This window comes from Taudactylus pleione, unplaced genomic scaffold, assembly GCF_031769625.1.
Source record: "Taudactylus pleione unplaced genomic scaffold, aTauple2 ptg000274l, whole genome shotgun sequence".
In the NCBI taxonomy this organism is placed as follows: domain Eukaryota; kingdom Metazoa; phylum Chordata; class Amphibia; order Anura; family Myobatrachidae; genus Taudactylus; species Taudactylus pleione.
Window position 1 is genome coordinate 21654 of NW_028284676.1, and position 70854 is coordinate 92507.

The 70854-nt window shown below is 46.5% G+C and overlaps 3 protein-coding genes across 4 annotated transcripts in view; 2 read left to right on the forward strand and 1 right to left on the reverse strand.

The window, feature by feature from the left end:
* The first annotated feature begins 6264 nt into the window (after positions 1-6264).
* On the forward strand, positions 6265-39687 carry DHX16 (DEAH-box helicase 16). 2 transcript variants are annotated; one of them, XM_088481467.1, is made up of 22 exons: positions 6265-6371; positions 7246-7519; positions 8249-8460; positions 12599-12761; positions 13453-13509; positions 13915-14169; positions 14414-14632; positions 15306-15500; positions 15653-15763; positions 16008-16123; positions 16236-16446; positions 16667-16765; positions 17213-17365; positions 18941-19081; positions 19544-19706; positions 19907-20025; positions 20118-20185; positions 21368-21530; positions 22216-22377; positions 22980-23153; positions 23845-24004; positions 39578-39687. In XM_088481467.1, exons 1-21 carry the CDS (start codon positions 6283-6285, stop codon positions 23971-23973), a joined length of 3273 nt encoding a protein of 1090 aa, XP_088337593.1. In that variant the 5' UTR covers positions 6265-6282; the 3' UTR covers positions 23974-24004; positions 39578-39687. The 2 variants fall into 2 exon arrangements, with proteins under 2 accessions (XP_088337593.1, XP_088337594.1); XM_088481468.1 differs by lacking the exon at positions 6265-6371 and adding an exon at positions 7045-7164.
* A 10950-nt stretch (positions 39688-50637) lies between these two features.
* MRPS18B (mitochondrial ribosomal protein S18B) lies at positions 50638-54770 on the reverse strand. The gene is made up of 7 exons (XM_088481541.1): positions 54644-54770; positions 54097-54199; positions 53223-53320; positions 52162-52230; positions 51945-52011; positions 51800-51859; positions 50638-51203 (listed from the first exon to the last, which is right to left on the reverse strand). Exons 1-7 carry the CDS (start codon positions 54701-54703, stop codon positions 51001-51003), a joined length of 660 nt encoding a protein of 219 aa, XP_088337667.1. The 5' UTR covers positions 54704-54770; the 3' UTR covers positions 50638-51000.
* A 504-nt stretch (positions 54771-55274) lies between these two features.
* Positions 55275-70854, forward strand: part of PPP1R10 (protein phosphatase 1 regulatory subunit 10) — an 18240-nt gene continuing 2660 nt past the window's right edge. The window contains exons 1-18 of the mRNA XM_088481470.1: positions 55275-55678; positions 55878-56458; positions 63195-63313; positions 63446-63532; positions 64206-64341; positions 64504-64555; positions 64928-65005; positions 65602-65760; positions 65841-65943; positions 66802-66911; positions 67205-67305; positions 67442-67589; positions 67704-67859; positions 67950-68196; positions 68330-68405; positions 68785-68973; positions 69182-69296; positions 69707-69832. Coding sequence (XP_088337596.1) covers positions 63207-63313; positions 63446-63532; positions 64206-64341; positions 64504-64555; positions 64928-65005; positions 65602-65760; positions 65841-65943; positions 66802-66911; positions 67205-67305; positions 67442-67589; positions 67704-67859; positions 67950-68196; positions 68330-68405; positions 68785-68973; positions 69182-69296; positions 69707-69832 — 1990 coding nt within the window. The 5' untranslated portion in view covers positions 55275-55678; positions 55878-56458; positions 63195-63206. The remainder of the gene's footprint in view (positions 55679-55877; positions 56459-63194; positions 63314-63445; positions 63533-64205; positions 64342-64503; positions 64556-64927; positions 65006-65601; positions 65761-65840; positions 65944-66801; positions 66912-67204; positions 67306-67441; positions 67590-67703; positions 67860-67949; positions 68197-68329; positions 68406-68784; positions 68974-69181; positions 69297-69706; positions 69833-70854) is intronic.

Genomic DNA, 70854 nt, shown 5'->3' on the forward strand with positions numbered 1-70854 from the left:
TATGGGTTGTAGGTATTGAGTTGGGGTCTGTATGTCAATAATAGAAATAATAAAAATAACAATAATGAAAATAAAATGAATATATAATAAAATATATAAATTATACATTTGTCGATGTTTTTAGAAGATAGATCGAATGAAAGAAGAAATAGGGTTATATGGAATAATGTTATAATGGGCAATATATATCTGTGCAGCATAATATTAAAAACATAAAAATATGAATATTAAAATTGAAAAAGAAAAATAATGATAAGATTCGATATTAAATGATTTATTTATAGTTTGATTTATTATAGTATGATTTATTTTATGGTTTGTGGTATGCTAATTATTCTTATTAATATATATTTTGGCTAGTGTAACAATTAGTGTTATACTTCTATATGAGTATATTGTTTATTTATTATTTTATTGTACATTTAATATTGTTATACCTTTATGTGTTGAGATAATGAATAGCAAGCAGCCAAATAGTTAATAGCCTCTGTGAATCAAGATAATTGAAGTGATTAAAAACTCAGCTGATTGTATTTGTTCAATTTAAAACCCTATTTAAGGGTAAGATATGGATGGACTACCCCTATCTTGAAAAAGCTCCAAGAGAGGAGCGAAACGCGTCGAAGGAGTTAAACACTGTGAACAGTGTTCAGCACCTCAGTAGTTTGGTCCCTGCCACCATTATCCAGGAGGCACGGAGAGACAGGAGCTCCCATTTATCGGAGCGCATCAGGCTGGCGGCATAGGTACTGGTGTTTACCACTCTACACATTGCTTACCGATACAGGGGAGTGACCTGGGTCTGCGGCGCAGGACTGGCGCCAGTCCCAACACAGCCGCTACACTACCATCTCCTCCAAGTGACAACTTACGGCTCCGTTACCACTGAGGGCTACATCTAGCATATTGCCTGACGGCAACGGGGGATATACCCAGGACTGTGATACAGAGCGGACATCAGTCCCAGTTCAGCCACCACTTAACTTATCGCCAGGTGGCATTTCACGGCTTTGTTACTACTGAAGGCTATCCAGCCTTGCAAATATTTTATTTCCAACGATATTTATTTCAAGCACATTCCGGTGCACTACAAATACCAACTGGAAGTTAATTTACATCAAGCCTTTGCCGAATACTTCTATTTTGTGTATGTGATTAATGGTGAGCAGTTGACCCGTTATTTCTCATTAATTGAACTTACAACAAAGTACTATTCCGTATTGGGTAAAGATCTACAATCGGATACTTTTAAATGGCCATATGAGTTGTTGTAACAACTGTATTATTGTGATTTATACTCTTAATTTAGTTATTTTATCTATTTTTTTATTATTGTGTGTCTAATAAATGTTGTTGAATATTTCTTGATTCAAAGAGGCTAACGTGTTATTCATTTGATTAATCAAGCACATGTTAGTATCTGGTCACAGCAGCGCAGTCTACTTTTTCCTTCTTTTTCTATGGTTGTATTCTTTATGTCAGATAAGCAACTGCCATTTAGACTTTGCAGCACTGTAAAATGAGATACACAAACAGCACTTTTTAGATATTCTTCGTATTTATTGGTTCTTTTTAGCGCCGGGTGTCGACTGGAATCGTCTTTCTATGGAGGGACCTCAGGTGACATAGGTTGCTCTAGTTGTCCTGATTTAATTAGTACCTCTGTCACTTTGATTTAACCATCTGGACTCAAGCATGGATACCTGGTTTGTGATGGCGGAGTTTGGGAACCTCTGCCATAGTCTATAAAGTTGGCTCTGGAGTGGTTATGACCCCCATAGGTACGTGTTAGCATTAGGTTATGAGGGAGGCAGCGAAGCAAATGTAAGAAGTGACAGGAGGAGATTATGGAGATGCACAAGGGGACGGTGGTGATGAGGGCTTAGTAGGTGGGCGTGACTTTATTTTGTAAGGTATAAGAGGCCTCTATAGGGAGTAACAGAGTAGTGAGGCAGATGTAGATTGGTGAGAGAGGAAGTCCAGTATTGCTGCGAAACGCCAGTTAGGAGGAAGTTGCAGTGGTCTGGATGATACCATTTCAGTTGTCTCTACCGTCTGACTATGGTAAGAGGTCACAGGAGTGCATTCTAGCCTTATTAAAAAATACCTATTTTAATTAAAGTAGACCTGTGACCTAACACAATTAGGGGCTCATTTATCAACTAGTTTTATCATGCACAATGAGCGATAAAACTTGTGTATGGTAAATGGTGCTCCAGCCAATCAGCTCCCAACCAGGGGCGTTTTAAGAGAGGAGCGGGCCCCTCCTCTCTCCCCGGCGGCCGGCAGCCAACTGACGCGGCTGGCCAGCCATCACAGAAGCAAGTAAACTCTGGGCACTAGTGTGCGCCCAGAGTCTACTGCGCATGCACAGAACGCTGGAAAAATGGCCGCGGCGGCCAATTTCCGGTGTTCTGTGCAGCGCTGACACCCGATGCGGGACCACGGACAGGTGAGTGTTACATAATATGGGTGCACGGTGTGCGGGGCCCCCCTGGACCCGGGGTCCGTGTGACCCCCGCACCCATTATAGATACACCCCTGCTCCTAACTGTCATTTGTCAAACTAATGACAGTTGGGAGATGGTTGACTGGAGAACCATTATCATATGCAACGGGTTTTATCACTCACTGTGAATGACATCCTACTGAATATCCGTGAGATACTGGTTGGATTTTGCTAGGAATCAGTGACATTACTGCCTAATATTCATGAGATACTGGTTCCTAGTAAATCAATAGGCTAACTTCTTATAAATATTGGCTCAGTCCATAAAAGGACTGCCTCTATTGTGTGCAAGAGACACATCCTCTGTAACAGAAGATGCTCTGAAATGTCTTGAGATTTAGTTTGGATAGGCAGCCATAAAGCTGGCGCCTCCTTATTGAGCCGAGTCATCTGCAGACTGCAAACACATAACTGTGTATATTCCACTCTACTGACCAAGGGCCTGATTCAGAGCCGGACGCTCTGACCAGAGCACTCGCTCTGAATCAGGGCCCTCCTCCATTAAAATGGAGCGTCCTCCTGGATGCTCGTATAGCTGTGGGTGACCACCCACAGCATATACGAGCGTCCAAAAAGATGGTCGCGATGGTCTTGACCATCACGACCATCGGACTTGCGACGGAAACCCTGCAGTAGGGTTTCCCAGCCACAAGCCCTGGAGTGATTTTGGCTCTATTAGAGCCAAAATCACTCCCACTGACATCACTAGTGATGTCAGTGGGGCCGGCTTCAGACGGTAGGTGTTCCCATGGGAACGCCTCCGTCTGGCAGGCACGCCCAGCGCCGTCGTGCGCATGCGTGAGACCAGCTACGACCGCCAGCGCCGGTCGTAGCGGGTCTCGATCCAAAGGGGGCGAGCTGTCGATGTTGATTGACAGCTCGCCTCGTTTGGAAGGCGGGCCGGGGGGATGGCAGCCCAAACGGGGGCGTTCCCATGGGAACGCCTACCTTTTGGGGGCGGCCCCACTGACATCACTAGTGATGTCAGTGGAGAGCTTCCTGCTCAGACAGAGCCGAAAGCTCTCCGGGGCTTACGACAAGGGAGACCCTACCCTAGGGTCTCGTCGTAAGCCCCGATGGTCGCGATGGTCTTGACCATCGTGACCATCACCTTAGGCGGCCGTAAGGCTGTGGGTGTTAACCCATAGCCTTACCACCGCAAAGAAGGACGTCTTGAAAATTCAAGAGGTCCTCCCCTCATTCAGACCGACCGCACGCTCTGTGCGACCGGCTCTGAATGAGGTCCTCAGTGTCCGGCAGGGGAGATAGGTTGCGAAGTCACTCTCAACTGCTGTTCTGCATAGCGGGCTGCATCTAAACACGTTAGAGAGAGTCCGGACGCAAACCAGTAGCTTGGGAACCGCTGGGCATGCTCCCAGTATGATGAGCAGTGGTGCAACTAGAGAGAGTCGAATGGTGCACGTGCCCTAGGAGCTGTCGGACCTGGCGCCGGCCGGTTCAATGCACACTGTACACTAATACAAACACACGGGCGCCGGGTAGTACATTCACTGACAGTGAGTGTACTACCCAGCGGTGGTGTGCTTGTTTTAGCAGCCAATAACAGCCAGACAGATTCTTATTGGCTGCTGCACCCAGGTCAGACTCACTCTTGAGCTTCGCCTTCCAGCTCCCGCAGTGAAGGGAGAGAAGTAAGAGACGTCATGACATCTCTCTCATAATGCCGAGCGGGACGGGAAGAGTGGTGGGCACAGGAGCGGGGTTTCGGGTAGTATAATTTTGTGTCCTGTGTGTAAAGGGCACTACTGGGGGAACTGCATAAGGGGCACTACATAAGGGACACTACTACAGGAGGCATTGCATTGAGGGCACTGTATAAGAGGCACTACTGGTGGTACTGCATAAGGGATACTGCTACTGGGGGCAAAGCTACTGGGGACATTGCATAAGGGGCACTACTACTGAGGGGCATTAAGGTGCATATGGAAGAGAAAATATCATGTTGACAAGCCCCCATTTTTTCAGTGGCCACACCCCTTTGTGGCATGTGGCCACGTCCACTTTTTTTGGCACAGGCGTTTACAGTTGGGGGGGGGCGCCATTTTTCAACTTGCCCTGGGCCCCAAATAACCTAGTTACGCTACTAATGATGAGTAACGCAGTATGATCACGCCCCTTATGTGGTGTACAATGGGGGCATGACGCGCACATAGTACCATCTTCCCACCAACCAACATTTGGAAGGTATGGTCACGGTGCAGTGTACGGGGTGCTCCTGCTCTCTTCCATGTCAGCTGGTCGACTGCACTGTTGTGCAGTGTACGCTATGGTCAGCTTCAGGAGTACTACTGAGCAACTCCATTGTCCATCTGCATACATAGGCGATATTCAATTAGAGGCGAAAAAACGCGATCTGCAAAAAGTTTTCACCGATGCAAGGTTTTTCGCTTGCTTCAGAAGTATCGCCCCATTCAATTCCAAGACGAAAACTCCATAGGCAAAAGCAGGCGAAAAAGTTTCTCCACCCAAAGGCCGGTGAAAAGAAGTGCAAAATCTATATTTTGGGGTACAAATGTGGGGACTTGGTTCAGAACCCTTTGGACAATACCGTAATGACTAATTGGGCAAAAAAAAAATATCTTAATTCAACCCAAAAAAATACGGCATTTTTGGGCGCGAAAATTTTAAAAGTGTTGGATTATGGATCTAACGTACTGGGACAGGTATTTTGGGGGTCTGTATGGATGGGGCAGGTGTTATTAGGATTTCAGGTGGCTGCAGCAGGTGTATTTAAAAAAAAAAAAAAATCTACAGTTTATAGACACAAAAATATACTAGTACCCATTTTAATGTACCCCCAATTTTTCCCCCCCAAAAATTGCTTTCCATAATTTTTCCACACTTATGCAAATATGCATAGAACAGCCCTTTGACTCAATTTAAGCACCTTAATTACTTTTATTATTACACTTCTATATTGCTTCTCCGGGTGAGTTAGGCTTTAGTAGGGTTACAGACTGATTTCCCCCCAAAAAAACCTAACCTTTTAGCCAGTTCCGCTATTATTATTATCATCCTTTATTTCTATGGCGCCACAAGGGTTCAGCAGCGCCTTACATAGTACAAAAACAGTTGAACAGAACAAGAAAACAGTGACATACAGTACAAGACAAGTACATGGCATATAAACATTGCTGCAACAGTAGCAGGGTGTCAAGAGTTAGGTGCTGTTGGATATTTTTATTATTATCGTTTATTTATATGGTGCCACAAGTGTTCCGCAGCGACTTACAAGGTATATAACCAAAAAGTGACTTACAGTAAAATACAATACAATGAAGGACAAGGACATGGATAATATACATTGAAACATAGGTGGCCAGTGTTAAGCACCAAAGCATAGGCACCAAGTGTTAGGTGTCCTAGTGGTGAGTAAGAAGTAGATGAAGATAAAGTAAGGAGAAGCACAAGTGTCTGTGCAGATGTCAGGATATATGCTCTGAAACACTTTCTTCTCACATGCAAAGCATCAAGAGTCACCATATCCTATGCATCATAATAACATTCATTTATAAATAACAATTATTTAGTTCTAGCAACATGTAACAAACGTTCCTGACTCTATAGTGCAGCCATCTTACCGAAGACCACGACAGCTTTTGGCAACTACGCGCTCCGGCCTCCCCAACGGAAACACAAGGGAATAGAACAGCTCGGCCTCTGGTGAATACAAACACTGTCGCCATTATCAGTCGTCATTGAAACGCACTATGAGTTCCACAGTGCGGAAGTCTGTTGGAAACACGCTGCCGATGTCATCACTAGTCGCCACTATCTGCTGTGTATACCACCTTCGTGTTAGGTGCGGGGGGGGAGCAGGAGGAGTCATTATTTACACCGGGTGAGTAACACGCGTGCTACAACCTGTCCTTTATTATAATATGGGTCTGGGGTAGAATAAGCAATGGGCGGGGTATGCTGGGACTAGTAGTTCCCGCTGTGGAGCCATAGCGTGCTGAGGCCTGGTTTGGGATAAACATTTGTTGTATTTATCTGTGAAATATCTGCCCTTAAGTTTGACATAATAAAGTAAAAGTTTGGAATAATCAATACAAATAATAATGTGTTTCATATAATATATAGAACAGAAGGTATGGGTGCATTTGAGTGAATATACTCTGCCCAATGATGTCAGACAACACACAACTACAGACATCTGCCTGCTGTGCTGCCTGAAATCGCTGTCGGAGTATATTGCAGTGGAAGTCATTCATAATAAGGCTTTAAATCTGGTTTTTAATATTGCACTTGATCTAATGGTAGCGGGTCATTGCAGTTGTGTCTGGATTTACATGGCTGGTGTGGTGACCCTACAGAATGTGCTCTTCTCTCTGAGGCACCGTCCCCTGTAACATCTCAGTATGCAGATGTGCACCTTTTACTTTTCTAGCTAAACCGGTCCCATCAAGGGAGCGTGTCAATGTTTTTTTTATTTTAACGGAAGTCCAGGTAGTATCCGCTCTGCCCGCTAGACAATGCCATTATACATGTTTCACCCATCTGCGGGCTCTTGCTCAATTACCTGGGTTCTCTAACCACTTTATGTCTTACCACCTAGTTGGTGTTGCTTTAATCCAGACAGTAAAATGATACCGGGGAATCCTGAAATGCTTCCCTAGCAAATGCCAACAATTGTAGGTATTTAAATTCAGGTCACTTAACTAATTAATGTGTTTCACGAATGGGTACTATTTACCTTTCAACCTTCTCCGCAGCTCCTCCGCCCAAAGCGCAGTCCCCGCCGCTCACGTTTCTGTCACCCGGAAACTGAGCCAAAGGCAGAGCCTAAAAATGGACGGGGTGGAGGCATGGGTTAAAGATCGCCTCCATGACGTTCTGGGAATGAGCGATCGACATGTGGCTCAGTTCCTGGTCGGCACTGCCCGACGAAGTTCAAGTGCCGCCGACCTCCTAAGCCGACTGAGCGACACTGGAGCCATTGATGTGACTGACAAAGTCCGTAGCTTTGCAGAGGAACTCTGGCTGAAGGTGAGAGAGGGCGGATTGCGTTATCCGGGCTACACTGCTAGAAAGGAATTTAAAGAGCCTTTAAGTATTGTATGTACAGCTGTTATTTATTTCACTGCCAGCTGATTTAGGCTGTCAGTAGTTTGTGGGTGAATGTCATGCATGCCTTTTTTCTACAAAATCACTTGTATATTAGGTGTAGATCACCTATGATGGGCAAGATCATGCATGTCCTATGCTTTTCACATGTAATGTAGCACCATATCGAAAATTAAACATTGAAGAACTCAACATGTAGAGTTTGGCATTGAGAGTTCTAATAAGATCAGCTTTTGCCTGAGTTGCAGCAGTCCTGTCCTCCAATATATAAGTGACCACATGAAAATGATATCTGCATTATTTTCTTACACCTACCTTGCAATTCCCAGGCCCCTACAGAATCCCAGACCTGGGTAATTTGTTTCCCCTCCCCCTCTCGAGACCCCTTCCTTTAACATATACGTATGCACAGTAGAGGTGTAAAAACGCTGAACTGCATAATGTCATTGCAGTGTGTAATATTGATCTATTAGGTGTGTTTGCACTGAGCCATATTATATAATTATATAGCCAGGAAGTATTTGCATCTTGCTGGACAAGTTACAATAGACAGGGTATTAAGTCTATAGGGTACCATTGTTTTATTCTTGTTTTCTCCTCTGTTTGCTAATGATGGATTTATCCGGTGCTTTCTCTTTCTTGCATCTATAGCTCCCCAGGAAAACCCCAGTGGAACGGCCAGCCCGAGCCGTGGAGCGGGAGGCCCTGGCAATACAGCAGAAAAACAAGACTTACGCTCTGCTGGAAGATAGCGATGAAGAGGAGGAAAAGGACCAGAGCAAAGATGAGAAGAAGAGAAAAAAGAAACATCTGAGGAAGAGGAAAAAAGAGGAGTCATCGGACAGCGAGAGTGACAGAGCGCAGTGAGTGTCTTACACCCGGTCCCGTATGTAAGGGTAGATCCGGTGTGTGTGTATGTAAGGGTAGATCCGGGGTGTGTGTGTGTATGTAAGGGTAGATCCGGGGTGTGTGTGTATGTAAGGGTAGATCCGGTGTGTGTGTATGTAAGGGTAGAATCGGGGTGTGTGTGTATGTAAGGGTAGATCCGGGGTGTGTGTGTATGTAAGGGTAGATCCGGTGTGTGTGTGTGTATGTAAGGGTAGATCCGGTGTGTGTGTATGTAAGGGTAGATCCGGTGTGTGTGTATGTAAGGGTAGATCCGGGGTGTGTGTGTATGTAAGGGTAGATCCGGGGTGTGTGTGTATGTAAGGGTAGATCCGGGGTGTGTGTGTATGTAAGGGTAGATCCGGTGTGTGTGTGTGTATGTAAGGGTAGATCCGGTGTGTGTGTGTGTATGTAAGGGTAGATCCGGTGTGTGTGTGTGTATGTAAGGGTAGATCCGGTGTGTGTGTATGTAAGGGTAGATCCGGGGTGTGTGTGTATGTAAGGGTAGATCCGGGGTGTGTGTGTATGTAAGGGTAGATCCGGGGTGTGTGTGTATGTAAGGGTAGATCCGGGGTGTGTGTGTATGTAAGGGTAGATCCGGGGTGTGTGTGTATGTAAGGGTAGATCCGGGGTGTGTGTGTATGTAAGGGTAGATCCGGTGTGTGTGTATGTAAGGGTAGATCCGGGGTGTGTGTGTATGTAAGGGTAGATCCGGTGTGTGTGTGTGTATGTAAGGGTAGATCCGGTGTGTGTGTATGTAAATTTGATTGAACGTTATGCAAAAACATTTGTTTAATTGTAACTAATTTGATTCCATCCACTTTTTGAAAAATAACATCTCTTCTATGTCAGAAATACATTCATTAATCGTTTAATTCTTCTTCAAAGGAATAATCAAATAAATCGGCTTATGATATAAAACACCTGTAATAGCTCAGCAATACGTTCTGATTCCGCTCAATGGGCCTGATTCCGAGTCGCACATAAAGGCCGATATTCGCGCTCTTGGTCGATTGATTTCAACCGCGCCACTAAAAAGTCGCACGGCTCATGCTTGCACGCAGTAGCGATTGAGACGCACGCTCTCTCCGATATGCATTGGGCATTCCTGGGAAGTGGCCAATTGGACGCACAGAGATGGTCCGTGGCATAGGGGTGTCGTGTGCGTGGCGTTGACGTGATTGCATATAGAGACGTCTAATCGCGCTCTTGGGAGGCCACACTCGAACGGAAAATCTACACCTGCTGTAGGGCTGGTGCAAGTTTCGATGAGGGTGTCTAAAGTCTTCGGACCCTAGAAGCGGGTGTCTTAGTGCTTGCATGTTTGGGCGCACGGCTGTTCGCCAGAGGAAGGGCTGTTACTAGCATTAACAGGTGAGCATTAGTGTAGAGTCGCAGATGCGACTACGGCAAAAGACGCTCAAACGGTCGCAGAATCTGCCTTTATGTAACTTTCTCGCCCATCATATAGGGACACAGTATATTATATATATATATATATAGTATATTATAACGACACAGCAAACCCTTAGTATCTACAATCACGTGATAACAACAGTACATATTTTTGTGGCGGTCAGGTTTCCTGGAGTCCTAAAACGACTGAGAAGATTTGAGGAGCCGGGTGTAGGGATACAGAAAAGGAAGGAAAGGGCAGGGAAATGTATGTACTAAAAAAGAAATAAACATCTTATGAAAATAATTAGCCCCCGATAAGACGTTACTTTGACAGCAAAGGAATATGGAAAATAATCGACACCTGATTCTTTAATTATTCCGCTTTCTCCAGTAGTCTGAAATCGATTTTATGTGCGGCTGGATATTGATTTGTTTAAATAAGAAATATCACTGGATTTTGCATCGGTAAGTGGCTGCTCTGCTAAAGAGGAGGCGGCGTCCTGTTTGCCGAAATGACCCCTCTTTCAGCATCCACCATCCGTGCCGCTAATATGTTTTTACAGCGCGGCGTTACGTGATTGCCCAGGAAGGCGTTAAGCAACAGTAACTGCAGGGCAAATGCAATGGGAAATCATTTCCTATTCTAGTGATGATTTCTGCCAGTCCGACCTAACAATCCAATATGTGAGGTTTATGTATGCGTGTGATACCAGTTATAAAGGAAAAAAAAGAATACTTCGTCTGCAGAGTCTACATGAATCTGGGGCAGCGATGTGCAAGATGTCTTCTAAAATGTTCTACCAATCCCTAAATTCTAATATGACACACACTTTTTTTTCCCAATTAGCTATGGGGCTGATTCAGAGTTATAAGCAAACCCGATGGTTGGCGTACAACTCCGATGTTTGAAGATATGCGCAGGATCTTTACTGCGCATGTGCAGATCTCCTTCTACGAGCTCGCTCGCAGTGCCCAGGCGGCGCAGCTTGATTGACGGCCTGCAGCCGTTTGGGGGCGTTGTCGGCCAATTGGTCCCATGTTCTGGGCGTGCTGAAGCCAGCGGCTGCGGCCTTGTACGCAGTTTCACTGGCTTCAGCTGCGTGAAAACACTGGCCATCCTGAGTAACCTGCCTGTTTCACAGATGAGCGATGGTCGCGCAGAGTGATCCGATGCTGTGTTCTCAGGCGCAGAAGTCGTCAGAAGGCGTATTATTTACACAAGACGACCTCCTGCTGCATTAGCACATATTAGCACAGCCGCTGCGTATAAAGACAGAGCAGCGATGCTAAAAGCGTACAACTCTGAGTCAGGCTCTATGTATAAAGGAGGATTCCCCTCTCATTCTGCAATTACTGTTTTATAAATACCCAAATTTCTTAGTGGATGAGCCAGTAAACTTTTTGGTTTTCTTTTAATCTTCTTTTTTGTTGGGATAAATCAATGTAGCAAGCATTGGGTATAACTGCTATATTCTGATTTAGGTATATTGCACTTGTCCTGTTTTCCGCTATTCCAGTTAACCATGTACCCTGACTCATTTGTGGGAGCAAATTGGGAAATCTCTCGTAATGGCGTTGTCGGTAGGACAGCCGGAATGAGTCCGCCAGCAGAACTATACCAGTAGTATAAGGTTATAAGGGGCTTTTTAGCTGCCTGTGGTCTAAAAATTGCAAAATATCAGCAAAATCGAAGAGTCCCTCTGTCTTTTCCCAGAAGAAGGTGGCACTCATAACTGAGGGTGCATTTGTGACCACCGGACAGTCCTCCACTAGTAACTGGGGACCGGAATTTGGTGCTGAATGCTTTACAGCATTCTCCTTTTTTAAACACTTGTGACTTTGTTATCTGGAAAATCGTGTTGCTCCACGGCCCGGAGGATGTCAGAGCTGGGGGTGGGGGGCTGTCTTGCAGATTTCCTTATCTTATTTTTCACGAAATTCAGTGGATTCTCTGGGGAAGATTAAATTTTTTTTTTGCGCACCGCTCCTCAGTAATAGTCACCCGATGGCGCAATTAAATAGTTGCTCCAATTGGGTGTGTGAGTGCCGCGGGCACTCACATTACTGCTCACAGCCTCCTAAGGTGGCGAGCACAAAAAAAAAGTCTCTAACCAGAACTTTAGACAGGTTTAGACTCTTTACGCAGCTAAACCCAGTGCTTTTGGGCGCAGCAAGCGAGACAATTGGCGTCCCCCAACAATTGAATTGCTCTGTCGGGCATCCATTAATTATCACAGCACTGGGAAAAACTATTGAATCGCCCCCTTCTGAATCCATTGGGAAACCTTGAGGACCCACCCTGATTATGCTCCTTTTTTCTCCCAGAAAAGATGGTGTTTCTGTGTTTCCAGTTTAGTTTCTTTTTTTCCTGTGAGGCTTGGTTAAAAAATAAACTGAGTGCCCTGTGATAGGGGAGTATACTGGACACGTTGAATAAATTACGTCCTAGTTGTCTCATACCATGACGGTGGTTTTGGGGAAGATGGTCGGGGCTTATTTATCTACAAGGACATACGGACTATTCCTTAGACCCAATGAGTTGCAAAAACCCATCAGGAATACAACGAAGGATCACACAGACCGTTCCACAAGGCAGACACAGCAGGTTGGCACTTTATCTGCTGGATGACCTATATGACCTATACTGTAGGGGAAAGCAATGAGAATGGGCAAATTCATAGTGATTATTTATTTTTTTTTGTTCCTTGATGCCACCAGGAAGGAGAAGGTGCCATCACCACAGGTTATCTCAGATGATGAAGAAGAGCAAGAAGAGATGGCGCGTCTGAAGGATCTGGAGGAAAGGGATGCATTTGCAGAAAGAGTAAAGAAAAGAGATAAGGAGAAAACCAGAAACATCGTGGAGAGATCAGATAAGAAGGTGAGGAGCTGGCACTTGGCTGGCGATGATGTCCTTAAGGTGGATAGATACTAGGACGACGGTCCTGCCGATCCGCCGTGCTCTCTGACAGTTAGTAAGTAAATACACACTTACCAATCGTCAGCCTGATGTGTCGTGCCTAATGTCATAACTGGGCGGGCATTTACATGTGCTCGCCCAGTCGTGATGTCAGTCACCAGCGGCCTCTGCAGCAAGTGTACGGGCGGTCTGCTGACTGCCCTACACACATCACGATGTGCAGATATATTGGCCATGGGCTGTGTAGAACAGCTGACGCATAATGTCTATGAACGACGTCGTGCACAGACAGTTAGTCTGTACCCACTGGCCGACCCACACACGATAGCGGCCATTCAATTGAGCGCCTGCTATATTGGCCAGTGTGTACCCAGCATTCGTGAAAAACTCTTGGTCCATATATTCATTGTGTTCAGTTCATAAGGTAAATACTGACTTGATTCTTGCACTGTTGTAGGATGGAAGATGGCACATATATAAAGGGTTTTTTTTTTCGTTTTTTTTAAACATTATTATGTAGAAGAATTACAAAGTTTAATACAAAGCCTGGCACCCGGGAATGGTGGACTGGGTAGCTAAGAAAAGTCTGATCACTGCAACATTAGAATCTAAAACTGGTTCTTTTATTCACACTCTATCATTTTATTTGTAGGCATATGAAGAGGCACAGAAGAGGCTCAAACTGGCCGAAGAGGATCGTAAAAAAATGGTAATCTTTAGGCTTGGCTGCTGCAATGCTAATGCTTAAATAAAGTATGCACAAAGTGGAGGAAGCCATTTTGTTGTGGTTTCCATGACAACGCATGACTGGCTGTCAGTTCACTATACCTCAGTGATGTCACTGGTTCCTATTGAATATACAGGCTGCGTTTTCATGAATTCTAGTAAAACCTACAAAAAAATGACTTTCTAAACTGTGTGTAGGTTACGGGTGTTGTTGTTTCTACCAGCGTGTGTGTGTGTGTGTGTGTGTATATATATATGTGTATATATATATATATATATATATATATTATAATATTTTGTAAGAAAGGTTTCTATATGTGCACCACCAGTTATAGCTGTACAGAGCGGATAACTGCAGCACGGTACCTATGCCCTGTGTTCTCTGTAGATACCAGAGTTGAGGAAAAAGTCGCGCAGAGACTACCTTGGAAAGAGGGAGAAGGAGAAGCTGGAAGACCTGGAGGCGGAGATAGCGGAGGAGGAGTATTTCTTCGCCGAGGCCAAGCTGACTGCAGCAGAGAGGAAGGAACTTGAATACAAGCGCAAAGTGAGGGATCTGGCAAAGGACTACAAGAAAGCTGGAGAGAAGGAACGGATGGAGAAGCACGACCGTTACTTTATGCCTGAGGAGATACGGAGTAAGGTACGTCATGTAATATCGGAGGCAGGAACTTTATCCGCTACCAGACACAGAGCCCTGGCTTTCGCTGTTAAACAAAAATCTGTCAGTATCTTTCTGTGGAAGCGAGCATGGGTACAGCAATACTTGTTGCAGGAAAAAAATCTGCAGTAATATTAAATTAAGAAGCACATTTATAAACCTGAAATAAATACCCAGGTTGCTAATTGAAATGTCTTCGGTATAAATATGTTTTATTTGCCTGCAGGAAATCCCAGACCGCTATCAGGAACCAGTGACTGAAGAGCGTTTTGCTCCCCGCGAGGACCAGAGGCGTTGGGAGGAGGATCACATTGGCGCTGCATCGCTAAAGTTCGGAGCCAAAGATGCCCGGGCTCGTGGACAGAAAGAATACGAGTATGTGATGGAAGAAGACGAAGTTATACAGTTTGTCAGCTCAACGCAAATGAAGGGGACCATAGAGAAGGTGAGCAAGTTCCGTGCACCAGTAAATATCTTGGGGTGCGTACACACTAGACGATATTTTGCACGATTTGCCCGATTTCGACACATGAGAATGACAAATTGTGTAAAATATGTCCAAATCGTGAGTGTCCACTCACGATAACGATGCCGATGCGCGTATCCGCGGGTCGTATGTCGTATCTTCAGATCTTGCCTACAGCAGGCAAGATTTGCCAATCTCGTTAATGAGACTAAGGTCGTTGGTCAGATTGGACAGTTTATGCAAGACATTGTTTGTCTGGGAGTGGAGGCGAGTTGCCGGGGTGTTCAAGAGAAATCATTGACGACATCGCATATGTTGCGAGTCATCTAGTGTGTAGGCACCTTTACAGTTTGTGCTGCTAAATTTTGTTGGGGTTTATTGAGCTTTGAGATTGAACTTTGGATGTGTACATCGGCGCTCATCTAGACATCAGGGTGTTGAAGAGTAGACATGATAAACACTTTTCCTTAAGGGTTCTTGTGGTTGAAGATTTTCTTTTGTCCTACAAAGGTGAATTCATCTAAATTCTGTTGCCAGTTTTGGGCTGGGAAATCCTCATAACATGACCCGTTGGGAGTGTTGGAGGGGTCGGTTGATCGGCTACGATGGAAAGCTCTAAAGTTATTCAATTTCTTCTTACCTCCCTTGTCAGGAAGATGAGGCCGTAAAGGCTTTGTCCGAGTTGGAAAGCAAGAAGTTGTCCATGCAGGAGGTCAGGCGCAGTCTCCCTGTCTTCCCGTATCGCTCTGATCTTCTCCAAGCGATTTCCGAACACCAAATTCTCATCATCGAAGGGGAGACGGGATCTGGCAAGACAACCCAAATCCCGCAGTACCTGCATGAGGAAGTGAGTGGTCACATGTTCTAATGACAACATCACGTATAGCCTGATAAATGTTTAATCCACACTGAAAGTTCTAGAACCTCCTATATATTGAAAAAAATGTTTGCTGCTATCTAATATTTAGCCTCTTTACATCTCTTCTCTGGCCTGCGTAGGGTTACACCCGTAATGGGATGAAGATTGGATGCACTCAGCCTCGCAGAGTGGCCGCAATGAGTGTGGCCGCTCGAGTTTCTCAGGAGATGTCCGTTAAACTGGGCAACGAGGTGATAAAACTTATCCACAATGGGCATTTTATTTTGTATTGTGTTTCTATATTAAATTACTGCTATCTTCTATTAATCCATTGTTTCTTTGCTTTCTATTTCGTACCCCATCTTCTGTCCTCGTATTTATCTTCACTAGCTTATCCTCCTCTGTAACCTGATTGCCTTTGAATCATGTTCCTTCCCCAACACTCCTTCAGACGCCAACATGTAACCACCTTTCTCTCGCTCCTCCCACTCCCAGGTGGGGTACAGCATTAGATTTGAGGACTGCACATCCGAGCGCACCATACTGAAGTACATGACGGATGGAATGTTGCTGCGTGAATTCCTCACGGAGCCAGATTTGGCCGGTTACAGGTATTACGTACAAACTATTATCACCTCAAGCATCTCCCAGCTTTTGTTAGGTACCTCAGACTTCAGCCATATTGTTCCCCTCACTCACTATGTGGTGTCTTTCTTACTTCAGCGTAATTATTATAGATGAGGCTCACGAGCGGACTCTACATACAGACGTGTTATTTGGCCTCATTAAGGACATTGCCCGTTTTCGGCCGGACCTCAAGGTCCTTGTCTCCAGCGCCACCCTCAACACTGAACGGTTTTCTTCTTTCTTTGACGATGCCCCTATTTTCCGAATACCTGGGCGCCGGTATCCCGTGGACATCTATTACACCAAGGTAAGCGGCTGTAGGACCGGGAAATAAAGATACATTAACCCTATTTTTGTTCTTGTTTGTGTCTATGTAGCTAATGGAAATATTAAAATACTATTATAACGGACCCAGGTCATCTCTGTTTCCGCCCATTTCTCCCCCTCCGTTCTGGCCCTCTCTTCTGTTTTCCCCACTCCTCCTCCTTCCCGACCCCTGCTTATATATATCTAATTGTCTTCTGCAGGCGCCGGAGGCTGATTACCTAGAGGCCTGTGTGGTGTCTGTCCTGCAGATCCATGTCACGCAGCCCACTGGGGATATCTTAGTCTTTTTGACTGGACAGGTATGTGCAAGAGATGTATGTTGGGTGCTTATAGTTCTAGAGGGTGAAGTCAATTAGTTGTTTTAGTCCTATTTTGCTGTTTTTGGTCTTCACTGTCAATTTCCATCATTGAACACTTGTACATGAGCTTGCTTGATAGGCTGATAATCTGTAACCTTTACCTCCTGCATGTGCCCTTATCTGTTCCATCATTCCTGTAAGTAACAGAAAACTGTATGAGACTATGGAGTAGTTATTGTATTATTCCTCTTAATCAATCAGTATTCTTAGTAAACACTGAATTTATGACCTCACAGATTATGACCTCAGAACATTCTGTTTTATACAGACATTTACATTTATATTAACATGCATTGTATTATACGCTCTATATTTCAGTCATAATGCTTTACTTCGGTAAATGTTAGCATTGCTTTTTAAACTCACTACCACAAAATGTTGCTGCAGGAGGAGATAGAGGCGTGCAGCGAGATGTTACAGGAACGTTGCCGTCGGCTGGGCTCCAAGATTGCAGAGATGTTGGTTTTACCGATATACGCCAACTTGCCATCTGACATGCAGGCTAAGATATTTGAGCCCACCCCTCCGGGTGCAAGAAAGGTAAGGCTGTGGATTATTAGGAAACAAAGTCAAGGTGGCAGAAAGAATGTAATTATTAGTGTTACCCTCTTACTGCAGGGTGACACAGAAAGCAGGGAGCTATGAGTCTGTTCCTCCTCCTGCAGGGTGACACAGAAAGCAAGGAGCTATGAGTCTGTTCCTCCTCCTGCAGGGTGACACAGAAAGCAGGGAGCTATGAGTCTGTTCCTCCTCCTGCAGGGTGACACAGAAAGCAGGGAGCTATAAGTCTGTTCCTCCTCCTGCAGGGTGACACAGAAAGCAGGGAGCTATGAGTCTGTTCCTCCTCCTGCAGGGTGACACAGAAAGCAGGGAGCTATGAGTCTGTTCCTCTTCCTGCAGGGTGACACAGAAAGCAGGGAGCTATGAGTCTGTTCCTCTTCCTTCAGGGTGACCCAGAAAGGAGGGAGCTATGACTGTTCTTCCTCCTGCAGGATGACCCAGAAAGGAGGGAGCTATGTGTTCCTCCTCCTGCAGGATGACCCAGAAAGGAGGGAGCTATATGTTCCTTCTCCTGCAGGATGACCCAGAAAGGAGGGAGCTATGTGGTTCTCCTCCTGCAGAGTGACACAGAAAGGAGGGAGCTATGAGTCTGTTCCTCCTCCTGCAAGGTGACACAGAAAGCAGGGAGCTATGAGTCTGTTCCTCTTCCTGCAGGGTGACACAGAAAGCAGGGAGCAATGAGTCTGTTCCTCTTCCTTCAGGGTGACCCAGAAAGGAGGGAGCTATGACTGTTCTTCCTCCTGCAGGATGACCCAGAAAGGAGGGAGCTATGTGTTCCTCCTCCTGCAGGATGACCCAGAAAGGAGGGAGCTATATGTTCCTTCTCCTGCAGGATGACCCAGAAAGGAGGGAGCTATGTGGTTCTCCTCCTGCAGAGTGACACAGAAAGGAGGGAGCTATGAGTCTGTTCCTCCTCCTGCAGGGTGACACAGAAAGCAGGGAGCTATGAGTCTGTTCCTCTTCCTTCAGGGTGACACAGAAAGCAGGGAGCTATGAGTCTGTTCCTCTTCCTTCAGGGTGACACAGAAAGCAGGGAGCTATGAGTCTGTTCCTCTTCCTTCATGGTGACCCAGAAAGGAGGGAGCTATGTGTTCCTCCTCCTGCAGGGTGACACAGAAAGCAGGGAGCTATGAGTCTGTTCCTCCTCCTGCAGGGTGACCCAGAAAGGAGGGAGCTATGTGTCTGTCTCTCCTCCTGCAGGATGACCCAGAAAGTAGGGAGCTATGTGTTCCTCCTCCTGCAGGATGACCCAGAAAGGAGGGAGCTATGTGGTCCTCCTCCTGCAGGATGACCCAGAAAGGAGGGAGCTATGTGTTTCTCCTCCTGCAGAGTGACACAGAAAGGAGGGAGCTATGAGTCTGATCCTCCTCTTGCATTTGATGGCTGAAGAGAAGAGAGATGAGTCTTGCTCTACACTTGCAGGAATCACATAGGCATAAACTAGTTATAAGTCTGGTCCTCCACTATCAGGGTAACCCGGCTAATAGGCCTTTCCTGTGGACAGCACAAACAAAATACATTTCTAGGATTAATCTTTCTTTTTGTGTTCCCAAGGTTGTTGTAGCCACCAACATTGCAGAGACATCACTGACCATAGATGGGATCATTTACGTACTTGACCCTGGATTCTGCAAACAGAAGAGTTACAATGCTCGTACCGGAATGGAGTCCCTTATTGTCACTCCCTGCTCAAAGGTGACCACTCTCAATGTCTTGCTACCTTCTGTGCTGCTTAAACATTGGTTCCTTAATTGCTGTATTAACTTTCAGTTGCTAATTGGGCAAAAGGTTTTCATCAAGTCTATTTATTAAATATATCCCCTGGAGAGGGCTGTTCGAGAAGGAGACGAGAGATGGGTGGTGGAGAAGAGGGAAACAGTGATAGGAGACAGCCACAGTGGCCAGGGGGGGGCTGCAGTAGGGTTGGAGGTGGAGCCACACAGGGGTTTTGGGGGAGAAACCATCTTATGTTGTAGGTAGGATTGATGCCAGAGTATTAGATGCAGAGATCGTGATTAGCAATTAGGAGATACTAAATGGCTCCACTAGAAGAGTGAGAATGGAGTTTTAAGAGAGAGAATTTTATTCAGAGAGTGCTGTGGCTTTTGGCGATTCAGTCTAGAATTAGACTTTTAACCACTGTGTTTTCCTATCCAGGCATCAGCCAACCAGAGAGCAGGCAGAGCTGGCCGCGTCGCTGCTGGGAAATGTTTCAGGCTATATACAGCCTGGGCATATAAAAATGAGATGGAAGATACCACTGTACCGGAAATCCAGAGGACTAACCTGGGGAACGTAGTCCTGCTCCTGAAGAGCTTGGGTGAGAGGGGCTATGGAGGGCTGGCATAGTTACAGGTAAATGGAGGAGAAATAAGGATATATGGGGAGATCCTGTGATAATTATATGGGAGATCAAAAAGCTATTCCATGAATAACCCGCACCCCTCCTCTGTATTTCCGGGGCGCTCTTGATTTTGGCCTCTCACTTATGTTTTGCACCCTCTTGTCTGTCTTCTCCAGGTATTAATGATCTCATCCACTTTGACTTCATGGACCCCCCACCTCACGAGACTCTAGTTCTAGCTCTGGAGCAGCTCTACGCCCTGGGGGCCCTTAACCATCTTGGGGAACTTACCAAGGTTAGAGAGGTGGGGAAGGTTATTGGTGGTGTTAATAGTAATGTCCTCTCATCCACTTCTCCTTTTCACATTCTGTCTCTTATGCGCAACAGCTGGGAAGAAGAATGGCTGAGCTCCCGGTGGACCCTATGTTATCCAAGATGATCCTGGCGTCTGAGAAGTGAGTTATCTGTATTGCTGCTTCTTTGCTTCACAGTGCCTAATTTGGCTTCTGGCTCTATCTGTCTGATGGCACAGTGGTGAGCATTTCTGTCTGGCAGCACAAGACTCTGTGCTATAAAGGGCCAGGTCCCTATCTGCATGAACTTGTATGTTTTTTCCCATGTTTGTATGTGTTTGCTCCCACAGTTCAAAAAGTTATAGTGATGTTAAGGGCTCTGCAATATATTGTGCAAAAGAAGTGTCTGGCTACTGGCGCTTCCTGCCCTGTCCGGCCTCCCCAGCTTTTGGCGCTCCCTGTCCGGCCTCCCCAGCTTTTGGCGCTCCCTGTCCGGCCTCCCCAGCTTTTGGCGCTCCCTGTCCGGCCTCCCCAGCTGTTGGCGCTCCCTGTCCGGCCTCCCCAGCTGTTGGCGCTCCCTGTCCGGCCTCCCCAGCTGTTGGCGCTCCCTGTCCGGCCTCCCCAGCTGTTGGCGCTCCCTGTCCGGCCTCCCCAGCTGTTGGCGCTCCCTGTCCGGCCTCCCCAGCTGTTGGCGCTCCCTGTCCGGCCTCCCCAGCTGTTGGCGCTCCCTGTCCGGCTTCCCCAGCTGTTGGCGCTCCCTGCTTGGCCCCCCCAGCTGTTGGCGTTGGCTGCCTTGCCTCTCCAGTTATTGGCGCTCTTTGCCTTGCCTCTACAGTTATTGGTGCTCCTTCCTTTTCATCCCCAGCTTCTTGCGTTCCCTGCCTGGTCTCCCCAGCTATAGCTCTCTCTTCTTGGCCTGGCCTCTCCAGCTACTGGTGCTCGGTTTTTGGCCTGGCCTCTCCAGCTACTGATACTCCCTCCTTGGCTCGGCCCCCAAGCTGCTGGCGCTCCCTTCTTGACCTGGCATCCCAAATACTGGTGCTCCCTCCTTGGCCTGGCCCCCAGCTACTGGTACTCCCTCCTTGGCCTGGCCTCTCCAGCTACTCATTTTCCCTCCTTGGCCTAGCCCCCAGCTATTGGTGCTCCCTCCTTGGCCTGGCCCCCAGCGACTGACTTTTCTTGACCAGCTTCCTTGATCTTTTCTGTAGACTCTATTCTAACTGACCGTCATAGCTTCCGCCATTTCCTGTCTGCCTTCTAGTTTTATTTATTCACCTATCACTTGTGTGGTTTCCCGTCTTCTCCATCTGGCATGTGGTGCTTATTTCTTCTCTTCCTTCCCAGATATGGCTGCTCAGAGCAGATCGTCACCATTGCCGCCATGTTGTCTGTAAACAATGCAATCTTCTATCGGCCAAAAGACAAGCTGGTTCATGCGGATACAGCTCGTGCCAACTTCACCGTGCCTGGTGGGGACCACATGGTGCTTCTCAATGTATACACACAAGTACGTACGGAAGGAAGGATATGTACTGTTGCCCTGTGCATGCAAATCAAAACCCTTGAATGGTAAAATACAGTTATTTGCTGCTTGAAGTTGAGTAGCACCAAGAGAGGAAAGTGTTAGAGCAGAACAACCACACTTTGTAACGCACTGTGTCCAGTTCTGCAAGGCAGTAAGAAAGAACAGGTAGGATTGGATTTCCTGTTAGAAATTACTTGTAGGAACAGAGTAGGCTTCAAATTCAGATGTTTGGGAAGTAAAGGGTCACGTAAATCCAGTGTTACGGCCATTGGTTCAGTGTTGGCCTACAGCAGCATATTGTTAATGTGAGCTAGGAGCCCTGAAAGCTCCCTTGGTGTACACAGACACGAGCAATGTCAAATGTAAGATAAATATTGCAAACAAACTATAGGGTAGTTGTAAGTGAGTAATATTCTGTGGACATCAAGAAAGGGGCATTGCATGTTCAGCTCTCGTAGGAAAATAATCAACTATCACCGATGCCCTTACACTGTTCTGAAATCTGGTTTAGGCAGTTGACTGTTCATGCCTTGGAATAAGTAATTTTGATAAAATGTAAATTATATAATGTATTGTGGTGGTGGTGGTCACGTCCTGCCCTGTAATTGTATCTCTGTTGTATTTCTCACGCCTAACTTTCTTCCATAATGTTCGTTCCTGTCTTCAGTGGGTGGAAACGGGTCACTCTCTCCAGTGGTGCTACGAGAATTTTATTCAGGCTCGCTCCCTGCGCCGTGCCCGTGATGTCCGGGAGCAGCTTGAAGGTCTCATGGAACGGATAGAAATTGAGTTGACATCGTGTGAAGGGGACAGTGTGCCACTGCGCAAGGTACGGCCAACTGTAATCGGTCTATCAACCCCGTACGGGCAGCTGTAGTTTTCTGCTTTGGAGCAAGTTTAAATGCGCTTCCTCTTTATTTATAAGCAAGGTCCAACTTCTATTGTAATATTATTTCGAAAACGGAGCTGACATTATTTTTCACAATAGAAACACTTTATCCTAGTGTCTTGGGTCTGTAGGTAAAGTCCGCTAAGCACTGCCGGCTGGGCATTTGTTTGGAACAGTTACCACCTATGGATTGGTCCGCAGCCTTCAGTTAGGGCTACTTTCCCTTTTAATTACTATGATACATTTTATATTTACCCTGGTTAATTAAAAACAGAGACGATACAGGCTTTGGTGCTGATTGCAGTTAGTAAATACTATGTATAAGTCCGTAATTAAAGGGACGTTTTGGTAATCGTGGTATCGATTACCATAATGTTGATGCCATGACCTGGTGCACCCATGGTTGTCTGGTTGGGGCAGAATTTTTTTTTCGTATTTTGTTGACTGGATACGGGAACCTGTGTAAAGGTAATTTCTGGAGTTAAGTATTTCTTTATCCTCACCCGCCACTTATTCTTCCTTATCGCCCTCCATTATGCCAGGCAATCACAGCCGGGTATTTCTACCACACAGCCAAGCTCAGCCGCAGCGGGTACAAGACCGTGAAGCAGCAGCAATTGGTATACATCCACCCAAACAGCAGTCTACACGAGGAGCAGCCCCGCTGGGTTATATACCATGAGCTTGTCTTCACCACCAAGGAGTATATGAGACAGGTAAGGTCTTGACAGTGTCCGCACTTATGGATGATGTCTATATGTCGCCTCCTGTCCTTTTGCCACTTGCTTAACCTCCTTTAGGCCTCCTATTCTGTATTGTCGTAGATCATAGGTCACTAAAAGGAGAGGAAGGAGAAACCTGACCTTGCTCCTTTGTTTGTGACCAGGCTTTTGGAATTGTAATTTAAAACTAGGAGCAAGGTGTCGCCCCCGTTTCCTGGGAGCGGTGAGGCCAGGCTCTACGTCGTGGGACGCAGATTTTCTGGCCTTGCAAGCGGCCATCGCGACGATCCGAAGCAGCATCTGTGGACGCTGCACTCTGATCATAGATGCATGCAGAAGGTGTCTGTTTCCTACAGACATCTCCTGGTTCATTAGCTTTTAAGTTGGGCGGTATTGCACAGCCCGCTCCCTTGTGGGTTGTGTAATCCCCCTACCACATCGTAATCGGGCTCAATCTCGCCTGAACCCACCCTCTGCTCCATCGAAATTTTCTCCACTACACCTCCCAACTGCTGTCATCTATAGCACCCTTAGCTACCAGGTCTAGATATCTCATCCACTTTCCATCCTTGACTTTCCCATTTCCTCTCCTTAAACCTCACTACTCTGTACCATCTGTCTGCTGTTCAGATAAGTGGCACCTTCGGCTTATGTAACAGTATTAGATCTATGGTCATACCTGCAGATCATCGAGATTGACAGCTCATGGCTCCTAGAGGTGGCCCCACATTACTACAAGTCCCGAGAGCTGGAGGACCCTAATAGCAGAAAGATGCCCAAACTGCCCGGGAAGAGCAAAGATGAACTTGGCTAAACAAGAGCCATGCTTCAACTACTGGACTCAGGTATGTACTAATATCATCCTTCTTTCAGTATTTTTATTTTGAAGCTCGAATACAAAAATTAAAATAAAAATCACATTTTCTACTTCAGGGTCCATAGGGTATCCACAGGATACCTTGGGGTATAGGTGTGACGTCAGTCGCAGGGCACCAAAGAGTTAAGCTTTCAGCCTCCCAGGATGCACTAGGTCCCCCTCCTATACCCCGCCCCCGGGCCAAGGCACCTCAGTTTAGTTTGGTGCCCGGCCGGCGTCGGGTGCACCTGTCGGAGTGGGGGCTAGAAGAGCCCCTGAAGCTTTCTTCAGTGCAGCTGTGGCTGCACATCTGGATGTACAGCATGGACAGTCAGTCCTGACGTCCATGCTGTCTTCCCTACACCCCCGCCGGTACCAGAACGCCGGTACCGATCCGGGGATGCTGGTGAGCATCTGGGGTCACAGCTAGCGGTGACCCCAGATGTTCCGGACCATGGCCGGATCCAAGGGGGACAAAGGTAAGCAGCGGGGTCCCGCGGTGGGTCCCCGCTGGTCACATGGTCCTAAGTCCCCAGGCAGGGGGCTCCCTGGGGACTGGCTGCAGCGTGGAGCCAGGTACTGAACCTGCGCTTTCCACTACCCCCTGGGACAGCGGACCGGAGCAGAGCGGTAGCGCTGCGGCGTCCCAGGGGTTAAATGCATGCCAGGGGAGCGCGCCTTCCCTGTCTCACAGCCGGCGCCTCCCCCGCTGCACACAGCCCCCTCTGCACTGTGCTGACTGGTCCTGTGTCAGCGCTCCTCCCCCAGGCCAGCTTCTCTCTGCTCCTCGGCAGCCATCTTCTCTGCAACGCATGGTGAACACTGCTGGAAGTCTGGAAGGAAGCATCGTGGTCTGGGTCCCCCCGCATACCTCTCCTCCGCTGTGGCTCAGGTCTGTGTATGCAGCGCTGTGTCCTACCAGGCCCTGTGTCTGTGTAGTTGAGTGATCAGCGCTGTTAGTGCAGGAATTGTTATTTCTCTGCATTGTATGTGACTGTGCTAGCGCTGCCTGTAACTTTTCTTCTCTAAACTGTCAGCTTTATAACTGTCCCTGTTTTTTCTGCTAAAGCCCTTGCGGTGCGGTGCTGCAGGGTGGTCTCCAGCCTATTTAATACTTAATTGGTGAGAGAGGTCACATACATGGTGCCATCATGTCTTAAAGTGATTTTCCCCTCCGGCTACAGTGTACCACGTGCAAAGTACCGTTAGCGGAGGGGGAGGGTAGCGTGGAGGGCCGTTGCCGGCAGTGTTTGTCCATGGCGCGGCCTATTACGGTTACAGCACCGGTACAGGAGCCGCCCTGGGCTTGTTTCGCTCAGGCGTTAACAGCTTTAGTGGGCCAGTTAGCTCCGCAGCCCGCGTTTACTCCGATGGGTGTGTCCCAGCAGTCTGTGGTGTCGTCACCCATGCAGGGGTTCCCACGACAATTGGTGGTACCCCACAGTCTCCCTATTTCCCCGCTCCCGGGTTCTCAGGAGCCAGCGTGGGTTAACTCCCTGACGAGTTCTGTACAGCACTTGTCGGATGTGTTGCAAGGGGAGTCTGTGATGCGGCCTCATAAAAGGCCGGTGGCGTCTCTGTCCGCTCCTTATGAGGATGACGAGGGGACGTCTGATGATGGGGAGATTCTGGATCCTTACGATCAGGAACCTCTCCATACTAAGGACGCTGATGCTAAGTCCAAAGTATATATTCCTGGACTTATTCGGGCGGTCCGCACAGCCTTGGTGATTGAGGACGAAGTTCCCCCAGCGGCTAAATCTAAGTATGCCTTTTTCAAAGATGTGAAGGGCGATGCCACAGTCTTTCCTCTTTCGGGTCAGTTGGTGGACCATTTAGAGGAGGCGTGGAAACAACCTGGCAAAAGATACCAGCCGCAGAGACGCCTGGCGGTGGCTTATCCGTTCGCGGATAATTATTTTGCTAAGTGGGAATCCCCTTCACAGGTGGATTCTCACGTGACCCGTCTTGTCCGTAGTGCCACATTGCCGATGCCATCCATGTCCTCCCTTAAGGATGCTACGGACCGCAAGGTAGAAATCTGCCTGAAGTCCGCTTATTCCCTTGCAGGGGGGGCAGCACGGCCGGCTATGGCCATTTGCTGGGTTGCCAGAGCGATGGAGCGCTGGGCGGATTCATTAGAGGCTTCTTTTGAATCCGACTGTCCGGCCGAACAGGCGGAGTTGATTGGCAATCTCCGTGATTCGGCCACCTACATCAACGAGGCGGCTCTAGACATTAGTACTCTGGTGTCTAGAATTTCTTCAGCAGCGGTAGCTGCTCGTCGCACCTTGTGGCTGCGATCCTGGAAGGCGGACGCAGATTCCAAGAAAGGTCTGGAAGCGTTGCCGTTTACCGGAGAAGTTCTCTTCGGTCCGGATCTGGATAAGATTGTGGCCACGCTGGCGGCAGCCAAATCTGCTTGTCTCCCGTCGGCCGCTGCTCCTTCTGGTTCTGGACCATCGTCCTTTCGGTCATCTAGGGCCCAGGGCAGGCCCAAACCACAGTCGTTTCCTCGACAGGCTGGCCCTAAGAAATCGGTCAAGCCCCGGAAACAGGCATGGAGTACCAGACGTCCGGCCCCCAAGCCAGATGACAAGCCTGCGGCCTGACGGTCCGGGTCTCCCCTTGGGGGATCCCAGGGTGGGAGGCCGCCTGCTGCAGTTCTCCCGGTGTTGGTCGTTCACTACGACAGACACTTGGGTTCTGGAGGTGGTCTCCCACGGGTACGCCCTCACCTTCCGGCACAGACCCCCGGCTCGATTCTTCACCACGGGTCTACCATCAGACTGGAACAAGGCTACGGAGCTGCGGAAGGTATTGCACACTATGCTCCAGGCTGGAGTTATAGTGCCTGTTCCATTCTCCCAGAGGGGCCAGGGTTTCTATTCAAATCTATTTTTGGTACAGAAACCCAATGGGTCATATCGTCCGATTCTCAACCTCAAAGCACTCAACAAGTCTTTGCGGGTCCCGAAGTTTCGGATGGAGACCCTACGGTCCATCATTCTGGCGCTGGAACCTGGGGACTACATGGTGTCATTGGACATACAGGACGCTTACCTGCATGTCCCTATTCTTTTGCGCCATCAAGAGTTCCTTCGGTTTGCAATCCGCAGCGACCACTTCCAGTTTCGGGCGTTACCTTTTGGCCTGGCGACAGCACCACGTGTTTTCACCAAGGTGATGGCGGTCATGGCGGCTTCTCTGCGGCTGCAAGGAGTCCGCATGTTGCCGTACTTGGACGACCTGTTATTGGTGGCAGGATCTCCAGAGCTCCTGTTACACCACTTGGACCTGACCATTGCACTGCTGCAACGGCACGGCTGGCTAATCAACTGGCAGAAGTCCACTCTAATCCCGTCTCGGAGGATTCTGCATCTTGGAGCCTTATTGGACTCGGGACAGCAAAGGATCTTCGTGACGGAGGACAAGATCTCTGCTTTACAGTCAAGGGTGCGCAGTTGCACAGCCGCCGGGTGTCCTTACACTCGGCGATGAGGTTACTGGGCTCCATGGTGTCGGTGTTCGACATGGTGGAATACGCCCAGTTTCACTCCAGACCTCTGCAGCACCTGATCCTGTCCAAGTGGAACGGGCTGCCTCAGTCTCTGAAGTTCCAGACGATTGTGCTCACCCCGGAGGTTCGCTTGTCCCTTGCGTGGTGGTTAAAGATGACCCACCTCAACAAGGGACGTCCGTTCTGGGTTCCAAATTGGGTCCTGTTGACAACGGACGCCAGTCTTCGGGGCTGGGGAGCAGTTTCGGGTCCACACTTGTTCCAGGGCAGGTGGACGCCGACAGAAGCGGAGCTTCCAATAAATATCTTGGAACTCCGTGCGGTCTTCAATGCTCTCCTGCAGGCACAGCGGTTTCTCCAGGGTCACCCGGTGCAGGTCCAGTCGGACAATGCTACCACCGTGGCCTACATAAACAGGCAAGGAGGAACTCGCAGTCGGGCGGCTCTCGTAGAGGTCTCTCGGATCCTGGTTTGGGCGGTGCGCAATCTTCCGGCCATATCAGCGGTCTTCATCCCGGGAGTGCTAAATTGGGAGGCGGACTTTCTAAGTCGCCAGGACGTTCATCCAGGGGAATGGTCCCTGCACCCGGACGTTTTTCAACTACTGGTGGACAGGTGGGGTCTTCCAGAAATCGACCTCATGGCGTCCCGGCTCAACAACAAGTTGCCGGTGTACGGGTCTCGTACAAGAGACGAAGGGGCGTCTCTGGTGGATGCTCTGTCCGTCCGGTGGACGTTCAGGTTCGCATACCTGTTCCCTCCGGTCTCCCTTCTTCCACGGGTAATCCGGAAATTCAAACAGGAAGGAGGGACGCTCCTGTTGATAGCTCCCGCGTGGCCCAGACGGCACTGGTTCTCAGACCTTCAGGGTCTGTCCGTGGACAGTCCTCTGCGGTTGCCGCTACGACCGGACCTTCTGTCTCAGGGTCCTTGTCTTCACCCAGACCTGACTCGGCTGTCTTTGACGGCGTGGCTGTTGAGACGGCCATGCTGAGGTCCCGGGGGTTTTCCAGCTCTGTGGTGCGTACCATGTTACGAGCTCGGAAACCGTCTTCCGCGAGGATATACCATCGCGTGTGGCATACGTTCTTCCAGTGGTGTCGACCGAGAGGTTATGCACCGCGGGAGTTTCGTCTGTCTCGGATTCTCGCCTTCCTGCAAGCGGGGCTAGATCATGGGCTTCGCCTTGCTTCTTTGAAGGTACAGGTTTCGGCCCTATCTGTCTGGTTTCACCGTAGGATTGCTACAATCCCGGATGTGCGCACCTTTATGCAAGGTGTTCTCCGTATTCAGCCGCCCTTTGTTCCACCTGTGGCGCCTTGGGATTTGGCTGTGGTCCTGAGGGCTCTCCAAGGACCGCCGTTTGAACCACTGGGCTCAGTGGATATTAAATGGCTAACAGCTAAGACTGTTTTCCTTCTGGCCATTGCTTCGGCCAGACGTGTTTCTGAGTTAGGGGCTCTTTCTTGTAGACCCCCTTTCTTGGTTTTTCATGGGAACAGGGCAGTGCTCCGCACTCGGCCCGAGTTTCTTCCCAAAGTTGTTTCCCAGTTTCATGTTAACGAGGAAATAGTTGTTCCGGCCTTTAACTCACCGGGTCTTTCCGTGGGTGAGGCCTCTTTGGATGTTGTGCGGGCCTTAAGGACTTATGTTGACCGCACTTCTTCGTTTAGGAAGTCGGACGCTTTGTTTGTCCTCTATGGCTTCTGTAAAAAGGGTTGGCCTGCTTCAAAGCAAACTTTGGCAGCCTGGATCCGTATGGCTATTTCTGAAGCTTATCTTCATGAAGGCCTACCGGTCCCTCCTTCTCTGAAGGCTCATTCCACTAGGTCTGTGGGTCCTTCGTGGGCAGCTCGACGTGGTGCCTCGGCAGTTCAGATCTGCAGGGCTGCTACGTGGTCTTCTGTCCATACCTTCGTGAGGTATTACAGGTTTGACACCTTCGCCTCTCAGGATGCTTCCTTCGGGCGGCGGATTCTCCTTTCTGCACAGGAGCGTCCCCACCCTTAAAGGATACTGCTTTGGGACATCCCCAAGGTATCCTGTGGATACCCTATGGACCCTGAAGTAGAAAATATGAGATATGGTAAGAACTTACCCTTGTTATCTCTATTTCTACGAAGTCCATAGGGTTCCACAGGACTCCCGCCCTGTCGCACCTGTGCTGCAGATGGGCTTTGCTCTGGTCACCGGTTTTCCGTCTCCCTCTGGTGAGAATGTGATTCTTGTATGTGTCCAGATCTTTGTTCTCTCTCTTCCTTCTCCTCCTCCGGCCTATGGCTTGGTAACTAACTGAGGTGCCTTGGCCCGGGGGCGGGGTATAGGAGGGGGACCTAGTGCATCCTGGGAGGCTGAAAGCTTAACTCTTTGGTGCCCTGCAACTGACGTCACACCTATACCCCAAGGTATCCTGTGGAACCCTATGGACTTCGTAGAAATAGAGATAACAAGGGTAAGTTCTTACCATATCTCATATTTTTACCTATGAGCGGTATCCAATTAGCCCAGAACATTGTTCGGGCGCTAATTGATCCCTGCGATCGGCGAAAAACGGGGATTTTTCGCAGATTATCCCCGAATTTCACCAATATTTTTTTCACCCTATCCTATTATTTCAATTGAAATAATAGGATAGTTTTCCCAAAAAACACATAGGAGCCGCGATAAGCTCGCTAACCTGTGTTTTCGCCTTTTTTGGGGGGTGAAAAAACGGCATTTATCGTGGATTATTTTTCGGGAGACATCCGGTCCCGAAATAAGAACCCCGATAAGTGCCGGCGTCGGGCCAAATTCGGGGCTAATTGGATAGCCCTGGACGAGGTCATTAGCCACAGTAATTTACCGCGGCTAATTGGATACCCCCTATTTCTTAAATATGCCGTTTATCATGACTGGGATGTCCACACCAATATTAAGAGTATAGAGTTTTGAATCAAGGCTGAGTTTGCAGGTGGTAAACGCTACCCACCAGTGTACTGCAGAAAGGGACGTGACTGCCAATTCATGGAGTAACCTGACCTTAAAATCCCAATATGGTTATGTCTAGTTTAGGGCCATTCCAGGTCACGTGCGGCACATAAATGAAACTTCTACTTGATAAATCAGCTCAACACTTTGTATTAAGGGCCTGATTCAGACCAGCTCGCAAGCGGGTCGATGGTGGGGCACTGCGCGTGCGGAAGCCCCGGAGCGAGTGAGAAATTCACTCGCTCCGGGGCTCGCTACAAACGGGGCGGCTGTTGATGTTGATCGACAGCTCACCCCGTTTTGTAAGCGGGGGGGGTGGGTGGCTGACCAAACGGAGGCGTTCCTGAAGGTCCGTTTGAGGGCGGCCCTACTGACATCACTAGTGATGTCAGTAGTGAGCTTCCTGCTCTATTACAGCATGAAACTCACTGGCGCTTGCGGGAACGAGACCCTACCACAAGGTTCTCGTCGCAAGCCCGATGGTCGCGACCGTCACCTGGCCACTCGCAAAAGCTGTGGGTGGTCACCCACAGCTATGCGATCGGCCAGGAGGCCGCTTTTTTTTTTAAAAAGCGGCCGCCCTGATTCAGAGCAAGCGCTCGTTTTTTGCGGGCGGCTCTGAATCAGGCCCTAAGAGTCTATGAGAAAGAGCTATAATTTAACTTGTCAGCCTACGTTGAAAACTCAAAAAATGTACAGCTACGGATATTTTTTTTTATAACAGTGTCCCGTATGGGACATTTCATGGAATGGCCCATTAATTATTTCACTTGTCACTTACAAAGCAAATTGTCCTCTGGCCAACCCTGGTGGGTCACTCCCAGTACCCTGGCTGAGACGTGCATACTTACTCTGCATAGTGCAAACTGTAATTGCAGATCATACAGGAAGACTGTGTGGCAATCCTTGCACTGCTGAGCTGGCACAGGATATTCTGTGTTAAACGCTGCAGCTTTGTAACACCACTGCACACGCCATGATACTGCCGAAAGAGCACTGACAGTCTAGTTATGATCTCCTCCTGGATCCTTAATTCATTTTAACAACAAGATCAAGGAAGGCACACAACTCCTTTCAGTGTGTCTTTTGAGAAAAGTGAAGCCGCATTTTTAGAATATAATACTCCTAAGGGAGTTTCATCGGAATTGGGGCCTGATCCAGAGATGAACGCAAAGGCCATCACCACTGCGTCTTTGTCTGCAAATGTCTCAGCCGCAGGGATTCGTATAGAGACGTAAGTGTAGCACAAAGAAGGATCCCTGTTCCGTTCAAGCACTGCTGAAGCAAGAGCTTTGGTAATCCACCGCTTACGTACAATGACGCAACTATTAGACCCACATCGGTCGATTGTCAGACTTCTGAGCCAACCACTATGGCCATTCAGAATGGCCGATGGAACTAAGACACAGGAGCCTTAACAGCTGCGTACGGGATTGCAGACGCAAGCTGCGACTCACCTGTGTTTGAGTCGCCACCCCCACTACCGCCCACAAACGGTTCCTGAGTGTCAATCACTGTGAAGAAATCCTCTCAGCGTCCGCCGTTGCGAGACTTATCTCAGCACATGTGCAATGCGATTCTGACGCACGCGCAGTAGACAAAGAATCTGCATTGCGTCCGTCTCTGAATCAGGTCCTCACACTATGAACCTCATTGAGAGCCGCTCGCAAAATGCAAGCGCTCTCTCTGAATGAGGGCGGCCGCACCTAAAAAATGATCCGGCCTCCTGGTACTCGCTAGGCTGTGGGTTACCACCCACAGCTTTAATGAGCGATCAGGATGATGGTCGCGATGGCCAAGACCATCGGGGCTTGCAACGAGACCCTTGTGGTAGGCCCAGAGAGCTTTCAGCTCTAATAGAGCCGGAAGCTCTCCCACTGACATCACTGGTGATGTCAGTGGGGCAGCCCACAAACGGTAGGCATTCGCTTGGGAACGCCTCTGTTTGTGAAGCCACCTCCCCGCCACGCCTACAAAACGGGTCGAGCTGTTGATCATCATCGACAGCCGCCCCTTTTGTAGTGAACCCCGGAGCAAGAGAATTTCTCTCTCGCTCCGGGGCTTGCGCACGCACAGCCAAACATCGACCCGCTTGCGAGCGGGTCTGAATGAGGTCCTATGTCCGAGGTCTAATTTTGTTGGTGAAGTGCAATGTAATGGCCAACGTTAGTGAGTCATGAGAGCAACAATACTCAAAGGCTGCTCAACCCAGTATATAAGTTGATACAGTATAAAAATACTAGAGATGAGCGGGTCTGGTTTCCTGGAAACCGAACCCACCCGAACTTACCTGTTCCGAGTAGATCCGGGTCCCAGCTCGGTTCTTCTTGCCCGCTCCAGATCCAAAAACGGGGCAAAACACCATCTTTCCAGTGTCAGATCTCCCGTGCTTTGGATCCGGAGTGCAGACTGTCTGATCCAACCAACGGCCGCTACCATGGTAACAGGCCACTGGTTGGCTGAGAATGGTTGTTTCTCAGCCAATCAACGCTTCACCATAGCCTTCAATGGGCCCCACACTTTTTTTCCCACAATTTTTAACCCTTTATTCACTTTTCTACTTCAGGGTCCATAGGGTATCCACAGGATACCTTGGGGTATAGGCGATGGCGGCAGACATCCAGGCACCACAGAGTTAAATTTTCAGCCTCCCAGGATGCACTGGGGTCCCTCTCCTATACCCCGCCCCCGAGCCTCAGGCCACTCAGTTTTCGTAGGTGCCTGGCCGGACCAGTCGCACCGTACAGAGGGGGGTCTTTTTAAGGCCCCTGAATATTTCTTTGCAGCTGTGGCTGCACAACTAGAGTGCTCCAGCATAGGACAGTCAGTATTGACGTCCATGCTGTCACTCCTACACCCCGCCGGTACCAGAACGCCGGTACCGATCCGGGGATGCTGGTAGGTAGCTGGGGTCACAGCTAGCGGTGATCCCCAGCTACCTGGACTGTGGCCGGATGCACGGGGAACAAGGTAAGCGGCGGGGTCCCACGGTGGGCACCCGCTGGTAACACAGTCCTGTTTGGTCCCCAGGCAGGGGGCTCCCTGGGGACCAGCTGCGCGTGGGGCCAGGTACTGATCCTGCGCCTTACACTAGACCACCAGGGACAGCGGGCCGTAGCATGTGCGGTACAGCGCGGCGTCCCAGGGGTTGATAGCACGCCAGGGGAGAACGCCTTCCCTGTCTCACAGCCGGCGTCTCCCCCGCTGCACAGTGCCATTCCACAGCGGTCTGAGCGGGCTGTGTCAGCGCTCCTCCCCCGGGCCCTGCTTTCTCTCTGCTCCTCGGTGGCCATTTTCTCACTACATGTGCTGGGGATGGCAAACGCTGCTGGAAGCTGATACAGATGCCATTGCGGTCCGGGTCCCCCGCATACCTCTCCTTCAATAAGGTCAGTGTATGCAGCACTGTTTCCTACCAGGCTCTGGTCTGTGTAGTTGATTGCAGTGCCTGTAATGCAGGATGTTATCTGTGCATTGTATGTGACTTAAATGCTAGCGCTGTTTGCCTGTACTTTCATTTGTGACTGTCAGCCTTTTCCTATCCCTGTTCTTCTGCTACAGCCCTTGCGGTGCGGTGTCGCAGGGTGTTTATTACCTCACAGTAAACGTGGTTTTTCTGTGTGGGAGGTCACATACGCTCCGTTCACACTCCTCATGTCGGACAGTGAACGAGGATATCCTCTTCCAGCTATAATGTACTGATATCATGTGCAGTTAGCGGAAGGATATGTAGACGCTGAGGGTTTATGGAGGGCATGTTGTATTATATATCACGCCCCATTTCTGTCACAGTGCCTGCACAAAAAAGGGGACCGCCCTCGGCTGGCTAAGATGCTTACAGCCTTTGTGGGCAACGCCCCCTGCATTTCCCCAAGGGGTTATCGCAGCCTGTGGTGGTCTCATCACATGCAGGGGTCCCTGGACAGATGATGGTACCCCAGTGTATCCTGTTTTTCGCCCCCCCAGGTCTCGCAGGAGCCTGTGTGGGTGAATTTATTGTCCAAATGGTATAGCTCCTGATGGACGTTTTACAGGTGGAGTCACCATTTCGGCCTTCTAAACGGTCTTTCGGGTCTCAGACGGGTAAAGACATGACATCTGATGACGGTGACATTATTGACTTTTTCGGACACGAGCCCCTTAGTGCAAAGGAGGCGTAGTCTGGGTCTAAAGTCTATATACCTAGCCTTCTACGGGCAGTCCGTGCGGCTTTGGTTATTACATATCCCCCGTGGCTAAATCCAAATATGCCTTCTTTAAGGATAAGGGTGTTGCCACTGTAATTCCTCTATCTGATCATTTTAGAGGAGGCATGGAAAATCCGGGTAAGCGGGTCCAGCCTCAAAAACGGTTGACCTTTTGCATACCCCTTGTGCGGATAATTACATTTCCGAATAGGAGTTACCTTTACGGGTAGATTCTCCTGTTACACGCCTAGTGAGGAGTGCTACGTTGCCCATGCCCTCCAGGTCCTCTTTGAAGGAGGTTCCAGATTGCAAGGTGCAAATATATCTAAAATCCAATATTCCCTTGCTGGAGGGGCTTCCAGGCCGGCTATGGCCGTGTGCTGGGGGGCCAGAGCCATGGAACACTGAGTAGGTAACTGGATCTCTGCACACTGACTCTCCAGCAGAGCAGGTGGATAGTGGCAAATTCTCAGAGACTTTGCCACGTTCATAGTGAGACGGTCTTACATATAGCCTACTCCTTTCCAGAATCTCCTCGGCAGCAGTAGCGGCTTGCCGCTCCCTGTGGTTGCACTCTTGGAAAGCGGACGCAGATTCCATTTGGAATGCTTTGCCTTTTACGCAAGTCCTGTTTGGCCCTCGTCTGGACGCAATTGTGGCCCTGCAGGCTGCAGCTACGTCTGCGTGTCTGTCATCGGCTACAGTCCCATCAGGGTCTGGGACTTTGTCTTTTCGGCCCTGTGAGGCCAGGGTAAGTCTAAAATACAGCTTTCCAAGACAGTCAGTAGCCAGGAAATCTGCTCAGCCATAAGAACAGGCTTGGCGTACAAGACGTCCTACTCCCAAGTTGGACTATAAGCCTTCAGCCTCACGGGACGGGCCTCCTCTCGGGAGCCCCCAGAGTCGGAGGCCGGCTTCTCCAGTTCGCCCAGTGCTGGTGTCTGACCACCACGGACACTGGGGTAAGAGAAGTATTTGCTTGAAGGTATGTCTTTTCCTCCCGGTAAAAGCCTCCCAGAAGGTTTTTCGTTACAGGTCTTCTGTCAATTCAGAACTAGGCCCTGTAATTTTTGTAATTCCACGGAAATACCGTGCAGGTACAGTCTGACAACGCCATCATGATGGCTTATGTAAACCACCTAGGAGGTTCCCGAAGTCAGGCGACACTAACAGTGGTGTCCCGAATTCTGGCTTGGGTGGAAGGCTATATCCCTGCCGTCATCGGCAGTGTTCATTCAGGAATCCTCAGTTGGAAAGCAGGCTTTCTCAGCCGTCAAGACGCGCATTCAGGGAAATGTCCTCTTTATCAGGAGGTGTTCAATCTTCTGGTGAACAAGTGGAGCCTTTCAGAGATGAGACTCTTTTGATAGACGTAGGCAGGTCCAGTGGACCTTCCAAGTTGTGTACCTCGTCCCTCCGTTATCCCTTCTTCCTCCAGTAATAGCAAGAAGGAGGCACGCTCCTGCTGATAGCTCCAGCGTAGGCCAGATGGCACTATTACTCAAATCTTCGGAGCCTCTCAGTTAACACTCCGAAGCTGTTGCCTCTACGCCCGGACCTGTTGTCTCAGAATCCTGGCTGATCCCCAGACCTGGGTTGTCTGTGGTGGAGACTGCCCTCTTAAGGTCTAGGAGTTTTTCCAGCTCTATAGTTAACAGGGGCTCTGTCCATGCTAAGAGCTCGGAAGTTTTTATCTGCAAGAATTTACCATTAGGTATGGTATACTTTCTTTCAGGTGTCGCCCTAGAGGCTAGGCTCCTCAGGTATTCCGGATATCCAGAGGTTGGCTTTCCTACAGGTGGGCTTAGATAACGGTCTTCGCCTTGCTTACCTGAAGGTGCAGGTTTCTGCCCTGTTAGTATGGTTTCAGTGTAGGATTGCTACTCTTCCTGATGTCCGCACCTTTGTGCAGGGTGTACGTTATATTCAGCATCCCTTTGTTCCACCTGTGGCTCCTTGGGATTTGGCTGTGGTCCTTAGGGCTCTCTGAGGACCGCCATTTGATCCACTGGGCTCAGTGGATTTCAAATGGCTTACGGCTGGGACTGTATTCCCTCTGGCTCTTAATTTGGCCAGTAGGATCTCAGAATGGGAGGCTCTGTCATGTAGACCTCCCTTTTTCTCATCTTTCCTAGGAACAGGGCAGTGCTTGCCTTTACTTCCCCAGTCCTGTCTGCTGGTGAGGCCTATTTGGCTGTGGTACAGGCGCTAAGAATTTAAGTTGACCGTACCAGTCCATTTAGGAAATCAGACTCTCGGTTTGGTCCTTTCTGATTTCCATAAAAAGGGTTGGCCTGCCACTACGCTAACTTTGGCAGGATGGATTCACAGGTCTTCCTGTTCCATCCTCTATTAAAGCTCTTCCACTAGGTCTGTGGGTCCTTCGTGGGCAGCTCGACATGGCGCCTCAGCGGTGATTGGCAGCCACGTGGTCATCTGTCCATATTTTTGTAAGGTATTATGCTTTTGATACCTTCGCCTCTCAGGATGCTTCCTTTCGGCGGCGGATTCTCCTTACAGCACAGGAGCGTCCCCACCCTTAAAGGATACTGCTTTGGGACATCCCCAAGGTATCCTGTGGATACCCTATGGACCCTGAAGTAGAAAATATGAGATATGGTAAGAACTTACCCTTGTTATCTCTATTTCTACGAAGTCCATAGGGTTCCACAGGACTCCCGCCCTGTCGCACCTGTACTGCAGATGGGCTTTGATCTGGTCACCGGTTTCTCTGTCTCCTTCTGGTGAGAATGTGATTCTTGTGTGTTCCAGACTGTCTTCTCTCTCTTTTTTGCTCCTGCCCCGGCCTATGGCTTGTTACGAAACTGAGTGGCCTGAGGCTCGGGGGCGGGGTATAGGAGAGGGACCCCAGTGCATCCTGGGAGGCTGAAAATTTAACTCTGTGGTGCCTGGATGTCTGCCGCCATCGCCTATACCCCAAGGTATCCTGTGGAACCCTATGGACTTCGTAGAAATAGAGATAACAAGGGTAAGTTCTTACCATATCTCATATTTTACACACACACACAAGCACTGCACGGATCACACTTGTCTGTGCATTCTTCTGCAAACACGCTGTGAGGTGGTCAAAATGTACTGGAAGTGAATGTTTTTGCGGTTAATAATACTGTAGGAACAAAAACAGGAAAAATTCTGTGATTTTAGCAGTTTATTTTATTTATTTTTTTAAAATCATAAACAGATCCAAAACCCGTGAGGGCGGTTTTGGCAAAACCAAAACAGAACGTTAATACAGATCCAAAACACAGCGGTCAGCACCCATCTCTAAAAAAATACATGTTGTAACTTTTACAAATACGTCAGAAAATGTCCCCAGAACAGAACTTAAGGTGTTACCTACCACACTAAGGCCGGGTGCACATCAGTACGATGCCGAAACGACACAATGGTCGTTTCAATTTCCATTCATCCCAGAACACACGGTATTGAACGTACACACTGTGCAATCCTTCAAGCGATAGAACGATTTAATGTGTCGTTTGATCGTATAACCATCTTTAAAAGGTGACCTCTTCAGAGACCAAAATCGGAACGACATATCGCCTGGTTGGCCGTACACACGACTTATGGCCAACCAGAAGATATTTTATACGATGCACAGGAGCGCGCAATTGAGCGTATACAATGTGCGATCCACACACAGCATATCGTGCTGATATCGCTCTGGTGTGTACCCGGCCTAAGAGCTATTGTTCTCTAATCAGCCTTTTTTTAAAAAAGGTTTCCTGTAGTGCCCATCAATAGGCTTACTGATAGAAATGGTATTAGTACTTCTTTATAATATATATACTTTATTATATTTGCATGGTGTCTCTCTTCCAGTAGGACTCTGAGCACTTTTACCTATGGCAGAGTGTCAGGCAGCCAGCTTGGGCAAGCTCTGTTGTTATTCCATTGTGTTGGGTTATTTCTGGCATTCCTATGGAGATCCCTTTGCAGCTTACAGTATATGATCTAGAACTTCAAAAAAACAAAAACACCCTGGGCCTGATTCAGACCCGGACGCTAAACCGCGATGGTCGCCTGTCTGCGAATGCATCGCAGTGCACGAGTCACTCACTGTGATCGGGAATCGTGCGCTCGTAGCACAAAGACTGAGCGCTACTTTGAGTGACAGACCACGCCGTTTGTGGGTGGTAACGGGAATGTGCTTGTGAACGGGGGGAGTGGTGCTGCGAATGCAGGTGTGGTTGGGCGTCAAAACGGAGTTTTATGGGTGTGCATAATTAGCATGGAAGCATCATTGTACATGTCACTTTGTTGGATTTCAGCCTGCAGTACTTGCGGCGGGGTAGGGTCTACCTCAAGCACTGCGTGCAGTTCCAATGGCTCTCGATGTTACCGATTAATCAAACACTTCCTGGAGATGACGTGTGTTAAGAACGGAAAGTGGGCGTCTTTATACACCACCGTACGCTCACTGCCGTCGCTCTATAATACATAGAGGGCGTCCTTACGTCACACATTGCGTTCGCGGAATTTGCATACCCTGCCCCATTTGGCAGCGGGCGATCGCGGCTTAGCGTCCGGCTCTGAATCAGGCCCTCTGCTCCAACATAATGTAGACCCAAGTAGTTATTCCTCCTGCGTTACCCCAGTCTTTTTCTACATGAGGATGTGCCAGGAAGCTGCCTTAGCCACTAGTCAGGTCCTGGAGCGGATTAGTAAATGCCCAGTGCTATCCACCATTCAGTGCACGCGAAGCAATCTGTCCAATAGACATCCAGCACTCTGATTGGCAAGTGCCTGGTGCCGAAGCTTGAAGCAATGGCCATGTAGATGTATTGTAGTAAAATGCTGGTTCCTCCCTTTATGGAGTAGTTATTATGTTGCTGTGTCTGATAATATTGTTGTTTCTATGTTCCAGGAAGAAGGGCTGAAGCACGCAGGGAGGGACCTCTTCATGCTGCAGCCTGTCTATGTATTATATAACACATCTGTACAGCTTTTGTATATAAATATTACCAATGACATTAAGTGTGTTTGCTGCCTTGTTTTTGTACTGCTGAGATCCTTAGAATACACGTGACGTTACATATCTGTAAATAACCTATATAAACAGTGTTACCTAAGGACTAACACTCCCCCCTACTGTAAATGATGAGTTACCTCAGACTTCTGAGACCTGTACTGAAGTATATATGGTCAAAGAACACAGGGAATTCTAATATCGGTATAATTTTTAGGAAAAGGGGGTAGATTTTCTGAGGCACAGGTGGTCCAAGCTGTGACTCAGGGCCTGATTCAGACCCGCTCGCAAGCGGGTCGATGGTGCCCTAGTGCGCATGCGCACGACGGAGGGAGCTCCATTGTGCGCATGCGCGAGACCCGGGGAGCGACGGGGAAGCCGTTGCTCCAGGTCTCGCACCAAAGGGGGCGTGCTGTCGATGTTGATTGACAGCGCGCCCCCTTTAGTGGGCGTGCCGGGGGCGTGGCTGCCAGACGGAGGCGTTCCAATGGGAACGCCTACCATCTGGGTCCGGCCCCACTGACATCACTAGTGATGTCAGTGGGAGTGATTTTGGCTCTGATAGAGCCAAAATCACTCCAGGGCTTGCGGCAGCGAGACCCTACCGCATGGTCTCGTCGCAAGCCCGATGGTCTGGACCATCGCGACCATCATCATGGACACTCGCATAAGCTGTGGGTGGTAACCCACAGCTATGCGAGCGTCCAAGAGGCCGCTCCAAGTTTAGGCAGGAGGGCCCTGATTCTGGTCAGAGCGTCCGGCTCTGAATCAGGCCCTCAGCCCGATAGTTTTAAAGCAAAAATAGAAATAAACGCCAAACAAGCCAGGCTTAGCATTGATTCCTATTGGAGTTTTAAAAGGTCAAAGGTGGCTTTGAAACCCTGTTGGTTAGTGTCTCTACTCCAAGGTACATTTATATGTATATTTAGCTCCTTTATAAGGATGGACATCGATATCTTAGAAATATCAATATTTAGATTGTAACCCTGGCCCGATTTGACTAAAATGCCTCCCCTCCCCGCACACACACATTCAGAATGAATGGGAACATGCTAATGTGACAGAGGAGAGGCCTCTCTTTTACATTTATTTGGTGGGAACCTTTTCGTATCCAATGCCTGCTCCCACTTGCACTATACATTTCTGTTGGTCATTTGTGATCACCAAAGAAACTCATAAGAATAAATGTTAGGGGAACATTTGTAATCCTGATCCTCATGTCCATTAAGTCAACCTATGTAAACAGGGAACCATTCCTCTTTACCAACTGCTTGTCCCACTTAAATTTAGTAAATAAATGAAAACAGAAAGTTCTACTGTTGGAAACTATTGTGCATTCCAGGCTTGTGTTAAGGGGGTTAATTACACTCCTATTTCATGTGGTATGTGAAGTGATAATGTATTCGGCAGCCTTTAAAATGCACCCATCTCGGAAACTGTCTGTGTGCATTGTTGGACTCCTAGCTCCCCCTACAGGAAGCCAGCGCACATAATTGGGGCACAGTTCTTATCGTGACACCAGTATCTTCTCACAAAGCTATGGCCACCCCTTATTTCAACAATTTCCGCTATTCCACAACTTCAGTGAAACAGCAGCATTCTGTCCTTGGGTTGTAAATAAACCAGAGATTATAAAATTACCGATATTGAGACTGGGATTTACATGCCTCCTTGGAGGGGTGTAAGCGACATGGCTTGTGATGTTCAGCTTATTACAGAGTACGCATATGCCTGCTTCTACACACTGGTAGAGATTTATCAAACCTTCTAAAGTGGACATAGCAACCAATTAGATACTAGCTATCATTCATATAGTTCTAGTCTATATAATTCGCTAAAGTCTATCCCGTCTCTGACATGAACAGTGAGACCAAGGCGCTCGTTCTTTCTCCAACAGCTCCCACTGCAGTGAGCGATGGGACAGAGCTGGACACAAGGACCACTCTACTCTGGGAATGGTATATACAGCGTGTGGACCGAGGTGACCCACCTTAGGCTAGGTTCCTTCCCTAGTACATTCTATAAAATGCTAGCTCGTCTTATTGATTGCTATGGGTTATACCTTCACTTGTCCTCTTTAGAGAGCTTGATATATCTCCCCTTGAATCTGGAAAGCCACAATAAGTTGTTCCCTCTGCTCTTTCCTGTGCCTGCCCTATCATCTGTCTTTCTAAGATGCCCCCGGTGCTCAGGGCGAGCAGTCTCTCCACAAACATTCCTGGAAAATTGTGTGCACATTCTCAAAGTCACTGCTTGGCCTGCAGTCTCCTGCAGGCCACACACAGCGATATTTCACCCGATCTGGCTGATTCCGACACATTGAAACGACAGATCGTGTAAAATATGACCAAATCCTGAGTAAAGCGTGAGTCCCCACTCACGATCACGATGCGCGTCCCCGCTGGTCGCACATCGCATCTTCAGATCTGCCATGCAGTAGGGCAGATCTGACAATCTAGGATACGATGAACTGTGAAAGTCTGGATGCAGGAGAGATCGTTTGAAGATTGGACACCAAATTGTGTGCAGAGCTGCCGGGGAGAGTTTCAAGGGAAATCGTACACATCAGCTGATCGTGTGCAGATCTCCATGTGTGTGGCCAGCTTAAGATATAGCAAGTTGCCCATGCAACCAATCAGCTTTGAGGTTTCATTTATAAAGTACATCCTATAAAAAGACAGGTAGAAGATGTTTGGCTACCATGGGTAATTTCTCCACTCTTTTCACTGCTTCATACATCTACCCCTGTGAACCTGGACAAACCATGGTGCAAATAAGGAGAGTTATGGTAAAACTTACCCTCGTTAACTCTTTCTTCGAAGTCCACAGGGAGATACTGGGGTGTAGGTGGGACTTGGAAAATCGGACGCAAACATCAAAGCTTTTCAATCCCAGGATGCTCCGGTCCTTCCCCCTATACCCCTCCCACAGCATGAGGGCAACTCAGTTTTATTAAGAAGCCCAAGGCAGGAGCAGGATAGAGGAGATGGAAGACTGGTACACTGAAGAATCACACTCACACAGAGAAGGAAACAAATGACCAAGAGAAGAAACCCATAGAAGCCAGGTGTGTCAGGGTGGGTGCCCTGTCGACCCTATGGACTTCGAAGGAAGAGAATTAATATGGGTAAGTTTTACCATAATTCTCCTTTTATTCTTCAGGGTCCATGGGGAGAAAATGGGGTTGTCCCAAAGCAGTTGTTCAAGGACGGGGACGCTCCTGAGCTGAGAGGAGAACCCTGCGCCTGAAGAAAGTATCCTGAGAGGCAAATGTATCAAAGGCATAGAACCTAAGAAAGGTGTGGACAGAAGACCACGTAGCTGTCTTGCATAGTTGTTCAGCAGAGGTGCCATGCTGGGCTGCCCACGAGGGACCCACAGAGCGAGTAGAATGAGCAGATACTGTAGCTGGCACAGGAAGGCTAATCTGCGCGTAAGCCTGTGAGATAGACTGTGGCCAGATGTATTTGCATGACTGTTTGTTAGCTGGCCATCCCTTCTTATGGAATCCAAATAAGATGAAGAGGGAGTCTGATTTACTGATGGAACTAGTGCAGTCCACGTAGATCTTTAGTGCACGGACCACATCCAAAGAGGCATCACCTGCCGAGAGGTCTGGTGATTGAAAAACCGGAACCACAATTTCCTCATCAATGTGGAAATGAGAAACCACTTTGGGAAGAAAGCCCGACGTGTTCTAAGAACTGCCCTGTCCTGATAAAAGATTAAAAAGGGGGAGCGACATGAAAGCGCCCCTAAATCCGATACCCTACGGGCAGAAGAAAGTCTTCACAGTGATCCACTTGGCATCCACTGATTCCAAGGGTTCAAATTTAGGTTCCTGAAGTGCGTGGAGAACCACTGACAAATCCCACGGAGCCACAGGAGGGACACAGGGAGGTTATATAGGTAGAACACCCTGCAGGAGGTGTGAACATCCGGTAGAGGAACAATTGTGCGCTGGAACCAGATGGGCAGAGCAGAGAAATGCACTTTCAGAGATGCTAGGCGGAGTCCAAGATCCAAACCAGCCTGAAGAAAGGCAAGTATTCTAGAAACCTTAAAAACTTGAGGGTCAAAGTTTCTAGGGGCACATCCCTGGAAATATATATGCCATACCTTGTGATAAATCCTGGAAGAGGCTGGTTTACAAGCTCTGATCATGGTCTGGACCACAGAGCTAGAAAATCCCTTAGACCTTAGGAGGGATGTCTCAAGGGCCAGTTCCAGATGTAGACAGGGACCCTGAGACAACAGGTCTGGTCGAAGAGGAAGTTGGAGAGACTAAAGATCGGAGTATCAATGGTGTCTGGGCCAAGTTGGAGCTACCAACAGGACTGTACCGCCCCTTCCTGTTTGAATTGCCGAAAAACTCGAGGAAGAAGGGATATTGGAGGGAAAAGGTGCGCCAACTGGAAGGTCCACCTCACAGATAATCCACGAAGGCCGCGTTGGGGTCCCTTGTCCTGGCTCCATACACTGGAAGTTTGTGGTTGTGTCTTGAGGCCATGAGATCCACATCTGGTAGAGCCCATTTTTCCACCGGAAGCTGAAAGACTTCTGGATGTAGAGACCACTCTCCTGCATGCACGTCGTGACGGCTGAGGAAATCTGCTTCCCAATTGAGAATTCCTGGGATGAACACTGCGGAGATGGTGTTCGTTCCATGAGAGAATGCGGGACACTTCTGCCATTGCTGCTCCTTTCTAGTGCCTCCTTGGTGATTGAGGTAGGCCACTGCCGTGGCGTTGTCGGACTGTACTTCTACTGGCCTGCCCTGAAGAATATTCTGAGCCAGAGTGAGAGCTCTGTAGATGGCTCGGAGTTCTAGGACGTTGATTGGTAAGACCGCCTCTGCTGGAGTCCAGCGGCCCTGGAAGGAGTGGTGGCCGGTCACCGTGCCCCACCCGTGGACGCTTGAGTCCATGGTTAGGAGCATCCAGTCCGGGATACAAAAGGGGCGTCCCTTCTTCAAGTGGGACATCTCAAGCCACCAGGCTATAGGGACAGGCGAACTTCCGGGGAGAGGCTCATCATCTGGGATCTGAGAAGATGAGGCAGCCAGTTGCACCTGGAGAGGATCAGGTGTTGTAGGGGCCTGGAGTGAAACTGAGCAAACTCCACCATGTCGAAGGTGGACACCATGGAACCCAGTGTCTACATTGCAGAGTGAATTGACACTCAGTGACTGTGTAGTCTGCGCACCCGGTGCTGTAATACCGAGATTTTTTCTGTCGTTAGGAAGATTCTCTGAATCTGAGAGACCAGGAGTGCTCCCAGATGTACCATTCTTTGAGAAGGTGTCAAGGAAGACTTTTACAAGTTGACCAGCCAACCGTGTGTTTGAACAAAGACAATGGTTATCTGTAGATGGCGGTGAAGAATTTCTGGGGCGCTGGCCAACAGAAAGAGATTGTCTAAATATGGGAGCAGTCTGATCCCTTGACTATGAAAATGGCCACCATAACTGCCATGATCTTGGTAAAGACCTGAGGAGCCGTTGAAAGGCCAGAAGGCAGGGCCTTAAATTGGTAATGTTGCTGTAGTATAGCAAACTGGACATATTGTTGATGAGAAGGCGCTATAGATACATGCAGATAGCATCCTGAATGTCCAGAGACACCATAAAGTACCCAGGCTCCATAGCCAGAATAATAGAGCGGAGGGTTTCCATACGAAACCTGGGCACCCTGATAAACTTGTTCAGTGACTTGAGGTTGATGAGACCTGTTGGGCTTCTGAACCAAGGAAAGAGTAGAATAATAACTCTACCCTCCCTGTGCAGAGGGGACCAGAATTACTACTCCTAAGAGCAGTAAGGACTGAATGGCCTTTAGGAGCAGCAGGGCCTTGTGTGGGTCCAATGGAGGGTCTGTGCAAGAGAACTGCTGGGGGGGGGGTTATCTCAGTAAGGAGAGGGCATATCCGTGGGAGACCACTTATCTTACCCAGGCATCTGATATGGTCTGACGCCAGAACTGATCGAACTGAAGAAGTCGGCCTCCCACCCTTGGAGCCCCCAGAGAGAGGCCCACCCTCTGTCAGGCTGAAAGTTTGTCCTCAGATTTGGTAGATGGACGTGTAGTAGCCCATGTCTGTTGGTCCTAGGCTTGGAAGCCTTAGTTGATGCCTGATGCCTTGAAAAGGACTGACCTTTAGCTTTTCCTTGAAGAGGAAAGGATGACGTCCGAGGCTTCGCATTATATGCAGAGGACAGGAACGCCGTTATGGAAGCTGCCAAGGTAGTCACAATTTTATCCAATTCTGGGTCAAACATGATATCCCCTGAATAAGGCAGAGGTTCCAAAGCGTTTTTAGAGTCCGCATCTGCCTTCCATGAGCGGAGCCAAACAATACGGCGGGCTACTACAGAAGTGGCAGATGAATTGGAGGCTAGGAGAGCTGTATCCATAGCTGCTTCATCCAAATAGGAGGCTGCATCTCTAATGTGATATACAGTATGTAGGACAGCTGTTTCTTCGAAGCATCAGAGGGAAATGTCTCTTCTAGGGCCTCTGCCCAACTGTAAATGACCTTAGCCACCTAGGCCTCCACCATACCAGCATTTTTGACCAGACGTGTCACGTGAGAATCCACTGCTGGGGCAAGTTCCCATTTAGTGCAATCAATAGCGGGAAGTGGGTAAAAGGAACTTAAATGTTTAGGCAGCTGAAATCTTTTACTGGCCATATTCCGTGCCTCACTCATGATCAGAGTGAGGAAATTCTGGTACAATTTACCTTTTGTCATTTAACCACTTAACTGATGAATTCTTTGTCCAAAAACCGCTCCGAAATTGTTTTTTTTTATGTTTTAGTTAGGTCAAGAACAATTTTTTTTTTATGATTGAATTAGGTCAGTATATATGTGTGTGTGTGTGTGTATATGTATATATATATATATATATATATATATAAATAAACTCCAAAAATATACTGGTAGGCTAATTGGCTCCCCTCAAAATTTACCATAGCGTGTATGTTTGCGAACATGTGGTAGGGAATATAGATTGTAAGCTCCACTGGAGCAGGGACAGATGTGAATGGTAAGATATTCTCTGTAAAGTGCTACGGAATATGTGTGCGCTATATAAATAACTGGTAATAATAATAATAGTGTGATTTTTTTTGAGGGGGCATGTACAATGCCCGATCACTGTGTCCAGCAGTGATCTGGACAGGGGCAGGGTTGTAGGCAGAAGGAGGTGTCGGGGACTGGGCCCTATGTAATGCTGCCCAGGCCTGGGACACAGCAGGGCAGCCATGCCGGGAGGGGGTCACGCCAGCTGCCCGGTCACTGCTGGACACAGTGATCTGGACACACAGGAGGAGAATCCTGTGATGCTGAGGGACCAGGATGTCCCTCTGATATAGGCAGCTACGGGAAGATTAGCTTCCCGCAGCCGCCCAGTGGTCATTTCTGACTGGTTGTATCAGATACGACCATGTCAGTTAAAGCACTGTCTCTGATACGACCGTGCCAGGCAAGTGGTTAAAGGACGTTTTTTTTGCCTTGAGACAGAACCTGCTCCTTTCTATTTGAAGAATAGATTTTACAGCTCTTACAAGTGCAGGTATATTCAATTTAGAGGGGGGTTCTTCATCTCCCGCAGGGGAGTCAGTCAGAGAGGTCTGCATTTTCTGCCTCCCCAGATGATAAATCAGAATATAATAGCTGGGTGGACTGGGAAGATAACACAGCACGCTTAGTAGGTTTACTACGTGAGGGTCTCTCCTACAGCTTTTCAGCAAATGCTGCAAAGGTATCCGCCAGACTCTGCACTGAGGTAGAAAGTATTTCTACCCATGGCGAGGCAAAGGATTTACAGGGACTACCTGCTGTGGCCATCCCATAGGGGGAGTTACCACAGGGACCATTATATGGTCTGCAATTTTTGCTAGCAACTGTGAAAAAGTAGCACAGGGTGGGTCCTGAGGAGAGGACACAGGGGCTGATGGGCTTGACGCAGTAGAACACAATATACAAAGACCATCCTGAATGAGGCCCTCTGAAGTTAAGCCTGCTGAGCAGGACTTACAAGACACCAGAGTGGGAGGAGCAGGTTGCTTGTCAGTCTTGCCTCTGCCAGACATGGCTGCAAGAATAATGTAACACACAATCTGGCACAGTGCAGTCAGCAACCCAGCTGTATGTGTAGTGCGCAACAGCGATATATAGTACGTGATAGCCCTCGAAAATATATGGAGATGTGAGGTACAATGAACCCCCTATACCTTTAATATGCCAGGGTTATAGCAGAAGAAAGGGTAAGGTATAAGCTGACAGTCATATGAAAAAGAAACCAGCAGCGCTAGCATAAGTCACATGCAATGCAGAATATACAACATAACTGCAGTGGACACTAAAATAAACTACACAGACTGTAGTGGCCGGTAGACTATAGCACTGCATAACCTGGCCCTTGGGAGAGGTATAGAGGGAGACTGGACCCAGCGTTCCCGGAGACCTGAATGCAGAAAATGGCTGCCGAGAGTCGCAGAGGGTGAGGGAGGAGCAGCAAGCCCACAGTGTACGGTCCTCCACCCCATTGTTTCTCTGTGGCCCCTGAAGAAGAAACTTTTTCTTTTTTTGGCATGTAGGGTAAATACTGTCTGCTTTTGCATGTAGGCCACAAATGCTGGACAGCTTTCAGTTTACACTGCAATTTCAATTTCTCTATCATCGATGCTGGGGGACACTGGACCACGGGGTTGTAGCTGGGACTGCAGGAGCTGGCACTTACATTAAATCTGTAGTTCTAACCCTAAGCTCCTCCCCTCTGCAACCCCATGACTTCACAGTGTTTTAAGTGCTTGAGGAGTTCGGCACGCGATAAGGGCTGCTCTAGAGCCCATTGTAGTTATTTGGTTGGGGTTTTTTTGTTTTGTAAGTTTCATGTTTTTGCTTTGGGTGTACAGTTCTCCAGTCAGGCGGCCTGAGCGTTCCCTCCCCTGGGGGCGGCTGTTGAATGTCCCATGGTCCAGTGTCCCCCAGCATCGATGATAGAGAAAAGAGGATTTTTGGGTACTTACCGTTGAGTCCTTTTCTCTTAATCATGCTGGGCGACACTGCGTTCCCTCCCTCACGGTCAGTCGTGTTGCGTTGTGGAGTTTTTTTGGACCAGTTGGTCCCTGCGGTTCTGTTTGTAATTTTAACAGTTTTACTGGGTTACTGCTTCTCCTTACCAGGCACTTTTGAAGTTGTACTGAAGTCATGGGGTTGCAGAGGGGAGGAGTTTAGGGTTAGAACTACAGATTTAATTTAAGTGCCAGCTCCTGCAGTCAGTGGCATAACTCGGGTATTTGGAGCCCAGGGCAAATCGAAAATCAAGACATCGCTCTCTTCATCCACTACAGGAGTCGGAATGCGGAGCTCATGAGTGAGCTCCAGCCCAACTCTTGCAGTGGGCGCAGCAGCAGCAGCCAATGAGAGTCTGTCTGACTCTCATTGGCTGCTGAAACACACACATCAGCGGCGATGTGTGTGTAAATGTGTACTGCGACCGCACTACTGTGGTCTACACTACACAGGCTGACTCATTAGTGCAGTGCATTACTCCATTAAGAAGCCTATGAGATGGCTTCCCGAATCCTCACCAATGACATGCCCGCCCCCGGAGCCTCACATGACTGTCTGTGCGAGAGTCATCAGACAGTGCTGGTCCGGAGGAGGCAGTAGTGTATTGTGCTTCATTACACAGTACACACGTTACAGCAGATATTAAACATACACAAACCGCTCACTGCCGCAGGTTACTAGTTATTTTGACTACAATATAGTCACATGGAGGGCAGCTGGCGCGGCGCACTTCCAATCAGCGCCTCACCCTGGTTACGCCACTGCCTGCAGTCCTAGCTACAACCCCATGGTCCAGTGTCCCCCAGCATGATTCAGGAAAAAAAAAAGGATTCAACAGTAAGTACCTACAAATACTCTCTTCAGTTTGGACACGCCCCTCCCAAATCTAAGTCTCTCTGCACATTTTACATCTGCCCAAACGGCCGTGCAGCATGGTTTTGCCAAGATGCACAGTGAATTGCTATATCTTAAGGTGCCCATCCACTAGACGATGTAATTGAATGATTGAACGCTATCGTAATCGTTCATAAATAGTTTGCAAAAATGTCTAAAACGACCAGCGCTGCGCGCTCCCGTTTAGACATCCATCATCAGGCAAACATGCTGGACAACTTGACTATATCGTCAGGTTCAGCATGTTTGCAGATGATTGATGAGCCTGCACTGAATGACTGCTCGGTCAGTGCAGGCACATCACAGACTGACAAACGACTGCACGATTACAATGTCGTAATCGCGCAGTCGTTTTCATGTCTTCTGGTGGATGTGTGCCACCTTTACTCTATTGCCAAAGCTAAATCAGGTCCATAGTCTTCAGCAACTTTTATTGCCTTTACAGACCAGGGCTGAGTTTTCTTACTCACACCGCTCCCAGTTTATAAAAGGGAGTGATGGTGTTTTTATGTCCCCACCCTCCCTACTTAGTATGGCCTTTATCTTATTCATAGTGTTCAGCCTAGTAATAACATAAGCCATTTACTTGGGGCAGTGTCATGCTAGTGAGCACTTTATATGTCCTATTAAACAATGTGCCAATTATTATGTAAGAAAACCCTATGACTCACATGCTGTAAGAAGTGACACATACATATAAGCCAGCAGATTCCTTACTTAAGCAGCATTATCTGCTCCAGTACCGTCAAATCATTCTGCTACACTACCATTTATAGTATTTATAGATGAAGCGATCAGAGTCTTGTACAAGGTGGGAATGATTGCATCACTTCCGAAAGCAAACAAATGAACAGAAAGGGGGATGTGCAGCTTGTATATTGCAGTAATATTCTGGGTATAACAGCTTATACTCAAATGTATAAGTCCCCCACACTTGCTGCTCTTCAGGAAGCTTATGGGAAATAAAAGATGGACTAAAATTTTCTGTTGCAAATTTTTTATTTACTTTTAAAAAGGAGGACACTGGCCTCAATCGGTTGCACACAGGGGTATGTGCTCCAATGGAGCCAGGAGTGATTATCCATAAACAGAAAAATGTGGTTCTACAACTAGACTACAGTAACATGTGTCAGTAAATGCCCTGCCCCAGGTTTTCTGCTAGAAAAAAAACATAATTGTGATGCCACGGCTTCTTTTTTATACAATATAAATGGTGCCTCCTGGCACAGTATTGCCCAATGACTTGGTACCTTGGATACAGAGGTGTCACCAGCTCACAAAGATGTAAAGGTTATATATACACACACGAGATACCCTTGTTACATAAACTCACAACACATCCGCCATCTTTATTTCTCCCCCATCATCTCCTTTAAATAGGGCTTGTACAGCCGCTTCAGTTTTTCCACTTCCTTTGGCGGAGGCTCCTGCCACTCGTACCAGGAATACCAGGGGCCGGCTGGGGCAGGAAGAGTTTGTGCCACTGCTCCATGAGTGTAGGAGTACTCTCCAAATGTCACATCTTTGTGTGGGACCATTACTGGGAGGAAACCTGGGAGAGGGAAGAATCGATATCCAGAGTTTAAATTCTATTAAAGTGCACCAGTCACCGATGTGCAAAGACTCGGATTAACGCTCAGCAATCCCCCAGGAACTAACACACACACCTAGGGACAAATTGTGATCTCCACGGCAAGTTGGGGGAAGGTGCAGTAGGTGACAGAAGGTTTTCCATCCCGGGATCTTACTACATCAAAATCTATTCTAATTGGCAGACTTGGCAGACAAAACACAAACACACACACCTAGGAACATAAGGCTGACTGAACGTTTCTGCCACATCAGCTCCCTATCAAATTCCCATTCTTTTATACGCAAGACTAACTAGCTCTTATTTTAGCTTACAATCACCAACTTTGTTAATTTTGTTTTTTAATAAAATTTAAAAAAAAATAAATTATAAACCAAAAAGCCGATTACATGGTTATTCCACCAAATTCAAAGAGGGATCTTTGCACAATTTAACCGCAAAACAGGATCTCTTTATCCCCTGCAGGTGTAACTACCGATCATGAAAGCTGTGACCCCCTGACTCAGGAATACATCACTATAGAAGCTGAGCGCGTGGATGACACATCGACAACTCACCGTGGTCCTGGGCTTCTGTTATGGCATTTACCAGCCTCTTCTGCTGCTTCATACACACACCTAGAGAATGCATACACAAGAAACTGGTGAGGGTATGCCCATGCTGGGAAGGGACAGCTACTGGTCGTGATCTAAGCTAACAAACCTGTTCTTGTGGGTTCATATACTATTCCCGTATGGGGACAAATAAACTGCTGGAGTAACTTTGCATTCTGGGAAAAGAGGAGAATTCACCCATTAAAATACAGATTCTACAGGACATCAATTGTCTAAATAAGGGCGGTTCTGTCCAAGTAATAGAGATATGAGGCAGAAACTGCTCTTACAAATATAAAGTTACCATTTGCTAAAAGCATACTCACCCTATAATCCACCCCAAGATTCTGGTCCCTGCAGATAGGACACGGGTTTCCACAGACCTTACCGCCTCTCTGTCAAAAAGAAAAAAAAAGAAGGGCCAGTTGAGCAATTATAAATCTCCCCTTCCATACAATTACAACTCAAGTTCTGTGCACAATATCTTTTCAGTATTTAAAAAGACTAATGTGCACTTTTTTGCAAACCGGCATCAGAGTTCAGTTGATCTGTGATGCCGATACGGGTGACGCGAATCGCCATCATAATCGTGCTGGAATATGCCACTTTTTACACGATTGGTCGTTACAAACGATCGAAAACTGCCAAATCATGTAAAAAATAAAAAAAAAGATAAAATAAAATCGCACCATGTATGGGCACATTAACCCTTGCTGAAAGTCATCAGACTGAATCCACCTTGGTCATTCAAACACCAACAAGGTGACGAACTAACAATCCAACCAAAACTCAGCAGATTACCATTGTGCATTTTTGGAAACAGTGGCTAGAAAATGCCAATGGACCAAATGTAAGTCTGCGATTTGGCGTAGCAGGGGCAATTCCGGAGATAAGTTATTAGCTTTAAAGCGGCAATTAGTTTAAAGGCAAAACCAACCTGGTTTTTGGTAAACTAATTGCCGCTTTAAATGTAATAACTGCCTCGCTATATCATTTGGTCTCATATGTCTGACCACTGCCTGTCTGTGTTAAAAAGGCCTAGTGTCTTGACAGGGCATAGGCCTAGCAGCCAGTTCCAATTTACTTTGGTCACACCACGAGTGAGTGGCACGTGATCACAAATGGCAATACTACGAAACTGAAGCACTCTATACGTGCCCAGTGTTGGAGAAGGCCAGAATAGATCAGCAAGGAAAGGATTCCACAAACCATAGTGAACGCAACATATGGAAAACTTTTAAATAAACATGCCAGTATTTCTGAGTGAACAGACAGTACTTTCTTCTGAGTTTTTAGTCACAGGATAAGCATCTTCATTGTTAACGATAGCAACAATGACATCTACCATTTTGTAGCCGACAGGCAAACCAAAATAATAACTACTCACAATGCAGGTTTTACGGGTTTTCTGTGGTGGGATTGACCCCTTGTGGTTTCGCCTGTATTCAGCCCAAACATGTCTTTCTCCATACCGCTCTAAGTACTCTAAGACATAGGGAAAATATAAAGTAGCTGGAGGAACGGCGAGTGCAGCAAAACTGACATATTTGCAGAAATAAAGGGCGAGGTACAAGTAGCAACAAAAGTGACCCTCAAAACAATTTTAGAATCTAGAATAGGTAATAATGACAAATAGTCTCTCACAAATAGGCATTAATTGAAACCGCTTCTCTGTCATCCCCACTAACACAGACATCAATTGAGAGCAAGGTGTGTGAATAGAAATTTTATTAATTTTTGTATGTCAAATATGTTATTTTAACATTCACTCAGCTCCAGGTCACACATTGCCACTCGGCTCATGCGCAGTACGGACATTGAGGCCTTTTGCATAACAATTGATAACTCTTCGTGGGTCAGACCTATACTGCATAGTCTGTCCTGGTGTTAGAAAGTATATAAATATGGAGAAAAAAAGCCAGGTGTAATGCGCGTGGATCGTAGAATGCAACTTTGCATTTCTTTTTAAATAGAGCCATATGGGGTCTATGTACTAAGCCTTGGAGAGAGATAAAGTACCAACCAATCAGTACCTGTAATTTTTTTCAAACACAGCCTGTAAGGTGACAATGAGGAGCTGGTTGATTGGTACTTTATATCCATCCACTTTATCTCTCTTCAAGGCTTAGTACATAGGCCCCTGTGTTACATAAACAATATTGATCCTAGCAACTTTTGCATTGCTTCCCGTAATGCATAGCAATTGGTGGTATGGCAGTATACAACGAAGGACTGACCATCGTGTGACAGTGAACCTTTACCTTCACTTCTCAGGTACTCCCAAGGCTTCTCTGCATACTGAGATCCCTGGTCAGGGGGGGTCGTCAGTGGCCGAACCCCAACAGGCAGCGAGGGTAATGAGGTCTAGGGCAAAGACATAGACAGGTCACTGTGGGTTGCACAAAATAAAAAGTGTCTTCCTTAAACACCTCCTTCTCACTATTATCACTTTACACCCATTTCCCTCTCACTATTATCACTATACACCCATCTTTCTCTCACTATTGTCACTTTACACCCATCTCCCTCTCACTATTATCACTATACAGTGTACACCCATCTTTCTCTCACTATTATTATTATTATACAACCACCCAGAGCCGTAACTAAACGTTTTGGTGCCCTGTGCCAGAAAGAGCAAGGGCGATGGAAGTGATAGGGGAAGCCAGGAGATGCTGGGGATGAGAGGAAAGGAAACTACAAATGAGAATAATAAACAGTGCCCCCTGCACTGCGGTGCCCTGTGCCATGGCACTGGTCGCACTACCCTAATTACGGCCCTGCAACCACCTCCCTCTCCCTCGTTACCCTGCTCCAGAGAGCTGCCCTCACACCGGTCATACACAATTTGCGCAAGGAGGCCGCCATATTGGGGAGGGAATATGAACTGGATTGAAAAAGATGTCAAAGGTGCGGGGGGCAGGGCTTCCCAGCCAACCAGCAACGCACGTGCTTTCTTTGACTTCAATCAAATTTATTGGCAAAGCACACACAGACACAGAGATTGTAACACCGCCCTGTGGTCTTTCCTCACGATCTTTGGACTGAGTCAGGTGTTATTGTGTTAACTTTGTGGCTACACCTTGCTTGTGATATGCACTTAGCTGATAGTGTTGTACCCAGACGTGTGCAACAGAAGCAACACAAATAAGAAATTAAAACAATGCGATATACACGCGCAGGACTCGATCATATTATAGGACGAATGTACACGTTTAATGTAACGAGAGACCTCTCTAACGTTAGTATTATTATTTTTTTTTTTTAAGTGACAAGTGTGTGTCTGCAAATAATGTCCCTTGGGAGACGGTAATCCGCCATTTTCCTGAAGACCAAAACCAACTGAAAGAATTCAGCGGTCGCAAGAAAAATGGCCGCTCGCCGAGCAGACCGATAAATCGAGAGTTGGCGCTCTCGTGGAATCGGCCCGGGCAGAAAGGAAGGGCGTTGACACAGTTACGTCACGCCGTCTAGCTATCAGGAGGCCGCGGGGTTAATTTCCGCGAGCACGGGCAGGCGGCTGGCGGGTTTGACGGTGGAGCTGAAAATCAGTCGTTTAATCGTTCGCTCGCCGACATTTTGGAGCTTTTAACAAGGTAATCTACAGGCAGACAGGAGACGGTGGGAGGGGCCACTCGCTTTCATCCGCCCCTCCTTGGTTTGCCGTTGGTCCGCGATATGATGTCATCAGTATCCACCCGCTCTCAGAGATCTGCCTCGGAGTTTCAGCCAATCGTGTTTCCCCTTTTCGCTGTTGGCGGACCCCGCCCCGCAAGTGACGTCGACGAGTCTATATAAGCGCGGACTCAGACCTCCGTCCGCCATTCCAGGCTGCGTCGACAGGTATGTTTGCATCAGTCTGTGTTACAGATTTGGGTTCCCCTCCCCCCCCTCCATCGTGTCCTTCGCCGCCATTTCGTGTCCTTGTTGTTTTAAGCTTCACCCAGCCGCCATTATCTGCTCCTTTTTATTTTTTTTTAACGCGATGTCTGTCATATATATATATATATATATACTTAATATTCTTTTTATTTCCTCACAGGTCTCACTGTCTCCATGAATATTCTGGGTTTCAACGTTTCAACAATCACTTGGACAATAGTCAAAGATTATTAACTAACGAAGCAGCAGCTTCTCTCTTTGGATGAGACAGAAGATCAGATTGCCTAAGGAGGCCTCTTCATACATCTTATTTTTTTCTCCCCCTCCCATATGCCTTTTGTGCCACTTTTTATTAAAAAAGAAAAAAAAAATCTCCCCTAAGCCTATAAGGGTGGTCTAGTATCTAGATTAATGGTAACTGATAATAAAAGCCAGATAAACTGTCTTTCCATGTGAAAGATAACTATATTCTCTTATACCCTGAATATTTTTCACAAATTTTTTTTCCATCGGTCCTTTACAACAAGGATACATTGGATGGTTTCCACCACTGAATTGGGATAACGCCCTTTTATAAGATGGCAACTGCAGCTCTTTTCATGTGGCTGTAAAGCAGAGGCACATTGTCCACTTAAAGGTATATAATACCTCCCCCGGCCCATCCCAACCATTTTTTTTCCCCTTTCTTCCACTTTTTAGCCCAATACCTACGTACGACGCACAGGAGCAGAGTTTTGGATAGTAAGTGTTGCTTTTCAAACGACCTTGGAAAACCAACTTTTTCTACCCCCCCTTCCCAACATTTCCTTTAAAAAGACCTTCACAAAACAACCCATGGTGGGTTGCACTAATTTGATAGCCTCGTGAATTTTTTTTATTTTTATATATATATTTTTTCATTTTTAATATATTTATTTTTCAAAATTTCTAGCCGATATGAGTAATTATGGACTATAGAAATATGGTGTCACTGATTTCATGGCAGTCTGAATCAAATCAAGGCAAGACTAAAGCTGCAGAGAAATGATTTTCCCATTTCGACCTGTCGCCTATATATTTAGTTATAATACAGCATGCATTTCTACATTGATCATCAGTCTTTTCTGACTGATCTGTTGAGGCCGTCCATCCATTGTAGCTAGATTATTTTATAGTATTGCAAGAGGGCTTGTATAGGCGTTTATGAGCCACAGAGAATAGTTTTAATGCAGAAACATGAGCTCCCACACTAGAGATGGCGTTGGGAGCTTTGCCCTTCAAGCTAATGCTTCATCTCTGTGTGGGAGACAGAATACTATATAATGCTCTGCAGGAGGAAAGTATGCGGCCGTAGCTTCTCTGGAGGAGGCAGTCTGACAGATCCATGAGCAATCTGTACATAAAGATTGCAGGGAGAGAAGTTGCAGAGAGATCCCCCTAAGCAAGGATGGCAGACTTCAGGCACAAAGACTAGACTACAATGAAATGGAAGGCAGATGAGAGATTTGATTAATGGATGATAAGTCTACATAATTCTGGAAGGTTTTTTTTCCTCTATTCCCTATGCTCATTCAACTTCTCTGTTTTGGCTCTACATCCATATTATTGTAGTAACTGTTATTTTGCTGTCCTCAAGGAATTCATGTTTACACAGCAGTGAGCTCCAATTATTTTTCGCTCGTGGCAGCTGTGCTAAATGATGAGAGAATTGCATGCAATCTAGCAATAAAGATTGCCAACCTACTGCCCACTGATACTGGCATCCATGTAGTGTAGTGATACCAACTTATGACTGTCTTAGGCAATATGACTCGTAATTGTTTTTTTATTTTTTTTTACATGTAATTCTGTATATGTCAAATGTTCGTGTTATTTAAAACTAAAGGATTTTTTTTTATATATATCATGTTTGGCATTTCATAATATCTCTTTTTTTAACAAATATTGCCACAACACACTTCATCTTTTCCATAAATTTGAGATACTTCGTAGATTTAATTTTGCTCAATGTATGTAGCAAAGATGTTTTTATGTAATTTTATGAACAAATTTTATATTCTTTAAACCTCTAGAACTGTATTTATATTTTTTCATATATTGTTGTATATATTTTTTTATACATCTATCACAGTTCAACTAGTGAGCTCTCCAAAATGGCTGCCTTGCTTGTTGTTTTAATCTACAACAAATTCCAGCATCAAAATGGCTTCTGTCCCTCCTTTGTTTCCACCCCAGGCAGACAAGTTGTACTGCAGAGGGTTGGCCGTTCTGCTCAGCTTGTGGGAACGCCCTCCTTTTCATCTGCAGATGTCCTCCACTCAGCTAGACGACTTTAAATAACAGAGGAGGGGGATAGAGAGAGGCTAGACAGTGAAAGCGATGGTTTATAAACAACGTTTCCTGCTGCGTTACACTGCTTTCTCCATCTCTTTGCAGATGGTTTTAATGCTATCGCTGCAGCAAACTATAAAGTCACAAATTAGAATATGAATTATTTTAGCTACAAAAATGTCCATGCACATAAGTGGCAACAGTATTGTATAATGTCAAACATACGGATACATTACTGTTTTTTTTTTTTTTAAATGGCACATCCTGCGATTTTAATTGTACTTAACTGGTATGTTCAATTTTGATTTAGAATATAAATTTAGCCCATCATAGTCACTACTAAGCAGCTTATTACATTTTTATTTACCACCTGGATTGTATTCTTACTTGAATTTTTCAAGTAAGCATCTTTTTCAAATCAATCACTACCTTTTGTATTTAAGGTATGTTTTATAAACCTAGATCTTACGTGATCGTAAAATTGGCAAAAATTAGGTATGAATTGCACTTGATGTTTGTATGCTTGAGGTGTGTATGGCTCCAGGGTTACATCCATAACATTCAGATTTACAAATGGTGAAGGCTTAAGAGAGTGAGACTTCAGACTTTTAATCAAGGAATATTGCAGAAAGCCTTTCTTTTTAATTGGAACCTTGATTTGTGTTTAGATAAAATACAATATTCAGAGTTTGTTACTACACTGTTTAGGCTAAAAATCTCCTGAAACCGATTAATATTTTATTTTAAATATGATTTGTAGGTATTTGCGCCACTAAAATAAGTGGGCTCGCTGAAATGGGGATTCTGCCCTCATGAAGAGGAATCCCAGTCTTGCATGTTTTTCAATGCAGACTGTGGATGAGGCACAGCGTAATTCTCCCAAACATCCTGCAAGCAGTCCATGGTGTTTGGCATTTATCCAAGGCAATATATATATATATATATATATATATATATATATATATATATATAATTAATTTATTTTTATTATTATTATACACGTGCGCACACACTATAAAATTTTTCTGGCATGTTAGTCAGCTACTGTGCTACCGAATGCATTTAATTATTTGTATTTTAGACAGGCTTTGGGCCTTTTGGCTCTATACTACACTAAATATCTTGCTAAGGAATGTATTTACGTCTATAATAATTTTTTGCTAAGGAGCTCATCTTTTCACCATATAGGGTAGGTTTTTCTATTAGCAATTATTTGCCACATACACTGGTGGGTGACCAACCTGGAGCCAGTGTCCAGTCACTTGGTGTTGATCTGCCGCTCGCTGTTGGCGTGAGTATGAATGCTTTTAGCACAGTGCCCACTGTGCAATGAAGGGAATACAGGATGATCCAGACACCCAGATGAGTCCTGCTCAAGGATTGGTAAGCAAACCCTCCTGGCTTGTGTGTTTATATACACACCATGCCAATCTTTCTACTCATAAAATTGTGCAACATTTTGTTGAACAACTTTATAAGTGCATGCTTATAACGCAGGCACATACATTTATACATACATACATAAATGCATGCTGATGTCTATTTGCTTTCGCAAATTTGACTTGTATTGGATGTTGGTGTGACTACTGTGTGTTTGTGTAGGTGGACATATTAAATTGCCTATTACACTTCATCATACATCTTAAAATAAGCAGTTCTTAAGTCCACTATATTTGTGTATATATATATTTATATAATGTACTCTGAACAAGTTAGTAGGCATATATATCATATTACACTACATTTACGGGCTAATTAAACTGATATGTGCTTTGAACCATAGTAATTTATTAACAAACATTTTATGCAGGTTTAAATTGCTAAATGTGTGGTGTGTATGCAAGCTGAGTTTTTAGGTCATGCGTCTTTGCGTGTGTGTGTATTCACCATGCTCTGCGAGTAACAATCCTGGAAACAGAAACAGACTTGGCCTTTATTATGAAGAGATGGGAGGAGACTTTGTCATTTCAGAGTCTCCCTGACTCCACCTAGCAGAGCACAGCAAAAGCCTACACTCTGCCTGTCAACGTGTTAAGAAAGGAATGGACTTCTCAGCATGAACAGTTTAAAGGGTTCTTTCCATCAGTCATGCTAGACGTCAGGCACTAATCATGCCAGGCTTATGATGGCATGCAGCAATTGTAAAAACATTTAATGCCAAGTTTTGTCTTGTTATATGTAACTGCTTTGTACTTTTTTCTTTTTTTTTTTTTTGTAAATATTGAGACCGTGCTCCATACTCATACAAATTCTCATGCATATATAAAGACTCATAGAATACGTATATACATTTTTTACGTTTACAATGTTCTATTGGCGTTACACACTTGACGGAAGCAAAAATAATGCCTTCATAAGTATTCTCTGCAGTTTTATGAACTTGCCCAAGCCATGCCAAGCAGTGACCTGTTTTTCTGAGCAAATCATTTTATTTACTTTCTGTCTAGCCAACCTAAATGCAAAAAGAAATCTTATAGCATGACCTGTCTATACAACCTGTTTTTTTTTTTTTTTTTTTTAATATTTCATTCAAAACCACTCTTGCGAAACCCTTTTTTTGTAATGTCATCATTTGGCCAAATATTTTTATTTTTCAGAATTACCTTTCCCCAAAAAATGTGATTGGTTCGAAAGAAGGGGCAGGGTGTTCCTTTAAAAGTTTGTTTTAAAAAACATATAAGTTTAAAAATAAAGGTCTCGCAGCATATTTTAGTATCTTGCCACAATCATTGCATCACATACCGCTGTAACTTTACTAAAGTTGGGTACACTCTTTACGATGCATCGTTCCGACGCGGATTGAAAACGCATCGTAAAGTGTGTAGCCCGATCTGTCGTCTTTATTGAATTGTCCCATCTGCTGTGCTGCCCAGCAGATAGGATGATTCAATAAACGATGCAGTGCAGTTACATGCAGCATTTAATGATACATCACACCATTGTACGCCAGTCCGTTCAGTGTGTACAGTGCATCTGATGTATCGTTACATTAGTCGCTGGGTCGCACTATCGTATGGTGTGTATCTAGCTTAATTACTGGTGAATGTCTGACAGTTTTTCATTTTCAGTTAGCACTGTAGTGCATGTTCATTACCCCCAACTTGAGCTGTAGTGCATGTTCATTACACCCTACCTGGAGCTGTAGTGCATGTTCATTACCCCCTAACTTGAGCTGTAGTGGATTGTTCATTACCCCCTAACTTGAGCTGTAGTGGATTGTTCATTACCCCCTAACTTGAGCTGTAGTGGATTGTTCATTACCCCCTAACTTGAGCTGTAGTGCATGTTCATTACCCCCTAACTTGAGCTGTAGTGGATTGTTCATTACCCCCTAACTTGATTAGTATTAATATTATAGAGCCGCTATACAATAATGCAGAGGTTCTCAGACTCTGTCCTCAGGACCCCACACAGGTCATGTTTTCCCAGTCACCCAACAGGTGCACATGTGTATTCATTACTCACTGACACATTTTAAAAGTTCCACAGGTGGACTAATTATTTCACTTGTGATTCTGTGAGGAGACTTGGAAAACATGCACTGTTTGGGGTCCTGAGGACAGAGTTTGAGAACCTGTGCAATAATGGCACTGATCATATTTGTGGGACATTAGTTAATAAAGTCAATATAATGCTGGGCATACACTATACAATTATCGGGCCGATCCGCCTGATATCTGAGAATCTCCCCAATAATTGTACACCGTGTGCGGCCGATAGCTGTTAAAATATCGGTCGGGCATGCCAGATCGTCCAGCATGTCCATCGTATGCGATATCATGTAAGATGAGTCAGCCACAGTGTATGTCCAGCCACGGCTGACTGATATTTCCCTTGTTCCTTCTCTGAAGGAACAGAATTGTCTCCTCCTCTGTGGAGGAGCGCAGATATCGGGGCCAATACACTGGGCGAAATGAAATTCAATGCAAATTGAATAGCGCCGCGAAGGAGCTCCTGGTGCTATTCAATTCAGCGTGCTGTTAAGCCTGACTGAAGGATTTCTTCGCACACCCCTCCTGGGGTGCGTGCACAAATCCGACTAAACTGCTGCGTGATGCTGTTTTCTGTCCTTACCGCGGCGGAAACATCATCGCGCCAGGTACTTATGTTGCAGAATGCCGGTTCTTGCGACTAAACACATGTTTAAAGAGCTAGAAGTGGCATTCTCTGACATAACAGCGCGCTGGATTGAATAGCTCCAGGAGCTATTTAATTCAGCCCACTTAGATATCTCAGTGTATGCCCATAATATCTACAGGGTGTCATGCTGGGCATACACTGCCAGAAAAAAGCCTTAAGTCATCATACTGATCTTTCCTATAAATGTGTCACATTTCAGGGAAAGACACACAACTTCCAGTGGCTATAGCTCTTCGTTTTTATTATAAAGGGAGACTTGCCGTTTGGCTTTTGTGATTTTGAACTAGTACGATGTTAGGGGATGAACACTTAAGTCAATTTTATATAAACATGGCTGGAAATTTAACAATGCTGTATAATAGTCAGAGGTTTCTGATGGAAACTTCCTAATAGTTACTGTCATGTACTTGCTAATAACCCCCAGGTACAGTTACGTAACTCTAAGTTATAAGCACTGAATTCATCCTTCACTTTAAAGCTCGCGCTCCTATTCTGTCGAACACCTTGTGTCACATGCAGCAGGCTGATCAGACAAATAGCTTTGAGTACTGATTTACATTACAGGTGGCTTGAGTGAAATGATTGTGGCAAAGGCAAGATATACATAAATCTAGCCTTCAAAGTGCATACAAGTGCAAGATCACCATTTTGAAGTGATAGTCATTGCTTTCATAGGGTTTCTCAACTTGACACTAGTATCCCAAGGTCATGTATAAAGGAATTAATTTCAAATGAATTGATTTGATTGTATTGGTATTTATCCAGTATTTTTACCCTCTAAACATGACCTATTTAGTGGTACACATATTGTGAGTACTGGCCATAAATATTGTTATCACTAATATGGAATGTTACAAGGAACCAAATATGCAAATAGAGACACCTGTTTTTTAATCGCCTACTATGCAGTCAAATGAATCTCTATGTGGCTTACCCTAACATATCCTTGTGTAAACACATTATGCAACCTGCTCAAAGTATGTCACTGACTTAGATCTCACTCCCCTTTTTATAATCTTTTCCCCAGCTCACTAACATTATGGGGTCAGGACCTATAGACCCCCACGAGCTCCTGAAGGGGCTAGAATGTTTCTTGGGGCAAGACGGAGAAGTGAAAGCACTTAATGGCATGACAAAAATTTTCAGGTAGGTGTATTTAACCTCATTCTTACACTTTTTTTTTTTCCTTGTTCCCTGTTTATCCTTTCAACCAAATTGTACACACTCCTCTGTGTTTCACGCTATGACATCTCAAACTTCTTTTTTTTTTTTTTTTAGCTTGATGAAAGAGTCTAGAAAAATGGTGAGCTGGTGTATCTACCTAAACATCGTCCTCCAAACGAATTCTCCCGAAGTTCTCGCCAAGTAAGTGCCAGATGCGATTAAAATCTAAGTTTATAATTATTGAAAACTTTTTCAGTTATGTCCCAATATTAATTTATTTGGATTTGTTTTTATTTATTTTTTTACAGCTTGTGATTTTTGCATTGTGGTTTTGCTCCAGTTATTTTTCAGTTGACTCATATCTTTTAGTTGACACAATTATTTTGTATTTGGATGTTTTGAACTGTGGTTTTTTACCTTTTTTTTTTTTTTTTCTTTTCCAATAAAATAAGTATAGAAGTACTATTTGTTAGCACTTTGTACTAAAGCAAAGATGTGCATTATTATCCAATTACTCTTACTATTTGAATACATTAACTTTTAATAAGTTATGCTTTATAGTGATAATTTCTGCTTTGTTAAGCTAAAGTGAAAGATCAACTCTAGGCTCAAATAGACCAATATTTACCGTCTGTGTATTTGTCGGGAAGTCTTAAATTCTATCATTGCTAGTACGCTTAATTGCAGTGGACGATAATTATGTGTTTCTCTTTAAATGTTTGCACACCATTCTGAAATGGCAAAATTGGCATAGTGTAGACGTACTGTAGGTCTTAGTGAAATGTTGCCTTGATATGTAAGTGCGCATTAAATAATATCAGCGCATAATAGGTATTTTGACTGGTGGTTTGATGTTCATGCCTATGTTTTTCAGGTTTATTCGGGTTGGCGGCTACAAGCTGCTGAATAGTTGGCTGACATATGCCCGAACCAGTAACAACAGCCCACTGCTCCATCAGATTCTTCTAACGCTTCAGCACTTACCTCTGACTGTGAATCACTTAAAGGAGGTAAAATAAAAACCCTCAAATTCTAAAATTTGTCTGCTTACTAATAGTGACTGTGTTGAATAAAGTAGTACAGGTATAATAATAGATACAATTGTTAAACAACCTCAAGAAGCGCCTAATATAATCTTTTCTGCAACCCGCTTTCTGGTTTTGTCTTCACAGAATAACACTGCTAAACTAGTCAAGCAACTGAGCAAATCCGGTGAGGATGAAGGTAAGATGTTTTCTGTTTATATTGGTTTCATAGGTTTGCGCCCGCACACCCTTTTGCTAGCCCTAACCCAAATCTGCACTCAATGTACTGGGACCGGCAAGCGCCGATCCTGGTTGTGAACCTGGAGGTTGCAAAGGCAGTGACGTTGGCGGGCGCTCCAATAGATCGACACCACGTCATCAGCCACCCCCAGTAATAGGTGAGCGGGCTATGTGGGGGGCATGGCTATATGTGTTGCACCCCTCAAGAAGTCCCTGCACTCGCTTTTGATTGGTATAGTGTCTTCAATAGTCAGTTCTCTGTCCTTTTAAAGTATGGCACATGCTTACTGTTATCTTGTGCTAATGGGGTTTTGTTACACTTGTCGTACAGAGCTTCGGAAGTTAGCAGGAATTTTGGTCAGTGACTGGATGGCAGTTATCAGAACCCAGAGCAACCTCCTGCCTGCAGGTGAGACAGCATAATAGTGATGCATTTAGGAATCGACTCACTGAAAGAAAAGTGTTCGTGTGTGTGTGTGTGTGTATATATATATATATATATATATATATATATAATGTTCCCGCTAGGCTGTTTTAGCGGGGCGTGGCACCCTGCCCTCACAGCCTGCGGGTGCCGTCTTCACCCGCGGGACGCATTGTCCCGCGGGTGGAGAAATGTGCGCTGACCCGGTCACCGCCGGAGGATAGACGCCGGGCGCATGCGCCCGGCATCTATTCTCCCTGTCTGCAGCGCTTGGGGGCTGCCCGGCGTGTCCGTAAGTGCCGGGCACGCCCCCAAGTATAACAAACGGGAAGCGTCTTATAGACACGCCCCCTTTTCATGGCAACGCCCCTTTTTCGGGCAAGCGTGCGCACAAATTTGTCCTCTCTAGCTCCGGCACCCTGCCTGCCGCCGGAGCTAGAGTGAACACTGTGTATGTGTGTGTATGTGTATATATATATATATGTGTGTGTGTGTGTGTAATTACAGTTCTATTGAAATGTGTCATTCTGTTGTGTGTCCAGCCTGACCTACAAGCCTCTCATGTCATGCTCTTCTTATAGAAAAAGACAAAAAGAAGAAGAAAGAGGACACAAAAGTGCGATCGCCCGTTCCTGAGGCAAAAGCTGAGTCCCGCATTGAGGATCAAGGTGATAAGAAGCGGGAGAAGCCCAAGATACAGCGCACTACAGCCCCAAGCCATGCAAAGTTCAGGTCTACTGGTGAGTGACCACCACGAATGTTTGTCTCGTTTCTTTACTCCATCCGTCTTCAGTCTTAATAACATTTGGTCCTCTGTCAGGTCTTGAAGTTGAAGCACCATCACTTGCCCCCGTCAAGAAACCTGCACCTGTTCCAGTTATATCTGAAAAATACTTGAAACCCATTCCTGTAAAGAGACAGAGGTAGGGGGGAGACCTTTTATTCTTTTTAGTTGCATGTCTTACCCACACATAACACTCCCAGCTTATGAATGGTGGTCCTTCCCGCAGAATGACTTTGATAGGACCCCTTTATGTGCCCTGCATTTTAGGACTCGTATGGCAAAGTGATTTTGCCTGAGTCTGTGGAGAGTGTGTCTTGAAACAACTGGTATCCTTTCAAGGGCAGCTCAGATGTATCTAATGCTGGGTACACACTAGACTATTTCTCGGACAATTTGTCGAATTGGACTGACCTATCTTCCGGATCTTCTAGTGTGTATGCTGTATGCGTGCCCCTGCGCACCGACATCGGGGTGACGGAGCGACCCAGCTGCCGACGCCAGGAAGGTGCATGGTGCGGGTGAACGAAATATTGTGGAGTGTGTCCCGGCTGTCCAATATATCGTTCAGTCGTACCATCGGGTATCGCCTAGTGTTTACCCAGCCTTAAGCCGGGTACACACATGACGATCTGTCGTCCGGTCTGGTGGACCGGACGACACATTGGGCATGGTGTACGCGCTATGTCTGTGACGATGTGCGCTCCCGCACATCGTCAGCGACATCGACCGTCGGACCTGCACGCCCAGTTACGAGAGAGTCAGTTGGAGCCATGCTGCCGAATGCAGCATGGCCCCCGGCATCGCCAAGTGTGTACGCGCTTGCCAATGCCGGCACTCCCGCTGCACGAGCTATAATCTGGGGTATACATCGTTAAGTGTGTACCCAGCTTGAGAGTTCCTTGCGGACGTGTTTGAATAGATAATTTGTGTTTATTAGTGGTCTCTTATATCATATATCCCATGATGCTGTTAGCTCACGTACACTTTATCCCACTAGTTCGGTTCCAGCACCCAGTGATGCTGCCCCTGCTGAAAAGAAATACAAACCTCTCAATACTACACCAAATACTGCCAAGGAGATCAAAGTCAAGATCATTCCTCCACAACGTATGTATCTCATGTGTCCAATGGTTCTTCCTACTTGTGTCTATAACAGCAAAGTGATTTCTTCATTGTACCTATATTGTTCTGTTCTTCTGAAGTATCCTCCTCTGTACACTACTGCAGTTACTCTACAAATAGATGATTTACACTACCACTGTGTCCGTTTGCATCCCAGGGTGTTTAATGTTCGAGTCCATTTAAATGCTCCTCTTTTGTAGCTTTCACACTTATTTACAATCCCTTAGACTTGGTCTTGGGGCATGCCCTTAATAATTGGTAGCATTTTCTCTCTGCAGCCATGGAAAGTTTAGGGTTCCTTGATGCACTGAATTCTGCCCCTATTCCTGGAATAAAAATTAAAAAGAAGAAAAAAGCAGTTTCTCCAACTAATAATAAGGTAAGCCGATGCAGCCACTTGGCCATACATTGTTGTAGCTCTTTTATTGTATTATGTTAATACCACCATTCCTATTTATAGAGGTCAGTCCGTATACTTATTATACAGAATTCCACTTTCATTCCTCTCCCTGCAGCCTAGTCCATTTGACAGCAAGTCTCAAGGAGAGACAAACAGCGTCACTAAACCATCTTCACCAGAGCCGGAAGCACCAGTTGAGGGAATGGACGTGGAGAGACCAGGAACGCCAGTTCCTGCTGTCGAACTTCCGGAGCCAATGGAAAGTAAGACCTTTATCTTCTGTTTGACTTTGATGTTTAGGACCTGTTCTTATACTTTCATGCTTATCTTGCTGCCAAGCTTGTTTTGTAACAAATTGTCTTACTATATTTTTGCAGCATCTGCTCCGACTACTGCCCCAACCGAAGTCAAACCCAGTGAACCAGAAGCCCCACAATTGACCAAAAAGGGGAAGAAGAGAAAAAATGTCAGCTGGCCAGATGAGAGCCACCTACGGGAGTACTTCTACTTTGAGTTGGACGAAACAGAAAGAGGTAATTGGTCTTGCAACAAATGTCCGTCCATACAACATAGGCTACCTTAGTCTACATGTCTATACTTACCTGGTCTATTTCTGTCAATAGTCAATGTAAATAAGATCAAGGACTTTGGTGAAGCTGCCAAACGAGACCTGCTAATGGACCGCCAAGCTTTTGAAAATGCCCGTCGTCTTAGTCATGATGCCATGGAGGAAGTCATACCCTGGGTTCCTCCACGGCCCCTGTTGCTCCCCGGAGCCCTCGTTCAAGTTGGCACTAACAGCACTGAGAGAAACACGCAAGCCGAGCGGGAGATGGGTATTCTTCAGGAAATCTTTCTGTCTAAAGAGAGGTGAGAATGGACACATTTCAGCTGTCGTCCCTGGGAAGTTTTGCAGAATAGAGACTTTGTGTGTATACTGGGTGGATATTAGGACTAGATTTTTCTATGTCATTATTTTAAACCATTTTATTACCCGTTACAGTGTTCCTGACACTCCACATGAACCAGACCCTGAGCCATATGAGCCGTCACCCCCAAAACTTATACCACTAGACGAGGTAAGTTTGTCGCGGCTCACGGAACTCTTATGAAATGCTCTGTGGTACTGTTGACCACCTCCCTGAGCAGCTCTGGAAAATGTTTAACGCACAAATATAACCTTTCGGCTCTTGGTTTGTGAGTTGGCGAAGGACAGTTGGGCCATTGGCAGCCGCAGTGTCTGTTCTTAACCAATACAGTCCTCTGCTGATCTCTCTGACAACATACTCTGGTGAATTGAGCTACTGTATAAAAAGCTTTACTGTATTATGGTTGATCCTTCTTACTAAATGTCCCAGCCTCTGTGCTAGTAATAATAGAGTAGCATGTGCTCACCTGTTTTACTCTCTTACGGCCCATTACTTACAGTACACTAACTCCTCTCCCTCTGTTTCTTAGGATTGCTCCATGGATGACAGTGCATATGTTGAACCCATGGACCAGAGTGGGGCATCTCAGTCCCCAGACTTGTCCGGTGGTGCTAAATTACCTCCTGTGCTTGCAAACTTAATGGGCAGTGTGGGAAATCCGAAGGCACAAGCTAACCCATTGCCGGGAACAATGCAAGAGATCCTGACCTCCATTATGGTGAGTAACGTGTTTCATATAGTAGATTCAGTGGATCTAATATAGTCTATATACAGTGTCCCAGGTGTAAGGTTTGTATGTATGCATACACTGTGACAGTAATCTTTCCGCCATCAGTTATATTATCACCAGTGCTTGCTCACACTAGCTTAAGGTGAGTGCGGTATTGGCATGTCCTGTTTTGGATAATAATATTGGTGTCTTTCAGGGTGCCCAGAGTAACGCAAACCCAGAGGACCTGATGAAGCAACCAGATTTTTCTGATAAGATGAAACAACTACTTGGAACACTACAGAGTCAGAACCAGCCACCACCAGGACCAGGCAAGTGTCCCTTTATCAGAATGGCTTGGTGCCATTCTACTCCTACCCACTTCTCCATTATGGGGTCATTCTGATGTCTTTCATTTTAAGTTTCACTTTGTCTCATTTGTTCTAGTTTCCGTCTGTGCTTTTCAGCCATGTAGTAATATTACAAGGCAAATATTTTCTCCTGTCTTGGGATACACAAACCTGCTCTATGGGAGATACTTATATTTAATGCAGAAAACATAATGTTATTCACAAGCCAACAAATATAAGAAACTGCTGGATGGCATAAAGTCATGGCTGAGAAGCAGAGAAAGAAATTAGAGTACTGTCATGTACAAGCTTATAACAGCCGTTTGAAGGTGAAAGACCGTTTCAGATATAGACCTGATGTGTTTGTAATCATTATCTCAAATTTCTTGCAGTTGGGCCTGGATTGCCCGGACCAGTGCCTGCCAACAATGGCTTTCCGCCACCAGCACCAAAAAACCCACCGCAGCAGCCGCCACCTCTACACTACCCACCACCAGGACCTGCTGGACCATACCAAGGTAATTACTTTCTATCTCTGTTTGTTTACAACCTTGGTGGGGGCAATTAATTTCTGAAATGTGTTGGGTCACGGTGTGTGGATGGGCACATTATCATGTGTTATGGCAGCTCACCACTGTTGGGTGTGAGACAAAATGTGCAAAGTTAGGGTAGCGGTGTGCTGAACCAGAACGTACATTGCAGTCATCATGCAGAAATGAATCGCCTTGTTGGAAGGATAAATTGCTCACATAATGCTTATGTTTCATACGGTAGTAAATTCATTCTTAGATAAAGTCTGGGGGTGGGGGGGGTTGGCTAGTAGGGGGTAGTGACACTGGTGCTGCCAGGAGCTTGAACACTTGCAAACTTATGTCCAAAAGCTTAACGTCCACACCAATTGGCTGCGGGAGGCTTTGGAGTTGGGCGCTGAATATTGCCCATGTCCAGAGAGATCCCCTTGCGACCATAGTACCATTTATACATAATTTTGTGACTAGTGTACATCATACTTGCCATAGAATCACACTGTATTGGCCCCGCCCCCCCTCATTACACCCCCAATTTGCAGCAGTAAGCTTTCTGTACTGCCCATTTCAGCAGGTAGTGGGCAGGATAGACTCAACGAAAATTTGGTTGCTAGGTAGGTATGATGTACATGTAGTGCTTGTGATAGTCAGCCACAAGTGCTTTCCATTTATATCTTTTGCGAGGCTACACTGCCTTCCAGTACCAAGTGATCATTCATTTCATAATGTTGTCAATTTAAAAGCATATTGAAATACCACCTTAGACATGGCCTCTTCAAGTGAGGTACCATGTAGGCACACCTTAGCCTCCCGAAAAGAGAATGCTAGCAGAGAATCTTTAATACAGTTCCATAGCTGAAACCAGAAATTGTGCACTGCTGTACACTCCCATAGCAAGTGCCAGAACGAGCATCCCACATCTCCACACTTAAGGTTCCCACACACATAGCAATCTGCACACGATCAGCCGATGTGTACGATGTCCCTTGAAACTCTCCCCGGCAGCTCTGCAC

Coding starts and splice junctions, on each gene's coding strand:
- DHX16 (XM_088481467.1), top strand. CDS start 6,283: ATGTCATCACTAGTCGCCACTATCTGCTGTGTATACCACCTTCGTGTT. Junction 17,366..18,940: donor CCCCTCCGGGTGCAAGAAAG/GTAAGGCTGTGG, acceptor TGTGTTCCCAAG/GTTGTTGTAGCCACCAACAT. Junction 19,082..19,543: donor TTGTCACTCCCTGCTCAAAG/GTGACCACTCTC, acceptor TTTCCTATCCAG/GCATCAGCCAACCAGAGAGC.
- MRPS18B (XM_088481541.1), bottom strand. CDS start 54,703: ATGGCGGCCTCCTTGCGCAAATTGTGTATGACCGGTGTGAGGGCAGCT. Junction 52,231..53,222: donor AAACCCGTAAAACCTGCATT/GTGAGTAGTTAT, acceptor TCTTTTTGACAG/AGAGGCGGTAAGGTCTGTGG. Junction 51,860..51,944: donor ATATGAACCCACAAGAACAG/GTTTGTTAGCTT, acceptor TGCATTCTCTAG/GTGTGTGTATGAAGCAGCAG.